The following is a 57,332-nucleotide window of genomic DNA, read 5'->3' as shown; positions in this document are numbered from 1 at the left end:
TTTTAAAATAGTGCCTAAAGAGTATTTAAAACAGTGCTAAGAACGGTTCCATGGTGGGGGCAGGTCACAGTTTGTGGGTTCTCACCTATGCACTGACAACTGCAACACACCCTTAGGCTTAGGGAAAAACAACAATGGGGTTTATTTAACAAACAGAAGATTGGGGAAACAAAGAGTTTCTAAGGCCACAGGTGGACTGTCTCACCCCAGATAGTGTCTGCAGTGTTCAGTCATCCCAAACAGAGGTCACTCATGCAAGATAATGCTGTCCTAGCAACAGAGGTCTGGAGCAGGTGGCACAACAGTAAGGAATGGACCAGTATTCAACTCATGGCAGCAGCTGGATGTGCCCACAGGTGAGCCTGCTAAGGTGACAATGCATCAGCTCACAGCAACAGTCTGAAGGCCAGGCTGGACAGCACCAGACACTGGACTGGACGGTAATTGAAGCAACAGCACTGGGAGGCAGTGCCAGACAATCCAAAGCAATGGATAGCTCTCAAAGGTAGCCGGACACAGAGTTCCAGTCACCTGTAAACAGTGCTGGTTAGCACTGGTCAGTGATGCTGGTCACCACTGGTCACCATGAGGTGGTGTCGGAGACACCAGCATTACAGCTGCTTGTGAGCTGTTGGTATGAACCAATAGCCACCAGTTCTTTGAGACACAGGGCTAAGGCTGAAAGTGCTCCTTGCAAACAATGTCAGAGGCATGGCCAGATACAGGTGCAGCAGCTGGGTCTCCACAAAGGTCTCAGGTTCTGGATGTCTACTGAGATGTGGAGGTAGAGGGAGGTCTACAGGTATGCAGAGGTCTTGGAGTCTTTGGAGGTCTACTGAATCCCTGTCTCTTCAGAGGACGGATGCTGAGTAAGTCAAGCTGGCTCCTGCCCTCTCTTATATTCTCCTCAAGGGTCCCCAGCTTACATGACTGATTGGACAGTCTTTAAATCCTATTTGTTTGATTGGTGTTTAAAGGTACTTGCTCCTGTTTTTAATCTGAATGAGCTCAAGTCCTTGACTGACAGCTGAAGAACTTGAACCTGATTGATCCATTTGCAATCCTGGTCAGATAAAAGGGAAAACTTAACCTGCACTGAGGTCTGGTGGAGCTCCAGGGAACAAGGGTGGGAGCCAGCCTCAGTAGGACCAGAGGCACTCTGCACCCAGTGCCTCTCAGCGGGGCCAGGTGTAACAATGCTGGGGCAGAGGGCTTCTACAGCAGTGCTAGGATATGCGTTCCAGTGGCAGCCTGCCATGTTGGCCTATCATGCTACAGGAGCCACAGCACAGGAGCTACCCCAGAACCTCTCTGTGGCCCTGAACCAGGAACCACCGGGTGTGGAGTCACTTCAACTGCTGGAGCCCCCATGGTCACATGACATGGGGCAGTGGGGTGGGGAAAACACCACCACTTGTCACCACTGCTGGCCATTTTTGGGGTGGCCTGGCACTGCAGGCAGAGTGTTTTGGGATCAGCAGCAGGAGCCTAAGCAGGTCTGCTCACACTTTCACAGTGGTTGTGATCAACAAAGCCAGTATGTGTCCCAGCTCAGGTGACAGGGAAAAGTCAGTCATGTTTGTGCTGCAGGGATACAGTTTCAATCTAATCATCAGAATTTGGTAGTTATTTACCTTCATTTTACAGATTAGGAAACTGAGGCATATAGATATTAAGTATGTTGACCAAGGTCACATAGGTAACAAAAGGAAGTGCAAAAAAGAAAGGATAAGCCAACAGGGCAAGGGCAGTTGGGGATCAAATCAATAAAAAGTTATTTAAATCAAAGTATCACTTAAGTTTTTGGGCTAGTTAGAAGTAAAACCACTATATATATAGTTATCAAATTCTATATATAGAATCAAATTCAAACACTATATAGTTAGAAGTAAAACCACACACACATATATACATGTATATATATATATATTTTTTTTTTGACAAAATGAGTTCTGAGTTCCAATAAGCAAATTACAAACTTTTAAATGTTTTGTTAATTGACTGTCAGAAAATCCTCCTTTCTACTCTTTGACCTAAGTTAACTTTCCATTTGGATGAGCACAAATGTCTCTGGAAGCATGGCCCACAGAGGACTCCTGTGTCTCAAATTGTTTTAGGTAACATCCCAGAAACCCCTCTCCTTTCCTGGCTTCCAGTCTCCAAAGATAATGATTTCTAACTTATCTACATTAAATAGAGGTCAAAAGTTATCAAATTCTATTCAGATTTACAAAAAAAACAAGATTGGCATAGCTCTTTTACTACAAAAGACATCAGAACAGGAATGGACAAGTTCACATGAAGGTCAATGTCAGAGGAAAGGAAATAAACATTTATGAGTACCCACCAGGTTCCAGACACCACACCAGCTGTTTTCATAGCAGCCAGCAGGACACTGCATACAATAGGAGTTCAGTAAAGACTGTCAGATAAATAAAGGAGTGGGAATGGAGCAAAGGGGGAGACGCTTTCGAATTGACTGTCAGAAAATCCTACTTTTCTACTCTCCTCCTTTCTCTCCTCATTCCTCTCTACAACATTCTTTTTATCATCTGCACCTCTGATTCAGGGAGTAAAACCCCCATTTGGACAATTAATAATTTAGATCCACTATAGATTAAATATTATTTTTGGACTGGCCTAGGAACCAGCATGTACACTTTTTTTTAATGACATAAACTACTTAAAAATATCATTCACATCTTTTCCTCCTATATATATATGTATGTGTATATACATATATATATATATATATACACACACACACATATATCTCCATCCCCCTATGGAGATATGTGTGTGTGTATATATGGCTTTTATCAAATTCAAACATTACATTTAAGAAGATGGGAATAGAGAGTAGAAAGGGGACTGAGTCCTATGGAAGAAGCAATCTACGAATGTCCTCTTGAAAACTGTCTTTTAAAATATGAAAGTTGTATCTGAAAGAGAATACAATGAATTGGGCTGGGAACGGGCAGAAGAGGAGACAACAACACAGAGCTGGAAGTGCAGGTTGACAGCTGAGAGAATCAAGAGAAAAGAACAAAAAACAAGGTATGAAGCTGTTGTACAGTTCAGAAAGCTAAGTCTGTGAAACAGTGGCATTCATCTGAATCATTTCTTATGAATGCTTATTGCTTGTTTCAAGAGAAATCATAGATTTTAACAGCACTAAGCTTGATTTGTCAAAACTCTCCCAGTAAAGTATTATCATTATAACTACCACTAGACACAATTTGCTGGCAATTGTCACTACATGCCAGGCCCTGCACTGAACCCTTTAAATGCAATTTCTATAATCCTCAACAATTCTACAACCTCAGCAATATTCCTACTTAACAGATATGAAAACTGAATCCAAGTGAAGTTATGTAACTTGCACACAAATAATAAATGGGAAAACTGCTACCTTATTAAGTTTTTGTTTGGGGGCTCAAATGGTTTAACACATAAGATGTTTTAATCTTTTCTCCCCTTTCTCCATATGGGTTAAAACACACACACATACACACACACACACCCCAAATATATATATACATACATATAAATGTGATTTAATATTGTTAAGTAGTTTATGTCATAAATAAGGGAGAAATTATACTTATCTTTCTACTTCCCTCAACCATTTTGCAATATTATTACATGCCCAGCACAGACACTGAAGTAGACCCTGGAAACATCTAGAGGAATAAACCAGAGCCCTGCCCCAAGACATCATAGTCCAGTCCAGTGGGTCTTGATCCTAACTGCACATTAGAATAATCTGGTAGTTTTAATAAAATCACTAATAGGCTGGCACGATTCTAGGCCAATTAAATGTGAATGTTTTGGCAACTGGGCTCATGAATCAATAGTTTAATAGCTCCTCAGAGGATTTTAAAATGTAACAATTGAAAACTACTGGGTTAGTGGATATTAAAGGGATTAGGATAGGGCTCTGAATGTAGCATAACCTCCTGCAGAGTTTAAAAAATGTGTATGTCATATATATGATACCTATTTTATAAATACCATATACTAATTCATAAATATATATATCCTTACCTCATCCCAGGAATATTGAAACCCTTAGAGAAAGGAGTACCATATATATTTTGGAAAACTCTTTTCTCTTTTCTCAAATAGGAAGATAGTAATATTATCATATATAAGTGAAAGACAAAGGTTACTATCGGTTACTATGAAATTGCGTAGAAGGAAAACCTAACCAAGGCCTAGGAGGCCAGTGAAATTTTTCCACAGGAGGGCCTCCCCGGTAGCACAATGGTTGAGCGCTGGGCTGCAAAGCTGCCTGCAGCCTCTGCAGCACGGGTTCAATCCCTGGCCACCGGCGAGGGTCACATGGCACGCAGACCTCTCCTGCTGCACCCACTGCTCCCCTCAGCAGTGTACCTTGGTCCTTCTGCCTGTTCTGCTCCCCGCTCTGGCTCTGGTGAATTCTCTCACCCTCCCCCGCTTCTGACTGTACCCAGAGCTTGCAGAAATAAATAAATCTTTAAAAAAATAAAATAAAATAAAATAAGTCAATAAATTGATTTAAAAATTTTTTTTTTCCAAAGGAGAAGTTACCACAGCTGATGACCACTAAAAGAGTTATCCTGGCAGAAAGAGCTAGGATAGGTTTTCCCAAATAAAAGAATCAAATGAGGCTAGACACCAGCCAGTTCTTGCTCTGTAATCTTTCTTCCCTGCCTTTCCTCCTCACTACTGAAAGGCGTCTCCTGAAGAGTATCCATCAATAGTAGTGACTCAAGGTGTTTCTAAGGAACTTGACATAAGATAGTTGGGACCCAGAGGAATTCCAAAAGCAGGATTGAATTTCTAGAGTTGGATTATTTGCTAGATGATCAGCCACAAAGACCTTGATGGATTATTGACAGTTCCTGGCTTTGAAGTTGTTCAAAGGCTAGCTTTTTGCCTGTGTGAGTTGGAAAGTGTGGCAGGCAGAAGGGAATGTCCTGGTTGGTTCAGTGTCTCTGGCATTTGAGAGATATGGAGGGAGTGGTTATTCTAAGGACTGGGAATTGGAAGGTCAGTTAATCATGAATTAAGGGTGAAATGTGAGAGTCAGAGGGCCTTCTTGACAGGATTTAAAGAGACTGTTATCACCTGCAGTTGACAGAGACTGTGCTGAATGGCAGGCCCAGATGTCACAGCACACTGCCCTCTTCCAAACGCCATACCCTGAAAGGGAGGGAGTGAGACCCGTAGCTCTGACATAGGGTATATCTATTGCAGGGCAGGTACACCATATGAGCCCCCATATTCCCCTGAATTAATGGGCTTGCCAAAGTGATCCTCACCTCTTTTTAGAAGATAACACCCTCCTTCCCTTGCTATGCAAAAGTCTCTAGTAAAGAGGGCCCTTATGAGATAATGATTTCCCACCTTCAGTTTTTAGATGCCAGACCAAACACTTGGGGTCACATTTCACCATGACTCAATTAGGGAAGTGTTTGCCATGCTATGAGAGGAAAGGGACTTTCCGTCAGAGAATTATTATATCTGGATAACTCACACCAGCAAAGAGAGGGAGAAAACATCTGGAAGGGATCCAGGAGTGTGCTGGACCATAGTGGGTTGAATATATAGTGGGTAAGGGACAATCTGTATGGCGGCCTGTTCCCCTGGTGCAGGATTTTATTTTATTTTATTTATTTTTTTAAAAATCTATTTTATTTTATTTATATAAGCACTGGGTACAGTCAGAAGCATGGGAGGGTGAGAGGATTCACCAGAGACAAAGTGGGGAACAGAACAGGCAGACTGACGAAACACACTGCTGAGGAGAGCAGCGGGCGGGGCAGGAGAGGTCTGCATGCCATGTGGGACCCTCGTCGGCAGCCCGGCAGCCCAGGATCAATCCCGCGCTGCAGAGGCTGCGAGAAGCTTTGCAACCCAGCGCTCAACCACAGTGCCACCGGGGAGGCCCAGGTGCAGGATTTTAATCACCAAAAAGTGCCCCAGGGGTATTTCAATTATGCGCTTGATGGTTCTTGGAAGTTTGGAATAAAAACAATACCAGCATTGCCCCGGCAGACTGTGGAGGAAGGAAGGTCCATCTCAAAGTTGGTCCGCTGAGTCCATGGCCTCAGTTTTAACCTGACTGGTTATTTTCCTGGTTCCCAAATATATCACTAGAATGGACATATTTAGCAGTTGTCAGACCCCTCATATTAGTTATTTGACCTGTGGAATAGGAGCTACTGAAGTAGGAAATTCAAAGAAGTAGTTTTTAAAACTGCCTCTTTCTCACCAAGACATTAAGTCAAAAATAGTATTTTAAGCCAGGGTGATGGCAGAGAGTACTACCATCCTCAAAGACTTGAAGGTATGGAGCTCTTCATCATAACTATTTAATTTCCCTGTCTGACCTTTGCAAAAACCTGATGGATCGTGACTGATGATGATGGTCTACCACAAACTTAACCAAGTATTGACCCTATTGCTATTGCTTTGCCAAATTTGGTATCTTTACTAGAGTGTATTAACATAGCCTTGGTACATGTATGTGGCTATCAACCTGTGAACAGGAACTCTAATAAGGTTGAAGCATTATCATTGGATACAATACAATCCTTAAATCAATCACTATAATATGGCCTGTGTCCCTAGACCATGTCCCTAGAAGACATGGATCCAGAGATCAAGCAATAAAAGCAGGAGTGACCCACTCACTATCACTCCTAGTGATCCATTTGGAAACTTTATGTTTCTTGTCCTTGTAACTTTAGGCTTTGCTAAGCCAGAGATCCTGATACTCAGACATAGGGGGTGCCCATCAAAGGATACTGTGGGAGTCCTATTCAGCTTAAAGTTATGATGGCTCTATGATCACTTTAGACTCCTAATGCCAGACGACTGACAAATCATTATGAAGAGGTGGGGTTTCTGCTACATATGGAAGCAAATAGGAATGTACTAGGCACTCAAGAGATCCACCTGGGCATATCTGCGTAGTCCCATGCCTGCTTGTAACTATAAATGGATAAGTACAGTTACCACAGCCTGATAAGAACATGATAAGCAGGGTATTAAGCCCCTCAGTGATGAGTGTCTGGGTCAATCCACTAGTTGTGCCACCTATACCACCAGAAGTGATAGCTGAAGTGGAAGGGAATCCAGAAAGGGTGGTAGAGGAGGGAGATAATGATATCAGTGGTGGCCTTGGCGCCAACTGTAGTAGTAGGGACAGTAGCTTGTCCCATTACCTTCCTATCATAAAACTTCCCAGAAATGGTGACTAATAAGAATTTTGGAGAAACTGTGCTTGTGCTTGGATGGAGTTGTTTAACCTGAAAAACAAATGGTTGAAACATTTCAAAGAGTGTACTGTAGTAAACACTATTTATATCCTGCCCAGATCAACTTCAGAAGCTACTGCATCTAAATTCCAGCACTGTGAGTGTTGGATAACAATTCTAGATGCTGCTTTCTCTAAGCAATAGTTCTTGGTCAAAATAGCAATCACCAAACATGCGAGGCTATGCTATATTCCTGCCCATGCAGATCTCATTCAATGGCACAAAATTACAAACGACTGACTTATTGGTTAAATTTGGTGGTGAATTTTGTGAAATCAGCTAAGGCTCATTCTTCTTCCCTTGTCTTCCTAGTCAATATTACTTCCTTTACTCTCCTTCTCTCGAGAACACTTCCCTGATAAGTCACTTCAACAAGAATCCTTGTCTCAAGCTCTATTTCTAGAGAGTCTGTCCCAAGATAGTCTCTGATATAATTTAGTAGGCCAGATTAATGATATTTTGCATACTTGTATGATATTGTTGGATATTTTGGATTTCCTTGTTAAACCTCCATTTTCCCTTTATTATCATACCATGTTACATAAAGCCTGGAAAATGAAAAAAATGCCGTTACCCACACTTACTTGCAACTGTCCTAGATGCAAATTAGATTCTGCCTGCTAAATGTATTCACCAACATGTGGAAAACTGAACTGTGGAAAAGTAAAGTGAAGCAGAGGTCATACTTTTACCCCCTTTGGGCTAATTGTAAGTCAAGTACAGAGAGGTAAGGATTTTCTGCACAAGTGGGTTCCAGCTTTAATGGTGTAGAGAGAGGTGTGTGTGTGTGTGTGTGTGTGTGTGTGCGTCTAGAATAACTGGGGTATAGGCCAGACGTCCAGGGGTTATGGAGGGTGAGAGGATTTACCAGAGACAGAGTGAGGAGAAGAACAGGCAGATTTACTGAAGTACACTGCTGAGGGGAGTAGCCGGTGAGACAGGAGTGGTCTGCTGCGCCATATGTGGGTTAGCTCCCTGGCCAGGGATGGAACACAGGCCATAGTGGTGATAACACTGAGACTTAACCCCTAGACCACCATGGAGGCCTGAGAGAGACTTGGTGATTGTGATGACAAATGTTTCTTATATTGGCATTCCTATTACTGTATTGCAGCTGCTGAAATGGTGTTTTCTTGAACTCAGGACTTCTAGGGCAACCTGAGGTGGGAGCTTTCCCCTTAGGTTGAACCTTTAGGAACCTGAAAGTCAGTCTGAGACTCAATTCATTGCAACAAATTTCTCCTTTTCTCATTGCAACAAATTTGTAGGTCTCTGAGTCCTGATAAGGAATAACTTTCTTCTTGATAAATGCAGAGTGACTTTTGTATCGTGCTTGAACCCTGCCTGATGAAAAAATATGTTAGCTACAAGAACCCCAGTAAAATAACCCAACTAAAGAGAGAGAGAATGATATAAAGAAACAGGATAATAATACACCCCTGATTTGCAAAATAACTTAGATGCTTGGACACTAGAAAGTCCTTTGCTTCTTGTCTAATGACTTGTCTACTTGCCCATGGCTTTCATCTGAGTGGTCTCGGCCTGTGCATCGATATTTCAATTCTTTTACTCACAATTAACCAACAAATTCCAAATTCCCAGAAAATCTGCAACATGTACCTTATTTCAAACAGAGAGGTGGGGTTATGGTCCATAAAGCTGCTTCTTCCAAGGAGAAAACAAGTTCTCTAAAAGAAAACATTGCATATCTCTAGAACACAAGTTTAGAAAACTGAGTGCCCTATATTTTGGGTCTCATGCTTATCTCTGAAGGAATTTCTGATAGAGTAAAATTTTAAAATGTTAACATAGAGGGTATATTTTCATTCACTAGGATTGCCATAACAAAATACCAAAGACATAGTGGCTTTCATACCAGAAATTTATTTCTCACAGTTTCGGAGGCTGAAAGTCCAAGATCTAGCTAGCTGTTAGCGTGTTTGGTTTCTTCTGAGGTGTCTCCGATTGACTGGCCTACCATCTCACTGGGTGCTTCCCCAGCTTTTCCTTGGTATACAAGCATCCCTGGTGTTTGTGTGTCCAAATGTCCTCGTTTTATAAGAATGCTAGTCAAATTGGATTAGACCCACCCTAATAACCTCATTTAATGTAACCAAAACTTTATCAAAATTTCAACTTAATTTTAACTTTAATTCTCCAACTTAAGTCACACTTCTGACTGACATGCTGGGGTTAGGGTTTTAAAATATGAATTTGGTGGAGGAATACAATTTAGCTCTTAACAGCAGCTATCCTTAAACATGTTTTTTGTTTTTTTTTAAACTATTTATTTATTTATTTGTACAAGCACTGGGTACAGTCAGAAGCGTGGGAGGGTGAGAGAATTCGCCAGAGCCAGAGCGGAGAACAGAACAGGCAGACGGATGAATTACACCGCTGAGGGGAGCAGAAGCGTGGCGGGAGAGGTCTGAGCGCCATGTGGGACCCTCGCCGGTGGCTGGGGAACGAACCGGCGCTTCGCAGCCCAGTGCTCAACCGCTGCGCCACCAGGGGAGGCCCCAAACATGGTTTTTATACAAAGAAAAAGACTACTCAGAAATTTGTCTTTAGGTATGAGGTACTGACATATAAAATACCACGAAGTGACACTTGAAAATAGTAGGTTAAGTGAAAGATGCCAAACACAAAAGGCTACACGTTACACGTTACAATTCCGTTTATGTGAAATGTTCAGAATAGGCAAAAATCATAGAAAGTATATTACAGATTACCAGGGATGGGGTGGAAAGGAATTGGGTGACTGACTGCTAATGGGTATGAGCTTTCTCATTTGGGTGATGAAAATGTTCCAAAATTATATTGTGGTGATTGTTGTACAACTTCTGTGAATATATTGAAAACCACTGAATTGCAAACTTTAAGTAAAGGGTGAATTATAGCTCAAGAAAGATGTTTAAAAAGATATTTAAAGAGGAAATAAAGAAAATACTCTTAAAAAAAATCTTTGCTTTAAATAGTTAATTTTCAATTTATTAAGTCCAAATTTTAATGTACTACTTAAACCCTAGGTTTTAAAATTTATTAATAGCTCTTATAGTCTAGCTTTATTATAGTTATTATTATCTAGAAATGTTTGGTGAACTTCAACAGTCATCTGGAATTAACCTTCAACTACCTTTAGGTCTCATTTACATATTATTTAATGAATCCTCTTCAAACATTTAAAACTGTATTTATAAATGTAATGCTTTATTCCATTTATAAGTTCTTCACATATTTGACACCTTCCTGAATCCTTAAATAATTATTTAAAAATTAATCATAGAAATATGATGAGCCTAAAAAAAAACATAATGAGCCTAAATTTCTCAGCTGTTTTGGGGCTGTCCATAAATTAAATTCATAAGATTCCCACTTAAACTTAGAAATCTACATCAATTATCCAATTTGCATTTTAAATTTTAATTAAGGTTGTCATTGAATGAAGCCAAAGTCACTGACATATTGTTAGTATAAAAAAAATCTGATATACAGAGGGTCTTTTTAAGTTTATGGTTATTTATTTTACACTTTTTTCTTTTTAATTGTAAAAGATTCTGGATTTAAATATGCATATGCTTTAAATAGTCCAGGTAAACTGAGATTAATTGGACCACAGATCTTGGTAGGTTATGAGATCCGGAAATATAGAATTTCAGAATGATTCATTTCTCTGGTCTAACTATCACATCTAGTCCATATTTATAGTTACTTTGTCTTGAGCTACAAACAATGAAGCAAGGTATTGGATTCAAGTTACATACATTATCTGTCAAAAACCTGCAGCTTTCCTCCAGGTAAATCACTTGATTAGTGATATCCACTGATAGACCTTGAACAATTTGCTGTTCTTTTGTTTTGTATTAGGAGGCAAAAGGAATAAAATCCCTGTGCTTTCTGTCTGTCTTTGTGGCAGCCCAGATAGAATAGGGGAATACATCTGTAGCCTAGAAATGTTAAGTATTTTCTTTTTTGAGCAGTGCTAATATAGAAAAAAAAATCTCTTATTAGATTTCATCTTCTTTGATTTCTCTATTTTAGCATGCTTTTGGTTTAACATCAAAGAGTATTCATACTTGACCAGATATTACACTAAATATTGTCTATCTATTTAAAATGACTTCTGCTTGAGAATATTGCACCTGGTGTTTTTCTCTGACTTGCCCTCACAATTTCTAAGGTCACCATATCACATATTAATCCTGTTTCAAAATTTTGCACTTTTCTCTGTTTACTCACGCAGTAGGCATAGGAGAATGTTATGCCAGAGAATGTTATGTTATGTGATAAATTCTGGGGTTATAAAAATAAATAACTTTTTCTTGAATAATTTAAGGAGTTTAAGTTCTTAAATGAGGGAGACTGATACATTAATAGAAAATCATAGAATAGATAGTACCTGCTCATTATCTGTCTTCTTAATAGTACATGCTCAATATCTGTCTTCTTCCATAGAAAAGGAGGGCCTTGTTTCACAAGGGCAAGGACCTTGTTAGCCTTATTCTCTGCTGTTATCACTATCACCTAACACATGATAGCATTCAGTATTTGTTAAGTAAATGAGTACATGTTCAAGATAGAGTTACACATAGGGAGCTTTTGGAGGCCCCGAAGAAATATCTGCCTGGTTTTCTGTGTGGCTTTTGGGATGGGGGGTGTGATGAGGGTGTCACTTAAGAGCTATCAGAAAAAATTCCTTGGAGATGAGTTTGCTCAGAGTCCTGAGAGAGAAAGGAAATTAAGTCTGGTGAAAGTGGGATTGGGGGGTTTCTTAGGAGTTCCCATATAATTGTTGAGGTATTTCAAGTACTTCCCGAAAGCCAAGCAGTAGGTATGCAGCAGAGAAATCTTGAAGGGCCTTGTAGACTGTGTATTTATATAGTCCCATTTCAATATCTATAACAATATGCCTATATTTTACAAGTTTTCCCGTTACCTCTATTACACCAGTAATTCACTGATACAGTAGACTACATCTCGTTTGTTATTCAGGCTCCCAGCATAATGATGGGGGTTGAGTCGCTCTGGAAAGTTGCTGCAGTAATGAATTCATGGATGGATGGATGGATGGACGAAAAGTAACAACAGTGTGAGCACTGTGCAATTATTCTGGCTAAGAATGTCAGGAAAGGAGCCCATAAAAGCCTGTGCAGAGTAGTCAAGGGCAAAGCAAAGGGCAAGGTTAGTGTCATATTTCAGAAATAAGACCAGAGACGTGAATGTGGGTTGTTTCAAACGTCTTTCCTAGCAGGAAAAGGAAGAAATCTGAAATAAGCACTTCAGATGTGATTAGGATTTGTAATTCTCAGGTCTCGAAGAGAGCAAAGGGTCTGGCTTGTTAGCTATGTGACACCTGGACAGCGAAGAGAGTACAGGTACTTCAAATACTTCCCGAACGCCAAGCAGTAGGTATGTAGTAGAGAAATCTTGAAGGGCCTTGTAGACTGTGTATTTATATAGTCCCATTTTAATATCTATAACAATAGGCTTATTTATTTTATTTTATTTTTTACAAGTTTTCCCTTTACCTCTAATTACATCACTTAATAGAGGGTTGCACTCTGTAGCAAGCTCGGCAAACACGGGACAACAGGGCGCCGAGCAGGTGGTGATACTTCCCCAAAGTGGAAAGCAGGCCGTGTGCCTGGGACTACGCGGCTGTCACCCGCGCGAAGTGGCCTGGCGCTGGGCACTCGAGAAGAGACCTAGCAACCACCAGCCCTGCGCGCGAGCGCGGAGACCCCGGGCCTCGAGAGGGCGGAACGTGAAAGGCGGGCATTCTGGAGCTCGCCGGACCCAGTTTCCAGTCGCACCCGCAAGCTCCCGGCGGGCGGAGGAGCGTCCCCTCTCAGCCGGTAGGGCGGCCGGGCGCAGGGCTAGCGACGCAGGGCTGCCCTCCATGGACTCCACGCTAGCTGGGTAATCTCAAACTGCGGCGAGGCTTCCAGTTCCTCCCTTCAGTAGGCGGTTAGGAGGCGCAGCTATCTCCGGAGGCGCCGGGGCCAGTCCCTTGGCCCTCCGATCACAGGCCCCGGGCCCGAGAGGACAGCCGCCCGCCGCGTGACTGTTGAACCCGCAGGAGGAGGTCGGCCCCGTCCCCGGCGAGGTGAGCTGGGGGTGCGCGCTGGGCCCCCACTGCCACTTCCGGGACACGCTGCGGAAAGCCGGCCGGCCTTGGGGACCCCCATCTTTTCCCGGATTGGTTAACTGCGCTCTTCATGCGCTCCCCTCACTGGCCATTGGCTCAGACACACCGTCTGTCACCTGCCTCCCTGTGGGATCGAAGTCGCCAGGGGAAGCGTTACTCGGGCTCGGTTGGGAAGAGGTGGGTCGGGCTCTGGAGCCCAGTTTATTGTAGGGGGGCCCCTACCCCGGCGCGAGCTTCCGTCGCAACGGCCGAGAAAGAAACCAGTAGCAGGACGGAGGGCAGGGGTGACAAGAAAGTGAAGGATTACAAGGAAAGGGAGACACCTAACCCTGGCAACGTCCAAAAGGGAGCGAGATAGGAAGGCAGGCCTCTGAGACAGGAGTTGTAGTCCCTGGAGCAGTGACAGTGGAGGAGGAAAGGCCTAGTTTCTGTCGTGGGAGAAGAGGCCTTGCGGGAGATTTTGATGGCCTAATTGTTTGGGGGATCTAATTTATTTGATGAATTAGTCTAACAGCATTCACCCGAGTTTTCGCTGTGACTTTGCAGTCGAATTGGGAGACGAGCAGCCGCTGCTAGCGTCAGAGACAACTTGCTAAATAATTCAACTCTCTTTTATTGCTTCAGATGGGCAACTTTCAAAAACACAAACCATTGAAGGATGGATACCATTGCATATGTTAAAAACATGTTGAAAGGAAAATAAGGTATTCCCTTTGATTTCATTGTGATTAATTGTACCAAAAAAAAAATTACCTTTGAGGAAGAGCTCTTAAGTTTTGAATATTGGACTAGCTTGATTTTATAGGTTTCAAATTTTTAAATCATTTAATCCAAAAATATTGCTGCTGTGCCTACCAAATATGCGCTTTACTAATGATGATCTAGTCCTTACTATTCTGAAATTGGAAATCTTGCGTTTTCAGTATGTTAATTCACTTTTGATTTTGTAATTTAATGTTAGAATAAGCATGAAATTGGATAGTTGATTATTCATACAACAGTTTGCACTTGCAGGCAAATTTCACTGTGTTTAAGATAGTTTGCTTATTAAACCCTGAGTCTGAGTTAGGACAATTGCTTCACTGGTAATCACTTGATCCTCCAGCCTCTATTAAATCATGTGACATACAAGAATTTGTCAAGGAACAGTTTATTTTTATTTCTTCCACAGAATACTCAAATTAGCTTTTAAAGATAGACCTGAGCCTATCCTGGAAAATTCTGATTTAAGATTGGGGATGACATCTGACATCTGTATTTTTTTTTGAAGGTCCTCAAGTAAGTTTTAGGTACACTCCCAGTTGAGAACTGTTGCTTTTAAGACTTACTAAATAGATGTGTTTAAGAAATTCTAAAATATTTATGAAACAAATAATTTTCTCTATTACCTCATAGTTTAGAATTAAGCTGCTGAAAAATGACATTTAAGTATAATCCCAAAATTGTGTTTTGCCTAGGCAAGGTCAGGATGTTTCACTGGCTTCGGAAATTTCTGGGACTAACTGTTCCAGGCTTAGAGATAAAGTTTGGTATGGAGAGACACAAAGTGTTTTCATGCACTCTCACAATCCTCAGAGCCAGGCATGGAGTGTTGTTTCCTGTTAGATTTCAAAAGTTCCTGTTAGGCTTTAAGGAGAGATCAACTCCAAGTCTGTTCAGTAGATACAATGGGCTAAATTATTTTTACCTCAACAAATTGGGGGGTGGGAGGTATTATGATATTTATGTTTTATTTTGGGAAGAATAGTCTTGCTGGAAATAAATGTAAATAGTAACTCTCCCAGTAGCCTTTTGCATATTAAGTAAAGATTGTGCATAATTTAAGTTTAAATTTTGTATGCTATTTGGAACATCAGTGAGGGCTTTTAGACCAACTTAACCATAGAGCCAAATAGGTAAAAAATGAAATAAGCACTTTGTATTCAGATATAAGAAATGTGCAGTGAAACTGTACCTACTCTGCCTTACTGGCTTTAGGCAGAGAAGTACGTCCAGTTGTATTCTATCTCCTCGAAACTGTTTTTCATTTTATATGGAAGTTGTTTACTACAGATTTAGCTTATGGGTGTAGGAAAAAAATTTTAAATGAAAATTTAAAAGCTGTATGTTAAAAACGTGGAATCATGTGTAGTCCATTACTAATACCTTGAATTTTGTATATGTGTTGTTTGAAAAGAAAGCTGGGAATCTCAGTATGAATCAGTTTAGATCTAGATCAGATGGTGTCGGTGAAGAAACTTCATCTCAAGACCATAATCATCATGAAAATGAGAGAAGATGGCAGCAAGAACGTCTCCACCGAGAAGAAGCCTATTATCAGTTTATTAATGAGCTCAGTGATGAAGATTACCGGCTAATGAGAGACCATAATCTTTTAGGCACCCCTGGTAAGAAATGGGTTAAAGTGGAGACACCTTTTTCATCATTATAAGGAAGAATTTCAAGATAGGAAGAGCGTTCCCCCCTCCTTATTCCCTCTTCTAAAATATAGTATAGTGATTCCATGAGTATAAGAACTTTTTAACATAACAAAATAGAAAATCACTGATTTACTTGTGAATGTTATAAGTTAAGAATACTAGGTGTGGAGCACAGTTATACAAATACCAAACTAACATAGGTTAATAATAGTGTTAGATATTACATACATGGTCCTATTTCTCTTAAATAATAAGTAATATTTGCACAAGTAAAAAATTACATAAAACCCAATTCTAACTCATTTGACAATCTCTATTTTGAGTAGCTGTAATAAGTAGCTGAATTAATAACTCCCAAAAAGTCTAGTGTGCTCCAGAATTTTTTCAAATTCATCTTATAAATGAACTAATTGAAACTTATAGTTTGTATATTAGATATTTGTGTACTGTACACTTGCATACTGTATATTCATGGTCCATATAATGAACTATTGAAGTAAAATTTAAGTAAATATTCATTTTTCTCTAGAAATATTTCCTTCTGAATTTCTTTTCAACTGTGACAAAAATCTAAAAAATTGTATCTTACATATTCCTAAGTGTATTAACTGAGAGCACTTTATTAAGTTATTCACATTAAATCTTACTTTAATTTTCATAAAACATTAATGAAACACTATCAAAATTATATGTGTTTGTATCAATTGAATATTTTTAACTATCTTCAATTTCCAGAACAATAGAATGCCTTTTTCAGATTGGTAAAGATTTGTCTTACCCTTCATTAGTGTTACCCTTCTCATAAAACTAAAAGATTAACTTAAAAAGATTAATTTAAAAATTTTAATTTCAGTGAGCAATTTTTCATTGTTTTAGGAGAAATAACATCAGAAGAACTACAACAGCGGTTAAATGGAGTTAAACAACAACTAGCATCTCAGCCTGACTTGAGAAATGGGACAAATTCTAGAGGTACTGTGCCCGCCTTTCCATAAGGAACAGGTTTGATTGTAACAGTTGCAGAAATGAACTTGCTGGGTCTTATGTGTTTATTTTAATGTGTTCCAATTTCAATGTGCTATTCATATCATACTTATATATTATGTGCAAAGCAGTACAGTTAGGCAATATAGGATGGTTATGTTGAATTCGGTGTTTGAGTACAGAGCTATGTTACACACAGATTGCCTTCAAGGAGCGCATATATAAAAATAGTGTACCATTAAGATAATTACCATCAGGGTTCAATTCTAGAATGTATATACTACTTTTTTTTTTTAAGTAATATAACTAATCTTAGCTCCTAAAAATTTATATGGATCGATATTAAAAAACTGAGTTAGGAAACCTGTTCTTGTCATTTTGTTTTTAGTTTGTTTTGTCACTTTATTGAATAAATACTAAGTCACAATATAAGAACTTCATATTAAAACAAAGTGTTTATAAAAACAATTCACACTTAGCAGAAGTTAACTGAATTCAAAGTAAAGTCAAATTTAATGTCTGTCTTACCAGATCTATTTCCTTCCCCAAAGCTATTCATCAATATGTAGTTTCACATATTATGTCAACATTGTTATATTAGTTAGGAAGACGACTATAAAAAACCTTAAAATGCTGTAATTCAATAAAATAGTTTATTTCTCTTTAATGTTAACAGTTCAGGGAAGATAGGTAAACTTTGCTCCACAAATCCTCCTAGTACCCAGGCAGCTAGTAGAGTAGTTCTACAGCTGTGCTGTCCAATGCTATGGCTACTGGCCTATCTCTGACTGTTTAAATTAAGTAAAATGAAATTAAAATTCAGTTCCTCATTCATATTAGCCACATTTAAGTGATTAGTAATCACATGTGGCTAGTGGCTTCTGTATTGCACGACACAAACATAGAAACATTTCCACTATTGCAGAAAATTTCATTGAACACTATTGCTCAAGGGTATTCTTTTTAGACTAAGTTAAGGCACAACCACATCTAGGTTCCAGCTGTCAGGAAGGAGATCCAGGCATCAACCTGAAAGTGAGATGTTTCAGTTCCACAGCCATTTCATTGATGAGAACTTAGTCACATGGCCATATCCAAGTGCCAGTATGTCCACATGACCTTTGCAGTGCATTTCAATGAAAAAGGATTTTGTTAGATGGTAGTGAACTCTTTCACATAGACCACAACACTGCATTTTAGTAATGAAAGAACGAAGTAGCATTTAAAATGACTAATCTGATCTGCCTCTTATTCTCATCATTTTCCAAATTAAAATGGAAATTTCATGTTAACCCTATATCTTTTTTATGTTTAAATATAAGCTGCACTGCAAATGCAGTGCCAGTTCATTCCCCGGCCGCCGTTGAGGGTCCCACAAAAAAAAAAAAAAAAAAAATACGCTGCACTATATTAGTGTAACTGTTAATACTGGTTCTTTGAATATGTTTTGTTTGAAAATATACTCATCACATGTAAAATAGCTATGTCTTTATAATATGGCTCCAATTACTGTTTATTTTATTGATGCCAGCAGCTGATTAACAGCTTCAATATTTTAAAGTTGTTTTTTTTAATGAAAGATTACAGTAATGAATGAAACCAGCGCAAACTCATGTAATAGCTGTCTTTGAGTAGAACAAACCTTAAAGTATGTATAGATAATGTGCCTTTAGAATGCTTTATCATTGAGTTTTATACTTTTTATAATCCACATAAAAATGGAAAATTTCAGCTTCCCATAGTAGCAGTATTATACTCAAGGAAGTTTATCTGGGACACAATTTTTTCTCAATTGATTCATTCAGCAGTATTAACTGAAAGTCTGATTTGTACCAGAAACCGTTATAGAGGCTGGGGTAATAGTGCATAAGACAAGACAAAACCTTTGTCTTCATGGAACTTACAATTCTAAATGAACAGAAAATATATTTTATTATGTATAATGGATGACATTTTTTGAGTACATCCTATGTGACAGGTGTTGTACTGATCATTTTATACATATGGTATCTTATCCTCATGATAATCCTTTGAGGGTTAAACTATTTTTATCTCCAATTTATAGATAAGTATATAGCCTTAGAGAACTTAAATAACATGTCTAAATTTTCCCATTTTCACAAAAAGACAGATAATGTGGCTCTAACATTATATAACATTAGATTTCTTGAGATACACATTTTTGGCAGTTCCTGAAATAGGATAAAATTGCTAATGTTACAAAAATACCTAGTTGTAAAAAATGTTGATTGAGTTACCTTTACCAGAAGGATTCCACAAATACAAGCTGCAATATATATGTCTTGTCATTGTATTTTCCTGATATTGCCATAAGAATAAGGCAATTTAAATGTACAGTTTTGGTGTTAGATATATTTCTCATTTACCTTACTATTTTGCCAATAACAGGCATAGACAAAACAGGTGTAAGAATTTCTTCACATCTTTGCATAAGTAATATTTAGATTTTATAATTCATAAGTATGTGTTATATATAATATGTTTATAGGACTGAAGACTTTTTTTATATAAAGTTCAGTTTTTTCATTCATTGAAATGCTCAAATGTTCTTAACTATTTCATGTAATAAAAACTTTATATAAATGTTTGATAAAAATCAAAGGATAGAATTTTGGAATTGATTTAAGTTGATTTGATTTGCCTTCCAGACTCAGAAATTCCTAGAGAAAGTTCTAATGAAGATTCTCTGCTAGAATGGTTGAACACCTTTCGTCGCACAGGAAATGCAACTCGAAGTGGACAAAATGGAAACCAAACTTGGAGAGCTGTGAGTCGAACAAACCCAAACAGTGGGGAGTTTCGATTTAGTCTGGAAATCCACATAAATCACGAGAATAGAGAATTTGAAATTCATGGTGAAGATTATACAGGCATTCCACTTTCAGATATTAGCAGAGCTGATACTACCGATAGGCAACAGAGATCAACTAGTCCTGTGGCTAGGCGAACAAGAAGCCAAACCTCCATGAATTCCAGTGGTAGCAGTTCCAACATTCCAAGGACTAGACTTGGTTCAAGGGGGCAGAATTCAGTAGAAGGATCTTTCTCAACATTTGGAAGATTAAGAAATGGAGTTGGTGGAGCAGTTGGCAGTCTTAGTGCTCCACCTGCTAATTTCGGTAGTCACACAAACCAATTAGGTAGTAGTGAACTCAGGCAGAGGGAAGGGCAACGATTTGGAGCAGCACATGTTTGGGAAAATGGGGCTAGAACTAATGTTACAGTGAGAAACACAAACCAAAGATTAGAGCCAATAAGATTAAGGTCTACTTTCAGTAGTCGAAGCCGTTCACCAATTCAGAGACAAAGTAATTCACAAAGGGAAAGCAGACCTTTACAGCAAACTATTAGAAGAAGATCTGTTAGGAGGAGAGGTATAGCTCGTGTCTTTTTAGAGCAAGATAGAGAGCACAGAGGTACTACATATACTCCATTCTCTAATTCAAGACTTGTGTCAAGAATAACAGTAGAAGAAGGAGAAGAACCCAGCAGATCTTCGACTGTAATACGACGACATCCCACAATCACACTGGACCTTCAAGTGAGGAGGATTCGTCCTGGAGAAAACAGAGATCGGGACAGTATTGCAAATAGAACTAGATCCAGAGTAGGGCTAGCTGAAAACACAGTTACTATTGAAAGTAATAGTGGGGGCTTTCGTCGAACTATTTCTCGTTTAGAGCGGTCAGGTATTAGAACCTATGTTAGTACTATAACAGTTCCTCTTCGTAGGATTTCAGAGAATGAGCTTGTTGAGCCATCATCAGTGGCTCTTCGGTCAATTTTAAGGCAGATCATGACTGGATTTGGAGAACTGAGTTCTCTAATGGAAGCCGAATCTGAGTCAGAGATTCAGAGAAATGGTCAGTATTTACCAGAGATGCACTCAGAACTAGGTAACTTAGGCACAGTTCATAGCAGCAGCCTAGAGAATGAAGGTTCCTCTCAAGACAGGCAGGCCCTAGAAAACAGTACTGAAATGCATGGTGAGGATGACATGACCCAGCCTCATACCCAAAATGGTGATAATAGAGATGTCAGGCAGCTACGAAATTCAAATAACTTAGTTGAAACTGGAACACTACCTATTCTTCGCCTTGCTCACTTCTTTTTACTTAATGAAGGTGATGATGATGATCACATACGTGGTTTAACCAAAGAGCAGATTGACAATCTTTCCACCAGGAACTATGAGCATAGCAGTATCGATAGTGAACTAGGTAAAATCTGTAGTGTGTGTATCAGTGACTATGTAACTGGAAACAAGCTCAGGCAATTACCTTGTATGCATGAATTTCACATCCATTGTATTGACCGATGGCTGTCAGAGAATTGCACTTGTCCCATCTGTCGACAGCCTGTCTTAGGGTCTGGTTTAGCAAACAATGGTTGAAGTGGAATGATTCAGATGTTACATTTTAATGGAGCTGAGTATTCAAGCACTGTTTTGTTGAATTATTTGTGGTGAGCAAACAAGGATGAGATATAGCAGATAAGTATAGTTTGAACTATTTTTTGTGTGCTTTTTAAAATTGTTTAGAAGAAAATTTATATAAAATTTAAAATGCAAATGTTAAATTATCCAAAAATACAGAGTAGTTATTGCTAGAACCAAATAACCTTTAAGATACTTTTATTTTGGTCATTTTGTCATGCTAAGCACTTTTGTATTTGCACTCTTCAGTTGATTAAACATCACTTTTCATTTTCTTGATAGTACAGCAAATTTGAACGTTTTCCAAGTTCCATAGGCTTAATGCTTTGTCGAGATATTGGTGTCTAAATAAGTCTTTCATTAATTTCTTATTTTAAGGACATTAACTTTTCATGAAAGAGTGTTCATGAATGTTTACTAAATGTGTTTAAGTTACTTGAAATGTTAAATTTAATATGCAACATACCATATGTGTGTGTATATATAATTTTAAGTTTAAAATATTCAGTCTAGAATCTGCCAGTTTGGTTCTTATTTAAACTTTTAGGCTATTACTGCATATGGCACAATATTTAATATTTACAGGATCATCTCTGGGAAGAAGTGGGTTAAGATATTTAAAAATAGAGAATTTACTGACGCGTCTCTGACAATCTGACTTATTAGACAGCAAGCAATATATGATGCTGAACAAGTTTTTACTGAGAAATGAAACATGGACATTTTAGAACATACAAGCTATTAACTTGAATTCAACTTTTTTGTGACATTTTTGAAAATGCAAACAATTCTTTGGTTTATATTAAGTAAGGTATACAATGTGCATGGTTTCTCAAATTTAGTTTTAAAATCTAACAAGTCTATAAAGAATCAAATGTATAGATAACATGTTAAGTTCACTTGGGGGCCAAAAACTCCAAATAAAACAAAAATTCCTTAAGAGAATGTAGAATTTATATAAACACGAAGTATGCACTGAAGATCTATTTCTATCAATAAATATTAAAACAGAGTTGTATGTGAACTTTTCTATTGGTCCACTGTAGTTTATTCAATCAAAAAATACTTATTTTGTATCTTTTGGGTCAGAGGTACAGGTATTGAGGATTCAACCCTAGGACAAACTCCCAGTCTTCAGGGGAAAGACATACTTGCTCTTAGACATTGAAAATCAATTGATAAGATGAATTATTACTTGGACTTTCTTGTTTAGGAATACAGTTTTCCTGTGGTGATACTACTTGGGCAGAATCATAAAAGTGAACACCTCAAGGCCAGGTTTTGTAAAATTTAATCTCAAGATTTAGTTTTTCTTTGCTGATTAGTGATTATATTCAGTTCACATTAGATAAGATGCATCCATGGGAATTATTGGGGAGTGCATTAAATAAACCTGGAGAGAAAGGTTATAATAAAGGTCATGACTGGATTAAATGGTTTATGTAGGTCAGTTATGAGATACAAGATGAGGAAGTTTGAAGACTTTAAAGAACAGACTGAGGAATTTTTACTTTGCCATTAAATCATCTCTTAATGAATTTTAGTGGAATACAATGCCATTTTTCATATTTAAGGAAGATTAATGTGATACAATGTTCAGAGTACAATGGAGTGCAATGAGATGAGAAGCTAAAAAAAATAAGGGAACTACTGTCTTTTTTTATTATCATCATCACTGCCATCAGTTATCTAACCTAGGGTGAAGGCAGTGAAACTGAAAAGAAAGAGAAAAATATAAAAATATTGGAAAAAAACATTTGATTTCTAGTTCCATATGAAGAGATAGGAAAGAATCATATATTCACAGAGGAAGAGACAGTTACCTGATAGGGGAGAGCTGTTCTAAGTACCAAGCTATGCTAATTTAGACGATCTTATTCATATGGCTTACGCACTCATTTCGGTGTTACCATTTGCCTCCAATATGACAAGGAAATTCAACACATTTCTCATATGGACAGTTCCTCAGGAAGTTTTATCATGCCTGGTCTGATGAGTTAGGAAAATCAAGAACACAAAAGGGAGAATGGAAAAAGGAAGGATAAAAAAACACATTGATTCTTTGACTTAGACTTTGCAAGACATGGAAAGCCTAGCATTTGAATAGAATCCAAATGGGCATTTGAAATAGAACTAGATTGTGCTTTATATAGGAAGTTCCCTGAAAACAACAGGAAAACTTAATTTTGTAATTTAATATCTTAGTTGGGAATGCAGAAGTGCTTTCTTTAATATTTTCATGTCCAGCCCAGTAAACAAGACTGATAACAAATAGAAAGACTCATCTATAAGTTCTATTTAGCAATGATTATACCCTTTGTGGTTCCAATATAGAAAGAGTTTAAAATTCTTCATTTGAATTTTATGTTTCATGACCACAGAGGTTGTCCTTTCTCATGTTGCTATCTTGCAAACTTCTATTTCCAAACTCTTAATTTCCCAGCCACTTTTCCATGTATTTTAATCCATTAACCCTGTCTGTTTACCCTGTCTGGTATTTAAATCCTCTTACCCTGTCCTGTTTCCCCTATTTTATAGTTTCAGGTAGCATACTTATCACCTGTACATGACTGTCTTCAACCTTATGAGGTTATTTTCCCTTCATTATGTAACATGAATTTATAATTTAACCCTCCAAGATCTTGAAGTATTATTGTCACCATAGTAGTAGCAGAGTTTAGTGAGTCAATCAGAGGACCATTTGCCTCCAAAGTTTGTGCTCTGCCCACTACATTGCATTTTGGAAAAACGTGAATGCATTTCCACAAAAAGAGGGGGAAAAGGAAAATATAGGGGCCAACTCAGACTCTTCAGAGATTTAATGCTCACAATAATACCAAAAAAATGTGCTGTGATTATGGATCCCCAACTATCAAAAGGACAGATATATTCATGCCCTAATATTCTCATAATCACAGAAAAGAACTCACAGTCTTTAGAAATTTATCAAACAATTATTATTGATACCTATAATCACAGTCTTTGAACATGGAACATTTAAACCTGGGAGGTTTAAATTATAAATTCACGTTACAGGGCCTCCCTGGTGGCACAAGGGGTTAAGCACAGCACTCTGAAGCTATCCACAGCCTCCACAGTCGAAGTTCTATTCCCTGCTGGCCAGGGAGCTACCCACATGGCGCAGCAGACCTCCTGTCATGCTCGCTGCTCCCCTCAGCAGTGTATTTCAGTCAGCCTGCCTGTTCTGTTCCCCATTCTGTCTCTGGTAAATCCTCTTACCCCCCCCACACCTCTGGCCTGTACCCCAGTTCTTGTATGCATAAATAAATAAACCTTAAAAAAAATTCATTACATAATCAAAGGAAAATAACTTTATGCGACTGAAGATAATCATGTACAGGTACTAACTACGCTACTTGATGGGAAAATTCAGTCTAATTTACTCCTTCCTGAGGACATTTTTTTCTAATTTTGTAACTTTGTTATATCTTTGTGATCTCTCCTAATTAACATATGCAAATATATCCTTTCTGTCTTACAAATGAAGAGAGAGGACTATTCCGGAAAGATATAAAATAAAAAAGGTATTAAAATGATGATGTCCAGAGAAGAGGTGAATGAGGCACCTGAAAATGCTATATTAAGGACTAAAGTCATTTTTATGAATATTACTCCCACACAAGAATTTATAGTGAATGTCTAATCTTCCTGCATCTCTCTGTTGCAATAATCTTTGGCCAGAGGAGGAAAAAATTGTGTAGCAATAGCACTCCATGTAAAGGGGATAGTTACTCCCTTCTCAGTGACAGCAGGCTCATCTGGAGTTTTCCCCCATCTTGTCTAGCACAGGAAATCAGAGAGCAGGATTATGCAGTCTTACAGGAGGTGATTTCCCAGGAAGTCAGATGAATCTGTCACTGAGAAGGCAAAATATACCATGTTCAAAGGCTGTGATTACAGATATCAGTAATAATTGATTCATAAATCTCTAAAGATGGATTGTGAATTCTTTCCAGTGATTATGTGAGTTCTTTCCAGTGACTGAGAATATTAGGCCATGAATATATCTGCCTTTTGGATATTTGGGGATCCATAATTACAGCAAATTTTATTTTTATATATTATCATGAGCATTAAATCTCTGAAGAGTCTGGGTTGGCTCCTATGTTTTCCTTTTCCCCTACTTTTTTTCTGGAAAATAAAAATACTTTTCAGATGTATTTTTCTTCTATTAATGTTTCATTTGAAGACAGAATTTCCTCTTGGTGGACCAGTACACACATCCCTCCTCATGCATTTTATTGCAAAGATGTTGCTACTTAACCACAATCCAACTATCTTCTGTGCAGTTCTTCTCAGCAGTGGGAACCTCTATGGTGTTCAATCCTTCATTTGCTTGGAATTTGATCAAGTTTAACTTATTCCTTCACTGTTGAGCATATGGGATAAATGATAAATGCAACTTCTAGGGCCACCATCAGAAAGGACGGGGGAGGATTTCCACGTTGGTGCTGATGGTGGTGGTGGTAGTGGGTGGGGGAAAGGGCAAGTGCTGAGAGCCCTGAGTGTCATAATGTGGTCCTGTTCATCTCTCCATTTATGCTCTAGAGCGAAACTCTCTTCTCCAAAGAACTGTGAACTCACTGAAGTTAACCTTAGCACCGAGAATGATTCCTGGTACATAATAGGTCACTCAGTATATATTTAATAAGCAAAAGCATAAAAGTTTCAGTGTATAGGTAGATCCTGGCTTACAGATAACTTACACATTAAGAGCTTGTTTATAGGACTTTTTTTTTTTTTTTTTTTTGAAACTTAGAGCTCATTTACCATAGAAATAATATATGTTGTGGTCTGAGGCAAGAGGGGAAAGGCTCCCAGGCCAGCCCACAAAAATTTACATTACCCAGAATGTTCCTGAAATACCATTTAAGAGGAGTGGAAAGCAGAGTAGCTTGATAGTCTTGCAAGTTAACAAAACAGAACAAGGATGAAATTGAAGAAATATCTTTAAAAATTCATCTTAAATGCTAGTACTCAGACTGTGAAGTCTGCCTCCCTCAAATTTCAGTTTGCCTTTTCTTCAGCCTATTGCAGACACTGTCTACTCACCACAGTTGCTGAACAGGGTTTGCATCTCTGCCTCAGGCCACCCTGCTTGGCAACTGGTGGCTTTGGTTGTATATGTTCTGTTTTTTCTGGCCTCTCACTGTTTCCATCTACTCTCTCGCTCCAACCACCAGAGAGTGAGAAATGCGCTCCCCCAGCCAAAGGGGGAGAAACAAGCTGCCATTCTGACTGGGGAGGGAGAACAGAGGAAGGACACTGGTGGTTGCTACCACCTAAGTAGCCAGGTTAACTCTTTCACAGCTTAATTCTGAATGCACCTGCACCATTAACTATATTCAAATTTTTTTTTGGACAAAAAAGATTTAAGCTTAATCTCAAAGAGTGTTTTTTCTATGTGATTGTCTTAGGAACTGATGTTAGCATACATTTAATATAGCATTACCATGACGCTCTTAAAAGAGTTTAAGTGAAAGAAGGTGTTTAGCTTTCTTGACTGAAGATATCAAGGGAGACAATTACCATGTATACCTAAGGGAAGTGTACCATATCCTATGAAATAGACTAGTTCTCATGAGAAATAAAGGATAATCTTGACCCCTCAACAGGGGGTGAGGATGACAATTACAATTACAATGAGTTTATAATGTTGATTCCAAATACTCAGAATGTCTTTTGTGATCTGGAGAGTTTAAATTATTTATCTAAGCTCACATGGCTGGTTAGAAGCAAGGCAAAATAGCTTTGTATTTTTAAAAAATATTACTTTATTATTTACAAATAATTTTTCAAAGCTCTGACCTCCTGTGCTCATTGTCAAAAGATGCATATCTGTTGGTCTTAAAATGTTAATGACCCACATTCAATATGAGGAAAAGACTTCTTTTAACCTATTCAGGACAAATGTTATGAGTCAGGGGCTATTTTTCTTTAGGACTTTGGGGAAGTTTGGACTGATTCATCATCCTGCTGTAAGGATTCAGTACAGTTTCAGAGCTGGTTTGGGAGGGCTTATGTCTCAGCTCTTCAATCTTCTGTTTCTAATGGTCTTTATTCGCTTTTGCAATAATTTTAATAGTCTTTAATTAGAGTAAGGCAGGTTTCAGATGAGAGAGAGTGATGGGTGTGAAGAAGATGTATTTTATTTCAGTATTTCTCATAATCATTCAGATAAAAAACTTAAGATCATATTTCCTACCACCATACTACAGTGAATACTTGGAATATATAAAGATTAGGACATCCAACCAATTATATTTAAGCCCCAATACAGACTCATTGAATTTCAGATCCAGGAAAATGTTTTCTAAACACATCCTCTTTGGGCCCCCATGCACCTGCACTTAAAATTTCTCACTCAGTTAACTGCCAAGTCTTTGAAAGACAAAAGTTCTTATTTCCTTTTCATTACACATTCAATATTATGTCAGCTTGTGTCTCTGAGAAGCATACACTAAGACAGGTTTATAAATACAGAGATTCATTGGGAGAACACCTGTGAAGAATAGAGGAGGAGGGAGCAGGAATAGGTGAGAAGAACCTCCAGACTTCCTTTAGGCCTGACACCTAAGAAGGGAGATTGGCATGGAGGAGGCAGGGTAAGAGACGCTAGAGAATGCAGTGTAGTTTTGAGAGAGCCTTTCAGAGAGGCTGTGAGTCCTCATGGCTGATGGAAGAGTTCCCAACTGGGTAGTATTGACCCAGCTCCGATACTTCCACAAGCTCAGCGATTGGCTAGAGGTAGCCTGGGGGAGGCATGGTCTGGGCCTTCAACCTGTGGCACATCCAAAGGTAAGACAACTGGACATTGTTAGTCAGTCATGCTCCCCACAACAGGTTCTCTTCAGTGGTAACCTCAATGGCTGCCACAAATATTTAGCATTCTTCCAAACAACTGCGATTTTTTTTTTTTTGCATGGAAGGACTGGGGTGTAGGCCAGAAATGTAGGGAGTGAAAGAATTCACCAGAGACAGAGTGGGGAGCAGAACAGGTGGATTTTACTGAAATGCCAAAGGGAGCAACTAGTGAGGAAGGAGAGATCTGCTGTGCCATATGTGGGTTAGCTCCCTGGCTAGGGATTGAATTCAGGCCATAATGCTGATAGTGCTGAAACTTAACCCCTAGGCCACCAGGGAGGCCCATAACTGCAAATTGATCCTGGTTTTTTCTAAATCTTTCTTTGCTCTCTGAAACGATCAGTACCCATTTTCTATTCCTTAATCCCAGGTGCCATCAGGTTAGTTAACATTGCTATGGCTCATATCTTTGCTTTCTCTTCTCCAATTTAATCTTTCACTGCTATCCTTTGAATCCCTTTAGAGTTTGCTATGCCAAAACCCAGAACTGGGACTTGAGTTGGCTATGAGCAGGGTGATTTCTCAGAGGCAATTTGCAATGGTGATTAGGAACACAGACTTTGTTGACAGATGTCAGCTCAAGGCCCTTGTGCACAAGTAGATCTTGCACAGATACTTTACTTTTTGGTCATCATTTTCCTTATTTGTGAAATAGGATCATAGTCACATAGGGTTAAATGAGATAATGCATGTATACACTGAAAGTCCCTGGAATTTAATAACTGCTTCATAAATATGAGCACAAAATATTGTTAACATTTTACCCAGCCCTCAACTTTATGAGTAAAAGGATTTTTGTTGCTGACTCATATCCAATTTGTGATGCATTTGGCTTATCCTTGAGATACTTATTCATTAGTTGTTCTCAATATCTGCCAGGGTGATACTGATATCTCTCTTTTTCCTTCCTAAATGCATTAAACTATTTTTATTATTGCTCATTGACCCTCTTACTCCAGCTTTTCTACAAAGTCTGTGCTTCTGGGGAATCAGTTAAAGGATTTTTAGTGATACTATGAAGCAAGAGAAGCTTGCTTGTATGATTATTAAAATATTTCACCTCTGAGCTTTTACAACTATTACCACTTCTGGATTCATAGTCATTCCTTTATTTTCAAGAAGTTGTAATAGTCACAAACTTTTGATCCTGATTTCATGAATACCAATATATTGAAAGAAAATATGAATTCTCCAAATCTGATTATGATCCTAATTCGATCCTTTCCCATAGCCAGTAATCTGGAAGGGAAGGAGAGGGAGCTCGTACTGATCTGGAATGCTAATAGGACTATCTATCCTGCATATCATCTTACATTTTTCTTACATTTCATTCATTTGCTTATAGAGATTTCTTGCTTGTGATTATCTCATTTGATATTGCAAACAAGTCAAGAGTAGGTTGGATAAAAAGTGCTTACATTATTCAAAGAAACTGAAGTACAGGAAAGTGAATAATTTGCCCAAGTCAACTAAAAGGTTAGGGACAGTGCCAGCAAGAGACCATTAATTTTCTCCAAGTTGATAACTGGAGGCTCTTCAGCTTGGCTAAACTGTAGAACATGACAGAATAGGTTACTCCCTCAGATTAAGGGTGGAGTAGTTCTGACCTCTCTTCTGCCATTCTGAGATCTAGGATCAGCAACATACATCGGCAGCATCTCTTTGTGCTCCCAGTAGAGAATAAACAATCAGTCCCCAAAGCTTCTAGCAGGTCCCCAACTGGGACACTGGATAGCAGTCAACTGACTTGCAAGGGATGAAACCAAACATTTGGGTAGAGAACTTAATCAGGTACTTAATGGGCATCATATTAATCATGAATTATTATTTTAGGAATCTAAGCCCTCTTAGTTATACTACTCAATTTAAATTGTTAATAATGCTATACTTCCAGGGATCAGAATCCCATAAGTGGTTCAGCATATTTGATCTATGTTAGTTGCCTCAGGTATAATTTAGAAGCAATTTTTTGTAGACACAGGGTTTTTTTTTTTTTTTTTTAGATAGTGTTTTAATGTAGACTTGAATGTTTTTTCAGGTTTGCAAGAATGTTAAATTTGAGCTCTTCCTTCTCAAATAAAATATTCTCAATTTTCTTAACCTCCTACTCTTTCATCTTTTGTCACCTTATTTTTGCTTGCTTAACATCAATTTTGACATTCATTTAGGGAATTACTCCTCCAGGTGGTTCTGGTGAGGCTGCCCATCATCTTTTATGTCCAGTAGGGTGCAAATGTGACCAGGTTCAATCAGCCTGTCTCTCCCAGGGGTCATGTTGTAAGTGCAGCACTGACTTTACAAGAAATCACCAACTTGTTTCCCAAAATGGTCATACTCTTTTACATTTTTGCCAGCAATGTATAAACAGAGCCAGTTACATAATTTGCTGGAAACTGTGCAAAATAAAATGTGGAGTTTCTTTTTCCAGAGGCAGTAAATATAAAGCTGTTTTCTTCCACAGTCTCTCATTTTTTTAAGTAGTAAGCAATAGAATTAAAAAAAAGCAATAGAACTAAAATATACTGATAACATTTGTAACTGACTTAATATTGCTTATGTTTTCTTTTTTCAAATAAAGGTTTAATATAAATTAATACATATACCTTGTAGCACAACAGACACTATAGAACAGTTTTTGAAAAAATCTGGTAATCTGGTGCTTTGATAATATCTATGCATGTATATATATGTATTTTATTATTTAAAATTTTTTTTTGTTGCAGTCCCATTATTTTACATCCTTGCTAGTGTTTTGACAGAATTCCACCCCCACCTCCAGGTGTAGTTACCGTAGCCCTCCCTCCACCAAAGTACCCATAGTCCACCATAGATCCATTGTTTTCTCCCTGTTTTTTTCCTCCTCCCACTCCCCCACTGAAAACCTAAGATCAATGATCAGTTTTCAAGGGTTGGTTTTAAAATTGTCTTTGTGTGACCCTTCCACCCTGTAAGTGACACAACCTGGTATTTATTTTTCTCCTTCTGGCTTATTTCACTTAGTATCATTCCTTCCAGCTCCATCCATCTTGTTGTAAATGGCATGAGTTCATCTTTTTTGATTGCTGAGTAGTACTGTATTATGTATATATTCCATATATTCCTGATCCACTTCGTCTCTTTTGGGCCATTTAGGTTGTTTCCATTATATCAGCTATTGTAAATAGTGCTGCTATAAACATGGTATTCAAGATGATGCTAAGACTGCTAGATTTTTATCCATCTGTTTCCTTTGCTAGAAGGACTATATTATGAAATTAGGGACTTTGATTAATCTCTATATCTCTGAAGCCTTTAATAGCACCCACATATAATAGATGTTCAATTTGTTCAACTAACGAATGAAATAGGAAAACCTTCTATCTGTTTTCATATAATGGGTGTGAAGAGGGCTACTGGATTGGGTTTCCTCCTAGGTATGGAAACTATTGCAACTGAACATAAGAATTTTCAGACATTTTAGAGCTGGTGAACATTAGCCTTGGCAGTTTTATGAAAGTTACCTCCCACAGCAGAAGTACTCAGACAAACTTCTGTCAGAGCTTCCTTCTTATGAAAAGGAGTTTGAAGAGTGTGAGAGGCAGAATAATGGATCTCCAAAGATGTTCACAGCCTAATTCCTAAAGCCTGTGAATGTTAGCTTACATGTAAAAAAATGGACTGTGTGCATTTAAAGAACTTAAAATGAAGAAATTATCCTGGATTTGTGTGTGTGTGTGTGTGTGTGTGTAAATGTGTGTGAATCTAACCACATCTGTCCTTAAAATGAGACACCTTTCCAATTCAGGTCAGAGAGAGAAGATGATGTGAAGAAGGATCAGAGAGATGCAGCAATGCTGGATTTGAAGGAGGAAGAGGTGACAAACCAAGATAATATGGTTAGCATCTAAAGAGTAAAAATTCAAGAAAGAAGTCCTTCAACCCCAGAAAGTTTCCAGAAAGAAATATAGTCCCATCATCACTTTAATTTTTTGACTTGTGTTGGAAGCCTAAAACCAAAAATTCAAGTGTTTTCCACTTCAAAGAGATACATGCATGCCCATGTTCATTGCAGAATTATTTACAATTGCCAAGAACTTAACATAAATGATGAATGGATATACAGTAAGATACTATTCAGCTATAAAAAAGGATGAAATTCTGCCATTTGTATCAATATAATGATTGATTTCACACTTGCGCAGTATATAGAGAAAGCAAACAAACAACGAACTAAATAAAACAAACTTTTAGACTATATGATCTATTAGTGGTTACTACTAGTGAAAAGGGGGATGGATAAATTGAGTAAAAGAATGATTGCATAGTGACAGAATTGGACTTTTAGTGGTAAACATAATGTAGTATATATTGATGTTGATTTTCCTATGATGTACATCTGAAACTTATATAATGCAATGTTACTTAAATAAAAAGGGAAAAATAAATTCATGTGTTTTATAACCCTTCAGGTTAATACAAAATTAATATAATGAACTTAAGGTTATTTTCTAGATTTAAGATTCATAATGCTAAATTGTTGAAGGGGGAATTGGAATAGAATCAGGAAAACAAATCAAAGGTGAGGGTTATTAAATATGGAGATGGTTTATCAAAAAGATTGTGAAATCTCTATTTCCAAGGAGCTTATAGGTGTATGAGACCTGTCTGGAACTCAGTCTAAAGTTCCATCACCCAAGAGTCCTAGGGATGAGCTAAATAAATTTCTTCTCCCTGGAGTCTACTAAAAGGAACCCAGTTGCAAAAAAAAAAAAAAAAAAAGGAAAGAAAAGAAAAAAGAAAAAGAAATAAGAAAAGCAGGATTTGGAACAACTTCCTTCTGAAAGTTCTGTGCTTTGGGGTTTTAGATGAAATGTTCAAATTGAAGCAATTTAAAACATTCATTTCCTATTTTCTAAGAGATATGAAATGTCTCATGAATATATAGATACAGAAACAACATAGCCATTGATATTATGCACAAACTGAACCTATCATTTGATTTTAGTGATTGAGAAGACTGCATTCAAGGCCCACCCAAGAGTCATTTGTAATAGGAAGTATTTTGATTATATCTTAAGAAAACTCCCCAGGGGAGTGCAGGGCTTTCACTCTGCAAATCAATTTTCACACAAATGGAACCCTCTTCAGGGATCTGTTTTGACTTGCTCAATTCAGGTCCCCACAGAGAGGGAGAGAATTGCCGTAGATTTTCACTTGAAACTTCCCCCAATCCTCCACCCTGTACTTCTATGTGTCACCTGCCTTTGGCTTCGAAGAAGTCACACTTGCCTTAAATAATGACTAAAAGGTCTTGCTCTTTGGTTGCATGTGTTTTAGAAAGTAAAATGTACTATCAGCTGGACTGTTGATGATTTCAGGAGAAGCTACTCAGTCATGTGAGGTGAGGCTTTCTCTGAAAGTAATCAGTAGATTTGCTCCTTTCAAGAGTTAGCTTTCCTTTCTGTGTGGCACAGGTAAGATCTTGTCTGTCTATTTAAAGGGGGGTGGGTTGTTTGAGAAAGGGGCTAGGGGCCTCCCTGTTGGTGCAAGGGGTTAAACGTCAGCACTATGAAGCAATCTGCAGCTACTGCAGTATGAGTTCGATCCCTGGCCAGGGAGCTGACCCACAAGGCACAGCAGACCTCTCCTGACTTGCTTGCTGCTCCCCTCAGCAGTGTATTTCAGTAAGTCTGCCTACTCTGCTCCCCACTCTGTCTCTGGTGAATCCTCTCAACCCCCCACCCCGGCACCTCCAACCTGTACCTCAGTTCTTGTATGCATAAATAAATCTTTAAAAAAAAAAAAAAGAAAAGGGGGCTGGCTGTGGGTACTTAATGTCATAATGGCTTCTCTTGCACCATCACAACATTCCTCATCTTGTGTACCAGCCAGTTTACCCTTGTAGAATATAGTTTTGCATCAGCCATGATAATACCTTGGAGCTGTTGGATCTGTGCCTGAAAGTCCCTGTCAGTCAGGAGAAGCATTTATGACAGCTGGATGGTGACCTACAAATAACCAGTTACACAGTCTAGAATTCCTAGACCTTGGACAGGTCCAACCCCATTTTATCCAGAGGAAACTCAACGCCAGAGACCCAGAGACTCTTGTCACTTGCTTTCTTCATGTAGTGGGTTTGAAGGGGGTCACTGGGTTGGGTTTTCTCCTATGTATGGGAACTTCTGCAACCGAACATAAGAATTTTCAGACATTTTAGAATTGGTCAACATTAGCCTTGGCAGTTTTGTGAAACTGTTACCTCTAGTTCTACGTGTGGGTCTGAGTCCAATGTGCTTTAGGGCATGGTGGTGGTCTAAGCTGGCTTCTAGCAGGGCTGGGAAAAACATTTCAGAGGGGATCTAGGATCTTGATTGAGAACACATTTTTTGGAGCCCAAGAGATCTGGATTTGAATATTAATTGCCACTTATAGGCAATGGGACCTGCAATAAGTTACATAAATGTGCATTTACCTACTAAATCACTAAAATGTCCAGAATTTGTCCTATTCCAAGGGAAGAACTGGTTAATTTTTACTGTTTAAACAGTTCATCAGAAGGAAGCAGGGAAGGATGGATTTTATGTGACCCAGAGCAGTCAGAAATCAACTGAGATCCAGATAGGAGTTGTGTGTTTCCTTGCAAAGCAGAGTTCACGGGCTGACATTCTTATTAGTACACCTGATACCCATGAACACCTATCAGCCTTGTCCGACCATCAACATTCACCTCTTCTGTGGCCAGCTTAGTTTTCCAGGTTGAGTCCTGCCAGGTTTCTCATGGTTGCACTTAGGACAGAGGTGCCCATGTGTCAGAACAAGCTGTCCTCAGGCCTGTGGTGCCAGGGAAGCTGGAATGGCCAGGGTACTGAACTTTGGACCAGGTAAGGCTCTCCAGAAGTTCCTATTCAGGGCTGAGAAGTGAAGGCAAATCCTGGATGTTCCTGCACCCACACCGCACTCCCTGGTGCTGATACTGCTGTATACTACTTGAGAAGCATCATCACTACTGCCACCACCGGGGAGCCAGGTGCTACAACATCCTGACAGCCAAGCAGGCAGGGGCAGCGCAGGAGGCCCAACCCCAAGGCTCAGAACTGGTCTGGGCTGAGTCTGAAAGTGTGGGTGCGACTTCCTAATTGCCTGTGCACTAACAGACTAGGACCAGAAGCCCCAGAAATGTCTTCAGGTTGGCACGCCTGGGTATTGTCCTGAGACTGGCCAGTTGGACGCTGGTGGTGGGTGCAGAATCCAGGCAACTGCATGGCCTGGTGTCAAGCCCAAGTAGCAGGCCAGGTCCTCAGCATATGTGGCTCCACAGTGCTCCATCCCAACTTGCACACCACCGTGGGATGCCACAGTCCTGCTGAGAAAGGACATGCACTCCACTCAACCCACTGGCTTTTATTATGTTTTTTCAAAGAGCTTTTTAATAGTTACAGAGTTGCTATGTGTGCCATTTAGAAAATCAGTTAATCTGTTGGGCTACACCCAAATTTCCATTTACTTTATCATCTCAGTTACATACATGTTGATCTTACAGAAAATTAAAAGGAAAAACATTTGGAACTTGATGAAAAAGTCCAAAATATATTTAATTGAATATATTCAAACAGAAATATAAACAAGTTCCAAAAGAAATAACCATGATAGTACCTAATGTGGCTTTCCCTCACAGGATTGATTTGAGCTCATGATTAATGATATGTTCTATATTTTAATGCTACATTTATACCATTGTATCCCAAGCAGAAAAGTTCTGAGCTTTGTGAACACAAAGGAGTTTTCTTTGTTTCCACAGTCCGAGGTCTATTTGCCTTGCTCAGGACCGACTGCAGAAGTGGCAGTGCCTGGATTCATCACATCTCAGGATAGCTGGTTCATCGTTAGCTGCATTTGCAGTAGCAAAATATTGATGGAGAGGTTCCACAGCATAAAGTTTACTGAATGTAAAAATATGGGCCTCACCACTAATGAAAATACTTCAAAAATTCATGTCAGGAAAATCACAACTCTGCATAACCAGGAACTCACCATGAGTTCAATCAAAAGCATAGTGCTGGCTGAGTACTCAGTATTTTCAAACTCCTAGTGAAGGAGCCAGCTTCTAAAGAGGGTAGAACAGTACTTCTTGGATTAGCAGATTCTTTGCAAATATCCACAACCCAGGCTTTGCTTGTCCCCATATTCACCTCCTGATAACGACAGTCAAGTTGAATCCAGGGAAACCCCGGACATATATGGAATGGTTCAGTCTGTCAGCACACAACTTCATTTTCTACTTGGAATACATACAACAGATACTCTTCAGGTCCTCAGACATGATAAGGTTGTTGGCTATGTCAACACCCAGGGTCACATCCACTTGAAACTTCCCCATGCATGAGTTCATCTGGAGGACACCTCTCAGCTGGGGCTCTAGTTCTTTGATCTTGGAAACCAGCAACTCCATCTGGTTTCTTCTGAGACCACAGGGCAGCATGGGCACAATAACCCCATTGGGCTCTATCTCAAGTGACTCCATGCAATGGATTCAGCAGCTGTAGCTATATTTCAGGACCATCAAGAGAATCTAGGCATCCATGACATGTAATTGCTTCTTTAAAGTGTTTAGCCAGTACACTCTCTCCAGTATGTTTTTTTCTGAACCTCCAGCTGCTTCCCCTGACAACTCAGTTCTCCACCTGCTGATTTTTTTAATTGTTCAAAGTTGCATACACTATAGCACTTCAAATATAGAGCTCCAGAACAGTCAGATTTCCAACTATGCCTGTCTGCCTTACTTCCTATCTTTGTCTTCCTTCCTTTCTTACATCCTTCCTTCCTTTCCGCCCCCCCCCCCCACTTTTTTGAAAATTTCCTCTGCTGTGTGTATATCATGACACAAGATTTAGGCAACACAGGGCAATGAAAAACTGATGGGAGTTCAAATGACTGTCTTGAACTTTAACCCCTTAATTATAACAGGTGACCAGCTCCCCCACTACATTTTATGATGAAGTCTAAAATCCTTAAATGGTCTCCAGCCTCTGCATGATCTGTTCCCAGCGGCCCAGTCTAAACCCACTTTGCTCACTCTGTCCCTCTCCATAAACTCCAGCCACACAGATTTTTTATAGTTTCTCATGGACAGAACTCTTCATGACCCAGCTGAGAACTGTTTCTTATAACCAAAAGATTCCTTCTCTTACCCTCTCTTCCAACTTCATTTCCTTCTTTAGATTTTCAGCTTAAAGGCCTTCACTCACTCTCAAAACTTTATTTTCCTTTGCACTTAACAGGATATATCATTGGAAAAATATATCTCATGTTTATTTGTTCAATGCTTATATTTACTGGACTCCAAGTTACATGAGGGCAGGGCTATGTCTCTTGATTTACTGTATTTTCATAACCTAGCAGTAGTTGGTATATGGTAGATATTCCCTAAATATGTATCACATATAGGAAGAAACTTCATAAAAATGTGATCATAGACCTTTGATTTGGGGTTTGCAGTTTGCTGTAGAGGAAACAAGTTCAAAAGCATAACCTTTAAACTTTTCTAACTGGTATATTATCTTCAGTAATAACTTCAATTTTTAGTGTACATTCCAAATTTTGGATATTTACTTATACATTTTATAAATTTAATGCATACTCTCACATATTTATATATTATTACAAAGTGCAAACCAAAAAAAAAAAAACCTTTATATATACCTAGAAAAATTTAAAAGCTAAGGTAAAAATAATAACTATCTACAAAAGTCCTAAATATTTTTTCCTGCACTGTATGCTCTGCACTTAGTAGCCCACTAGGGAGACAGTTTGTGAGAAGACTGCCCTCTCCTGGCATAGAGCAACTTAATAAGACATTTGCTTTAGAATGCCTGCAAATCACAGGATTCTTCCATGGGTCTACCATTTTGTGATCTATATAGCTGTGTACTCTTAGCATTCACAGATCTACATTATTTTAGTTCATGAAGAATGCAAGATGTATCGTTTTAAGCCAATGCAACTTTAAAAGGCAGAGATACTCCTATTGTGCAGTCATAATGAATTAGAAAGCACTGAAACATCTGCATATATGTGTCTCATAGCCAAGTGTTGTCGGGTTAAATAAATTGAGACAAGCAAAAGTGAGTTTATTAAAAAATCAAGGCTAAGGATACAGGCCTGGAAACAGCCTCCAAGGAGCTCTGGGAAAACTGCCTGAATTCTGAGGTTATATAGACTGAAGGGAAACATCTTTAAGGATTTTTTTAGAGAAAGGCCAGGCAGGTGTCTGATTAATGTATCTATTTGATGCTGTCTAAGCACTGAGGAAGACAAAGTGGGCCATTAAAATTTACCCTATCTATTTAGAGACTTATCTTCTGGGAATGGGGATTTTAGTAATGCCATAAATCTTGAAGTCTGCCTTTTACTGATTTGCCCTGAGGCAACATTGTTGTTGACTTGGCTATGTCACAAGACCAGCCCAGCTGTCTCTTGACTTGTGCTCTTGACTTGTGACCACAGAGAGGGATACCCACAAATTGGTAACTTCAGTTAACAGTGTCCATCTTTATAATGTTGACTTCAAATACGCGTGACTCCTATAGCAGGTCTGAGTGTGAGGTGAGGGTCAGGTAGCTACACATGCCTGCCTGCTTTCTCTTCCCTAGACCTCCTTCGGTGGATCATCTCTTCTCTCATGGCGTGTCCTGGCCAGGGTCCTGTCCCCTTTTCTTGGGTCCTCCAGAGCACAAGAACACCCCACAAGATCTGTCAAAAGTTTTGAACTGTTACCGGAACCCAGCCATCTTAGTGGTGGGAGCCGGCAGGACAGTGATGTCCTTGCAATCCTGCAGCTCCACCATAAGTCAGTTGTGGCAGTTGCTCCTCAGAGCTCAGTAACTGCCATTTATAATAATCAGGAGTGAGCTATGACCTGATTGGTGCTATATGGTCCAATCAGACTTGTGGGTGAGAGAGGATATAAGCCAGGGCTGGAGGGAGCTGGGGGGAGCCCTCGGATAAAAGGAGAGGATGACCCCAGCCCTGAGAGAAGAACATAAGGGAGCCCCCAAAGGCAGGGAGACAACGCCAGTCCCTGAAAAAAGGAGATGGTTCCAGCCTCCTAAGAAAGAAGAAAAGAAGCATCCAGCAGCCGACCTCTGAGGAGGGAAGAGAAGCCGAAGGACTCTGCCACAGACTGGGCCTCAGTCCTGTCTCTGATGTTGCCTGAAAGGAGCACCAAAGGCCCTGGGCCTGGTGTCTCAAAGAGCTGTTTGTTATTGGTACCTGGGTGAACAGCAGGCACTTGTGGAAACAGTAAACTCTTTGTTCTCCCTGTTTGTAAAATAAACCCCACAGTGGTTGTTCCTGGAGTCTAAGGTCTCTTGCAATTATACGCACAGGTGAGAACCCACAGACAGTGACCTGTTCTCTTGTGGGACACTGTCCTTCGTTAGTCTATAGCTCTTGGTTTTGGTTTTTGGCCTTTGAGGCTTTTTGGTGGCTCTCCAGTCTCAGAGACCCCGTGGGCTCTTTTGTGGCCCTCTCCATCCCTGTTTCAGAACCAGGCACTTAGATGCAGAGCAGCTGCTGGCTTGGAGGCCTGGTTGGGTCACCTCAGGCCATGTGACTGGTAATGGATGGGCCTGTGTGGGCCTCACTTCATCTGGGAATGGATACAATGCTGGAATTTCCTTTACGAGGGTGTGGCCAGGGTAGAAAGAAGTGTCTACTCAGCACAATGCGTAAACCAGTGTACTTGATGACTTCATTGTCGAGAAAGTTCCCAACATCTAGGAGGCTCCCCCACTGTACAGTGTGTGCACACAGGCACACTACAGGGCAGTGTTGCCAAGGCCTCTGGCTCCTGGGCAACCTCAGAACCTTGAGATTACTACAACAAGGGTCATAGAAATGGGAAGGAGAGAATAAACCTGGGTACATACCCTAGAGGCAAAACAGCACTAGGTTCCAGTCTTACTGCCCTTACTAGTCATGTGAACTTAGCCAATGCTGTAACCTCTGCATACCTCAGTTTCCTTTGAGATGCCTGTTTTGTAGTGGTAGTGAGGTAACAGTATCTGACAAGTGGCAAGCACTCTTGAAAAAAAAAAAAAACAAACATTTGAATGAAAGAAATAGTTTAATGAAAAAGTCCTGGGAAGAGCAAGAGGCAAAGAAGATGCCTTTTGCATCACCCATAACTGGGAAAAGTAATCTCTGCATTCTGGAGGCAACTTGTATCCCTTAGTCTGGTGTGTGCCAGCCTTTTCTCTCCCATTAGACGATCAACTTCCAGAAGGATGTGTTGGGGACAGCTTTGCTTCCTGTTGGGAGAGCTGGCTTAGCACTTTTCACATTAAGCACTAAATCATAATCTTCAAATGTCAGTATTGGAATTAATTTAAAGATGATGTAGTCCAAACACTTATTGAATGAATATTCAAAAGTTATAAAAAATGTGAGTACTTAGGAAGGCACATGGCATATAGTGTTACAGTCCTGGTTTGATATCTTAAACTCTCAAGGCCTTATTTTCTTAATCCAAATAGGTGACTAAGTTGCTCAAGATCACAGGTAGTACATGGTAGTGCTGTCTAAGATTTGAAGTGAGACACCCTGCCTCTAGACTGTGCTCTTAGTCACCACAACATTTAATGACAAATAAGAAACACATTTTTTTATATTCCTTTTTATAGTCTTTTGTCCTGAGAAATAAACTCAGATGGAATCTAAGATAGACTAATCCTATTTCCATCTTAAAAGTTCAGTGACTCATGGTATACTAAGATTCCTGTTAATGTTTTTCAGTTAGACCTGTGGCAGAATGTTTTTTTTTTTTTAAGTATAAATGGTATTAGGAGTCAAAATAAACATGGGGCAACAGAAGGCAACTGAAAAACTCATAGGACTTGCAAACTTTCTCTGATTGACTGGGTCCCTGCTCATCTGAAAGAAATTGTAGCTATTGCTGCTGGTGAAACCGAGGGGCCTTGATATTTATCTTCACCATCTACCTGCTTGGCCCTCTCATAGAGACTTTACTTTCTTATAGGCCAGTCATTTATGAGATGTACTCTGTTCTTTTGTGCAACACACTTCAAAAGCACTTCTTACTAAGACTATATGCTCCCTGTAATATATTTCACTAGTTATTATTTTAGAAGAAATGAAGGTAATCAATGTTGTACAGACTTTAATGCTTTGTTCAATGTCATTTTGTTACGTGATGATGAGATAAATTATAGTCCTTGGGGGTGGGGGGGGCCCACGCCCTCTGTGGAGTTTGCATGTTCTCCCCATGTCTGTGTGGGTTTTCTCCAGAGTCTCTGATATCTTCCCACATTTCAAAGATGTACACAAGAGTATCACTGGAGTATCTCACTTGTCCCACTCTGAGTGAGCTGGCATGGAAGGATGTCCTGTTTAGGGTTGGCACCTGCCTTGTGCCCTGAGCTGCATAGATAGGCTTTAGTTACCTCAAGCCTGAACTGGAATAGGTGGGTTGGAACAGGAGTGAATGTGTACAAATCACTGTTTAATATTATAAGTGTTTTGGGTCTTTATTTAGAAGTATGGTGATGATTTTATGAGCAGAAATATGGTAAAGAGCTTAACTCTTGTTTATATCAATTAGCCTAGGGTAAAATTGGTTTTATTATATATTATTTTGTTTAAAATCAGTTTCCAAGAACCTTCTGATGATGTTAAGTGAGGACTTATTGTAGGTATGAGAAGAGTCCTCAGGGAAATGCTACATAGTTGAACAGAGGACAACTTCTAGACAGATGACATTGCTCATGAAGAACCATCAGCAAACACTAGACTCTCTTAGGCATTATGGTTGAGACTTCAGGAATTCCTTGTTAAATCTGGTAAAGAATGTGCAGCTGAGAATAGAGGAGCCCATTTTATATATTGAAATAAGATGTATGGAGTACATAGTTATTTGGGGGTTAGGAAGTACAATCCCAGTGCATAGACTCAAAAATAAAAACATATCTCTATCCTAATCCTGGAACCTGTGAATGTTCATTGCTTGGAAAAAGGAGTCCTTGCAAAAATGATTAAATTAAGGATTTTGAGATGTGGAGGTTATCCTGGATCATTTGTGTGGACCCTAAATACAGCTACAAGTGTCCTTAAATGAGAGGCAAAAGGAGACTGGACAGAGAAAAAAAGAGGAAAAAGTCATGAAAAATGGAGGTAGAAATTGAGTTTGTTGTGGCTACAAGTCAAGAAATGCTGACAGTCATCACAATCAGGAATAGGCAAGGGGCAGATTCTTAGAGCTTCCAAAGAGAGCATGGCCCTGCTAACATGTTGGTTTTGTTTCAATGAAATTAATTTTGGACTTTAGGTCTCTAGAACCAGGAGACAATAAATTTATATTGTTTAAGTCACATAATCTGTAATATTTTATTATGGCAGCCTTACCAAACTATCATAGAAAGGAAAATTTTAGTCTCCGTAGTTATGTCCCATAGTTATCCTATACCATAACCCATCATGTGGGTTCATCCTGGGAATGGGCTCCTCAGGAGTTGTAGGTTGGCTGTGTATGGAGCATAAAAAATTGATCAGCAGCTTTTATTTCCTCTTATCTAGTGTGTTCAAGACATTGCCTTTTGCAAGCTGAGCTTTTGTTATACTTCTGTTAACATTTTGCTGCAAGTGATCTTCCACTTAGAAAATTTAGAGCTGGGGGGAAAGAAGGTAACTCTTTGCTCTAAGAAGCACTGATTTCTTATTGCAGTGAATTCATGAAACATTTCCCTCTTGGATTCATCTAGGGAAGCAAAGCTCCACATTTGTGTGTTAATAGTGAATCAGAAACAAACTCTTTTCTAGCACATGGAGCAGTGACGTCACCCTACTCGCTGATATCCTAATTGTCTAACTTAACAAGGATTTGCAAATAGTGGTAGGAAGACTCCTTTTGTGTGACCACCAGAAGAAAGCCAAAGTGTGTGTGCACATGTGGGTAATTTGCTTGGGAGAGATGAGGGACAGAAAGGATAGGACAAAAGTAAATTCTCTTTTTCCCTTTTTGCTAAAGAGCTGTCTGATTCTTCTGTCCCATCTGTAGCAGACAGCTTTATAGAACAATTTATTATTTATTAGATTTTTCTCTTCCCATGTGCTATACAAGGTACTTATCAATACTAGTTGTGTTTGTTCCTTAAGCCAACAGAAATCTTTTGAGCAATTACTTGTTAGATCCAAAAACAAATCATAAACCCTAATCCCGACTCTTTAGGAAGTCAGAACTGGCATTGTGATGAGATGGGTGCACTGAGAAATCACTCCAGACCTGGTGATGCTAATGTAGATATAGCTGCAAAATGGAAGAGGGCCATAGAGGGTCACCAGAGGGCAGGGGATGCTGCAGAGTGAAGGTAACACACAAGCAGGGGTTTGCTAGGGGAAGACAACATGAAAGAAGGTGGGCAGCAAATGTAGAAGAGTCAGGTAGTTAGGGGCTTGGGATAGTCAGAGAATACTGAGTTTGTTCAGTGTGTGGATCTGGACATGAAACGATACAGTAATAGACCAGATAAGGAGCAAGTTGGTGAAGAGTCAGATATACTCCGCTCTTGATCTTATAGGCTATGGGGAGTCAGAGAGAAGTTTCTCAATTAAGAGACTGAATACAAAGACAATGGCCTGCTCATATATAACAATAGAACTCCAACCCACAATCTGCAGCTACCCACCCAGGAAGCCAGTCTGCTATCTACCAGTCAGACTTGGAGGAAGTCAGACCACTATCTCTGGTGGTAGTCCAAGAAGCATTACCATTTATAACAATTGGTTTCAAATAACCTAGACTTGATTCATAACTGACAGTTTCTCTAATTTTTGTCCCTGCTTTCCACTGAAGTCCAACACAGGATGCCCTGCTTCCCCATGCCAACATGCTCCAGTCTGGGCATGCCTGAACCTTCACTTATTCCCACATTTCCCCAACTTTCCCACTTCTTTGCCTGCCTTTCGTTTTCTCCCAGCGTATAAGTGATGGTGACTGACTCTTTTTTGCTAAAGCAAGTGCAGAATAAATAGCTTTTGACTGCTCACATTTGGGTCATTTGTCTTCATTTTTTTCTGCAGAATCTAGGGAAGACATCTCGGTATGTGGTGGAAGGAGAGCTAAAGCTGGGTACTGTGTTTGCCTTGCTGTGGGCAGGGATATCTTCATCGAATCGGTGGTACCTGTTTCTTGTTTATTTGATTTTGCTTCTTTGGCAGGTCCAGTGGAAGGGTCAGGTTTCTTGATTTGATGATGATCGCAAACAGGACTTAGGGAGTGTCCTCAACAATAATGCTTTGGGGCAGGGCTAAGAGGAGAGCATCCAGGCAGGCCCTGATTGAAGCTATGGCTGGGGGGCCATTTGAACAGCAATGCCTAATATTGAGTTTCAAGTTGTTTCCTGCTATGTTCTAATTTTCCTTTATTCGTCCTATGCCTTCAGCAAAGCTTGTACTACAAGATAAACTTGTAGCAGTTGCATTTTCTGGAGTAGAGGGAAGTGGTGAGAGCTGCCTAGCATGATTTAGGTCAGATAGTCCCTCAGCACTGGGGCACCCAAAAGATTCAGGGAACTTGATAACACTCAAATATGCTTACCATTTGCTTATTCTCTTCCTGGGGTTATTGCAGTCATATAATCTCACCTTCATCAAAAACTTCAAAGTTATTACCTCTACATAATCAGTGATTTTGACTCTTTTTAGCAGTCACCTATATTCGCATCAACTCACATAAAGTTAAAATACGAATATGTGTTTATTTTTGCATTTTAGAAAATGCAAAATTGATGAGTGTGCCCATGGATTTTTACCTAACATTATTCCATTTCTTTAGTGAAATGTAAGTCAGATGCTTTTTTTAATGTATTTACTTCAAGATTTCAGATCTTTTTGTGGGCAGCACTCTAGAAGTACCATGACCTGGAGCACAATACAGATCAGCACCCATGGCTTTATGTTCACGCATTGCCTTTGCTCACGAACACCACGTCGCCATGTGATTAAAGTTGGGAGCACACATGAAAAAAGATTAATTTTTAGCTTTCTCTTTGATAATGAATGTTGGGGATAAATGTTACATCAACCCCACCTAAGAGTGCTTCTTAAAACATATAAAGCACAATAAAAAATAAGATGTGATAGCAATGATAGGTTGCCATGACAGAGTACTTAAACTTCTCACATCTTGTAAAAATGTCACAGAGTATATATACCAATCTAGGGTTTCAGAATCACACACTTAATTAAAATTTTTAATTAGTTTGCTTTTACTTGTAACTTTGTCCAAAATTTAAAATTATTTTGTTGATTATAGACCAGCCTAAGTTAGAAAAACAAAGTAGAATATTTAACGTAAAAATTTTTTTTTTCAGCAAAAATCAAACGTGTTGGGCCTCCCCGGTGATGCAGAGGGTTGAGCGCGGCACTGTGAAGATGTCCGCAGCCTCTGCAGTGCGGGTTTGATTCCCGGCCGGCAAGGGAGATACCCACATGGCGGGGCAGACCTCTCCTATCTCGCCTGCTGCTCCCCTCAGCAGGGTTTTCGGTCCGTCTGCCTGTTCTGCTCCCTGCTGTCTCTGGTGAAATCTTTCACCCTCCCGTGCCACTGGCCTGTACCCCAGTTCTTGTATAAATAAATAAATCTTTAAAAAAAAAATCAAAGGTGGCATTTCATATTATACAGTTTTTATTTTTTTTTGAGAATTCAGTTTCAATTTATTTTTTATTATAAATTTTATTTTTATATTCCCCATACAATTGCAACCCCCTTATTTTGACCCCAGTCCCTCCCCTCCCTGCCCCCCACCCCCATAGAGTGTCTCTGGTTCATAGTTGTTTGTTGATTTTGATTTTTACTTTCATATAGTTATTCTTTTTCCTGGTCCCTTATTTAAGTTTTCTAGATTCCTGCTATGAGTGAGACCATCCGGTATTTTTCTTTTTCTTTCTGGCTTATTTCGCTGAGCATGATCCTTTCGAGCGCCATCCATGTTGCTGCAAATTGCATGTGTTTATCTTTTTGAATGCTGAGTAATATTCCATGGTGTATATGTACCACATCTTCTTGATCCAGTCATCTATTTTTGGGCATTTGTGTTGTTTGCAAAGCTTAGCTATTGTAAACAGTGCTGCTATAAACATAGGGGTGCAGGTGCTCTTTGGAATTGATGTTTCTGTGTCCTTTGGGTAAATACCTAGGAGTGGAATTGCTGGATCATATGGAAGCTCTATGTTTAGTAGGTTGAGGAATCTCCACACAGCTCTCCATAGTGGTTGGACCAATTTGCACACCCACCAACAGTGCAGAAGAGTTCCTTTTTCTCCACACCCTCGCCAACATTTGTTGTTGCTAGTTTTTTAATATGTGCCATTCTCACTGGTGTAAGATGGTATCTCATAGTAGTTTTGATTTGCATTTCCCTGATTACAAGTGATGTTGAACATTTTTTCATATGCCTGTTGGCCATTTGCATTTCCTCTTCAGAGAAATTTCTTTTTAGCTCTTCTGCCCATTTTTTGACTGGATTATTTTCTTTGTTGTTGAGTCTCATCAGCTCTTTGTAGATTTTTGTGATCAGTCCTTTATCATTAGTGTTGTGTGCAAAAATGTTCTCCCAGTCGGTGGGGTTTGTCTTTGTTTTTGTTATTGTCTCTTTTGCTGTGCAGAAGCTCTTTAATTTGATGTAGTCCCAGCTGTTTATCTTTGCCTTCACTATCACTGCTTTGGGTGATGTGTCTGTAAAGATGTCTTTGATGTGCATATCATGTAGTGTTTCACCTTTATTTCCTTCTATGTATTTTATGTTTTCAGGTCTTATGTCTAGTTCCTTAATTCATTTTGAGTTGGTTTTTGTGTATGGCGGGAGGTAGTAAAGCTTCATTCTTTTGCATGTAGCGACCCAGTTTTCCCAGCACCATTTATTGAACAAACTTTCTTTGCTCCAATGCATATTCTTTGCTCCTTTGTCAAAGATTAGTTGACCATAAATCTGTGGGTTTATTTCTGGATTTTCTATTTAATTCCATTGGTCTGTGTGTCTGTTCTTGTTCCAATAACGTGCAGTTTTGATGATTATGGCTTTGTAGTATAGTTTGAAGTCTGGGAGTGTGATGCCTCCATTCTCTTCTTTTTTTGGTGATTCCATATGAATTTCATCAATAATTGTTCTATTTCTTAGAAGAATGATACTGAAATTTTTATTGGAATAGCATTGAATTTGTATATTGCTTTTGGTAGGATGGCCATTTAAATAATGTTTATTCTTCCAATCCATGAGCAGGGGATGTCTTTCCATTTCTTTGCGTCTTCTTCTATTTCTTTTTTTTTTTTTTTTTTTTAAAGATTTATTTTATTTTATTTATTTATTTATACAAGCACTGGGTACAGTCAGAAGTGCGGGAGGGTGAGAGAATTCACCAGAGCCAGAGCGGGGAGCAGAACAGGCAGAAGGACTGAAGCACACTGCTGAGGGGAGCAGCGGGCGGCAGGAGAGGTCTGCGCGCCATGTGGGACCCTCCTCCAGTGGCTGGGGAGCAGCCGGGCATCGAACCGGCACTGCAGAGGCTGTGGGCAGCTTCGCAACCCAGCGCTCAACTGCTGCGCCACCAGGGAGGCCCTTCTTCTATTTCTTTTAACAGTTTTTTATAGTTTTCTTTGTATAGGCCCTTTACCTTTTTTGTTAGATTTATTCCCAAGTATTTGATTTTTTTTTGGTTTCAATAATAAAAGGGATTTTTTTTTGATTTCTTCTTCTTCAGATTTATTGTTTGTGTATTGGAAGGCTACTGACTTTTGCGTGTTGATTTTGTATCCTGCCACTTTACTGAACTGATTGATGAGTTGAATTAGTTTTTCTGTGGAGTTTTTGGGGTTCTCTATGTATCATATTATACAGTTTTTAAACATATCTATCTTATATTGGGCAGGGTGAATTTTTTACCTTTAAGGTTAGCTAACTCATGAATCCTGTGGAGTACTTACTATGTTCTGCCCCATGAAATGTTTTCACATTCAGAAATGCAGAAGCTATCTAACTCAAGTCTCAACAGTGTTTCTGCTCAGGTAAGTTTTATTTTATTTTATTTTAAAGATTTATTTATTTATACAAGAACTGGGGTAGAGGCCAGAGCTGTGGGGGGTGAGAGGATTCACCAGAGACAAAGTGGGGAGCAGAACAGGCAGACAGATGGAAAACACTGCTGGGGGAACAGCAGGCGAGGCAGGAGAGGTCTGCTGCACCATGTGGGTTTCTCCCTGGCTGGCCAGGAATCAAACCAGCGCTGCAGAGGCTGCGGACAGCTTCACAGCCCTGCGCTCAACCCGCTGCACCACCAGGGAGGCCCAAGTTTTATTTTTTTAAGCATCTCAGGCATTCAGAACTGAGTCTGTCATTGATCAATCATCATATCATTGGTCCAGAAAGGCTACACATTTGTTCTGTTTTATTTTACCTTAATAGCTTTTCTTCATCTCCCGCTTGCAATTCCCTATTCTTCATTCTCTAATGTATTTAATGTTTGCCCTGCCAAGTCATCTTTCATATTTTGAATATATTTCCTTGAAAAACTGTACAGTAACCTTTATTTTGTATGAGTTTTAAATTTAATACAAATAATATTGTGGTACAAATTCCATTCTGCTTTTGACTGGTACAATTTAGTCTACTGCATTCACATACATAATTAAATTTTCCCTTTAATCAGAGATACTTAAGCTGTTCCCACTTCTACAAACTTGTACATATCTGCCCTCTAGTTTCTACAGTAAATATGTCCCGGAGTAGAATGACCTGGTTTGGGGTACATGCATATTTCAGTGGGCAATGCTGGATTGTTTTCAGATACATAAAGTGTCTTGGATTCTTCAATGTTTTTTAAGAGCATGAAGCATTCCTGAGACTCTGAAGTTAGAGCCAATGACTTTGACTGCAATGGTATTGGCAAAAATGACCAATGATCAAATTTACATTAAAATCATATTGTTTAGGTGAGGGATTGCCTTTCCCTGATGCATTCACTCTTTAGTAAGAAACATTATGTACTTTTCCCCTACCATTTGGAAGAAAAGTGAGTTTGTTTCTAAGTATTCTTTCCGTTTCGGCAGTTTTGACAAGATGGAGATAATTCAGAGGACAATGAAAACACAGTCTGTGGGTGTATAAGGACAGGAAGACTGTCTCGCAGGTCTGTGTAGAGGTAGGAGCTGAGCGCTCAACTGTCAGAACTTTCAGGGGCAAGCTGGGAAGGGTTTCTTCTCATTCCAGGTGAAGACCAGGATCACAATCTGGGATTAGAGCTGTTTGCATTAATCCACAACGTTCAGGATCTTAACCCTAAAAGATCAGTTTTCTAGTCAAAATTGGCCTCCCCAGCCTGACTGGTGAGTAACTGAAGTCCTTTGTTTCTGTTTACTGTCCCTTTAAGCAGGGCAGCTGCCGTGCAACAGTTAGAGTAACTGAATTTGGGTATATTCTCAAATCTCCCAAGTCATTCAGTCTGCCCCTCCTTCTCTCATTTCAGGTTTTTACCCTTGAAATAGGATGGGACAGGCAGTGAAAGTTTAAAATCAGTGTCCTGTGTCCTAAATGGTCAGAGAAGCAATAAACTGAGATGGTAGATTCATATGTGATTTACCTCTTCAAAGCATTCTAGTAGTTTGCACTATGACCACTGCAGCCTGTGTGGTGTATTTGTTTAAAAAACTCAGCAAATACTTGTATGTTCACTATACAGAATAAACAACCTGTAATATTTTGTTGTATCTGCTCCTGGGATCTTCTTTTTATTTTTAAAAGAAAGTAAAACTGCTTTAGATAAAACAAGCAAAAATCACCTTTAATCAACACCTCCAGGCCTGTCCTGCCTTCCTTTTTTCCACCTTAGGCAATTACTGAATGTGTGTGCACGAATTTTATTTCCTTTTTAATGTCTAAAACTACATTTATAACTATATATCCATAAGTAAGACATAGTATTGTAGCTATGTTTTTTAAAAACTTACAGAAATGATTTAATAGTGCACAAATAACTATCATTTTCATATCACTTTTAGATGTTTTAGCTCCACCAATATATCTTCTGTTTACTGATGTTATCACTCTTTTTAATATCTCTACAATATTTCATCATATGATTAAGGTGGGTTATTTAAACACTCTTCTGTTGACAGGTATTTAGGTTTCTCCATTTTTTTTCATTGCTACAGAGAGTGCTGAAATGCCTATCTTGTTCATATCTCCTTTTATATGTATGAGCTTTAAAAGCTATAATTAAAAGTGTAAGTGCTGATTATAGAGCATGTGCTACCTGCATTTGCTCTCCAAAATGGTTGTTTTGATTTATACTCTAAGTTCTACCATACTGATTTCTAATTCCTCACATCCTTGCCAATCCTTGACATTACCACACCCTTTTAACTGGAGCAGTAACTAAATTTGAGCATACTTTCATATAATTATGGACCATTTGGTTTTTTTCCCTTCTCTAAACTAGTCACCCATTCTTATCTTTTACTTGTATTTCTATATTTTATTGATTTGTAGGAATATTTCAAATCATTTGGACAGAAAAACTTTTGTCAGTTGTATACATTAAAATATATGCTAGGGATTTTTAAAAATAAATTAATTTTACTGTTTTAATGCATAAAATTTATTTTTTAAAAGAAGTCAGATTAATTAGTATATTCTTTTATGGTTTGTGTTTCTTGAATTTTTTTGAAGATATCTTTTCCATACCTTGATACTAAAGATTTCACTAATATTTTCACTTTTTAATTATTTGAAGTTTTGTTTTTAGAATTTAAACCTGTAGCCAATCTGGAATGCATTTTTGTGAGTAGTGTAAGATAAAGATCTAATGTTTTCCCCATACTACTAACCAGTTAATCCAGTATAATTTGCAGAATTGCCCATTCTTTTCCTAAATACTTGTAATATCATTCATCAGATCCATGAATGTATATATTCTCACTTTTCTTGTTTTTTTCCCCAGCCCTGTTACTGTTTAATTACTACATTTTTATATCTATTGTATATTTTTATAATGGTAAAATATAAACAATATAAAATTTAGCACTTTAATCATTTTAAGGTAAACAATTCAGCATTAAGTAGTCACAATGGTCTTCAAATATCCCCAAAACTTTTTAATCATCCCAATAGAAACTCTATTCCCATTAAAAAGTAACTCTCTTTCCCCTGCCCCTTCCAGGCTCTGATAACTATATTCCATTCATTTGTCTCTCAATGAATTTGACTACTCTAGGTACCTCACATAAGTGGAATCATGAAGTTTGTCTTTTTTAAATATCTTTTTTCAATTAGCATCATATCTTGAAGTCTCATCCATGTGGCATATATAAGAATTTCATTTCTTTTTAAGATCGACTAATATTTCATTGTATTATATATCACATTTTGTATATCCATTAATTTGTTGATGGGCATTTAGAAATAATTCTACTTTTTGACTATTGTAGAGCATGCTGCTATGAACACTGATGTTCAAGTTTGAATTCCTGTTTTAATTCTTTTGGGTATAAAACAGAAATGGAATTGCTGGATTATATGGTAATTTCATTTAACTTTTTGAGGCGCTGCAATACTCATTTGCACCGAGTCACACTGTTAATACACAAGGATTACAATTTCCCCACATCTTCACCAATACTTGATGTTTTGTTTAAAAAGAATGCCCACCCTATTGAGTTTGAAGTGTCATTTCATTGTGCTTTTAATTTGCACTTCCCTAATAACTAATAATGATGATATTTTCATGTGCTTACTGACCATTTGTATATATTCTTTGGAGAAATGACTTTTCAAGTACTTTTCACAGTTTTGATTGGTAGTTATATTGTAGAGTTTTAGGAGTTCTTTGTATATTTTAGAAATTAATCTATCAGAAGTTGGATTTATAAAAATTTCTCCCATTCTGTGAGTTGTCTTTTCATTCGCTTTATAGTGCCCTTGATATAGTTTTTATTTTTAATGAAGTTTATCTATTTTTTTCATTTGTTTCCTCTGTAGTTATATCTGAGAATCATCATCAAATCTAATGTCATGAAGATTTTCCTCTGCTCTAGGAATTTTATAGTTTCATGTCTTATATTTAGGTCTTTGATCCATTTTGAGTTTTTCTGGTATGTGATAGAATGTTCCAACTTCATTCTTTTGTTTGTGGATATCCAGTTTTTCCATTACATTTGTTGAAGGTGCTATCCTTCCCCCATTGAATGGTCTTGGAAACCTGTTGAAAATCACTTGATCATATACGCAAGGATTTGTTTCTGGTTCCTCTATTTTAGTCCATTGGTCTTTATGTCTGTGTTAATGCCAATACCACTATGTTGGTTACCATTGATTTGTAACAAGTATTGAAATCAAGAAGTGTGAGATCTCCAGCTTTCTTTTTCTTTTTCCTGATTGTTTTGGCTATTAGGAATCCCTTGAAATTTCATGTGAATTTAGGATGAGTTTTTCCTCTGGTGTTTTATTTTTATTTATTTATTTATTTATTTATTTTTTAATAATAAATTTTATTTTTATATTCCCCATACAATGCAGCCCCCCATTCTGACCCCAATCCCTCCCCTCCCCACCCCCGCCCCCCTAAAAGTGTCTCTGGTTCGTAGTTTTTTGTTGATTTTGATTTTCACTTTCTTATAGTTACTCGTTTTCCTGGTCCCTTATTTAAGTTTTCTAGATTCCTGCTATGAGTGAGACCATCCGGTATTTTTCTTTTTCTTTTTGGCTTATTTCGCTGAGCATGATCCCTTCCAGTGCCATCCATGTTGCTGCAAATTGCATGTGTTTATCTTTTTTGAATGCTGAGTAATATTCCATGGTATATATGTACCACATCTTCTTGATCCAGTCATCTATTTTTTGGGCATTTGGGTTGTTTCCAAAACCTTAGCTATTGTAAACAGTGCTGCTATAAACATAGGGGTGCAGGTGTTCTTTGGAATTGATGTTTCTGTGTCCTTTGGGTAAATACCTAGGAGTGGAATTGCTGGATCATATGGAAGCTCTATGTTTAGTAGGTCCAGAAATCTCCACACAGCTCTCCACAGTGGTTGGACCAGTTTGCACTCCCACCAACAGTGCAGAAGAGTTCCTTTTTCTCCACACCCTCGCCAACATTTGTTGTTGCTAGTTTTTTTAATATGTGCCATTCTCACTGGTGTAAGATGGTATCTCATGGTAGTTTTGATTTGCATTTCCCTGATGACAAGTGATGTTGAACATTTTTTCATATGCCTGTTGGCCATTTGCATTTCCTCTTCAGAGAAGTTTCTTTTAAGCTCTTCTGCCCATTTTTTGACTGGATTCTTTTCTTTGTTGTTGTTAAGTCTCATCAGCTCTTTGCAGATTTTTGTGATCAGTCCTTTATCATTAGTGTTGGGTGCAAAAATGTCCTCCCAGTTGGTGGGGTTTCTCTTTGTTTTTGTTATTGTCTCTTTTGCTGTGCAGAAGCTCTTTAATTTGATGTCGTCCCAGCTGTTTATCTTCGCCTTCACTATCGCTGCTTTGGGTGATGTGTCTGTAAAGATGTCTTTGATGTGCAAATCACGTAGTGTTTCGCCTATATTTCCTTCTATATATTTTATGGTTTCAGGTCTTATGTCTAGTTCTTTAATCCATTTGAGTTGATTTTTGTGTATGGTGTGAGGTAGTGGTCAAGCTTCATTCTTTTGCATGTAGCGACCCAGTTTTCCCAGCACCATTTATTGAACAAACTTCTTTGCTCCAATGCATAGTCTTTGCTCCTTTGTCAAAGATTAGTTGACCATAAATCTGTGGGTTTATTTCTGGATTTTCTATTCAATTCCATTGGTCTGTATGTCTGTTCTTGTTCCAATACCATGCAGTTTTGATGATTATGGCTTTGTAGTATAGTTTGAAGTCTGGGAGTGTGATGCCTCCATTCCCTTCTTTTTTTTTTCAGGAGAGCTTTGGCTATTCGGGGTTTTTTTGTGATTCCATATGAATTCATCAATAATTGTTCTATTTCTTTGAAGAATGACATTGAAGTTTTGATTGGAATAGCATTGAATCTGTATATTGCTTTTGGAAGGATGGCCATTTTAATAATGTTTATTCTTCCAATCCATGAGCAGGGGATGTCTTTCCATTTCTTTGTGTCTTCTTCTATTTCTTTTAACAGTGTTTTATAGTTTTCTTTGTATAGGTCCTTTACCTCTTTTGTTAGATTTATTCCCAAATATTTGATTTTTTTTGTTTCAATAAAAAAAGGGATGGTTTTTTTGATTTCTTCTTCTTCAGATTTATTGTTTGTGTATAGGAAGGCTACTGACTTTTGCGTGTTGATTTTGTATCCTGCCACTTTACTGAACTGATTGATGAGTTGAATTAGTTTTTCTGTGGACTTTTTGGGGTTCTCTATGTATATTATCATATCATCTGCAAATAGTGATAGTTTGACTTCTTCTTTTCCTATTTGGATTCCTTGGATGTCTTTCTCTTGTCTTATTGCTCTGGCTAGGACTTCCAGTATTATATTGAAAAGCAGTGGTGAGAGTGGACATCCTTGTCTTGTTCCACATCTTAATGGAATTGCTTTCAGCTTTTCACCATTGAGAATGATACTGGCTGTTGGCTTGTCATAGATGGCCTTTATGATGTTGAGGTATGTTCCTTGTATCCCAAGAATTTCAAGGGCTTTTATCATGAATGGGTGTTGCACTTTGTCGAAAGCTTTCTCAGCATCTATTGATATTATCATATGGTTTTTATATTTCTTTTTGTTGATGTGTTGGATAACGGTTGATTGATTTTCGATGTTAAACCATCCTTGTGTCCCTGGAATGAATCCTACTTGGTCGTGGTGAATTATCTTATGGATGCATTGTTGGATTCTGATAGCTAAAATTTTATTGAGGATTTTTGCATCAGTGTTCATTAGGGAGATTGGCCTGTAGTTTTCCTTTTTTTGTGTTGTCCTTGTTTGGTTTTGGTATTAGTGTAATGTTGGCTTCATAGAACGTGTTTGGTATTGTCCTTTCCTTCTCAATTTTTGGAAGAGTTTGTGAAGGATAGGCACTAATTCGTCTCTGAATGTTTGGTAGAATTCATTTGTAAATCCATCAGGTCCCGGGCTTTTGTTTTTGGGGAGGTTTTTGATTACCATTTCAATTTCGCTGCTTGTAATTGGTCTGTTTAGGTGTTCTTATTTCTTCTTTATCTAGCTTGGTGATTGTAGAGTTGTAGGAATTTGTCCATCTCCTCTAGATTGTTAAACTTGTTTCCATATAACTGTTCATAGTAGTTACTGATATTCTTTTGATTTCTTCTGTGTCCGTTGTGATTTCTCCTCTTTCATTGATGATCCTGTTATTGTGCTTCTCTCTCCCTTTTTCCTTTGTGAGCCTGGCTAGGGGTTGTCTATTTTATTGATTTTCAAAAGAACCAGCTCTTGGTTTCATTGATCTTTTGGATTGTTTTTTTAGTTTCAATTTCATTTATTTCTGCTTTTGTTTTTATATTTCTTTTCTTCTACTGGTATTGGGTTTTTTTGTTGTTCTTTTTCTAGATCTTTGAGCTTCGAGATTAGGTTGTTTCTTTGAGTTCTTTCTTGTTTCTTGATGTGAGCTTCTATTGCTATATATTTTCCTCTTATTACTGCTTTTGCTGCATCCCATACATTTAGGATATTGGTGTCCCTCCTTGTCGTTCAATTCAAAGAATTTTTTTAATTTCTTCTTTGATCTCCTCATTAGTCCAGTGGTCTTCCAGTAGTGTGATTTTTAATCTCCATGAGGTAGGAAAGTTCCTTGCCTCTTTTTATGGTTTTATTTCTAGTTTGATGCCTTCATGGTCAGAAAAGATGGTTGATATGATTTCAATCTTGGTGTATCTGTTGATGTTTGTCTTGTGCCCCAGTATTGATCGATCCTGGAGAATGTTCCGGTGTGCGCTTGAGAAAATGTGTACTCCGTTTTTTGGGGGTTTAGTGTTCTATAGATGTCTGTTAAGCCCAATTGCTCTAGGTCCTTATTTAGAGCTTTGTTTTTCTTTACTTATTTTTGTTTGTTGATCTATCCATTGTTGATAGTGGTGTGTTGAAGTCTCCCACTACGTATGTGTTTTCTCTGATGTCTGTTTCAGAGAGGATAACAGTTGTCTGATATATTTTGGTGCTCCTTCGTTTGGTGAGTATAATGTTAATGAGTGTTATTCTTCTTGAAGTATTTGTCCCCTTGATCATAATTAGTGACCATTGGGATCTCTTTTTATCTTTTGAGTTTGAAATCTGTCTTATCTGATATAAGTATAGCTGTTCCTGCTTCTTTTTTGGTCCATTTGCTTGTAGGATTGTTTTCCATCCTTTAACTTTGAGCCTATTTTTTATCTTTTGTAGCTAAATGTGTTTCCTGGAGACAGCAAAAAGGTTGGGTTTTTGTTTCTTAATCCAGGGCAACCTCTGTGTCTTTTTTATTGAAGAGTTTAGTCCCATTTACATTTAAGAGTTAATATTGATATGTTAGCATCTGTATTTGCCATTGTGTTGTCTTTCCTTTGATTTTATTTATTTATTCTTTTAAATAACTTTTTTTTTTTTGCCTTCTTTCATTGTTATTCGTCCCCTGAGTTCTGGCTTTAGGATCCCTTGTAGTATTTTTTGGAGTGGGGGTTTAGTGCAATGAAATTCCGGAGTTTCTGTTTGTCTGGGAAGGTCCATATTCTTTCTTCAAAGAGAAAGGAGAGCTTTGCGGGATAGAGAATTCTTTGGTTGGCATCTGTTTTCTTGGAGTCTGTTGACTATGTCCCTCCACTCTCTCCTTGCCCGTAGTGTTTCTTCGAGAAGTCTGATGTCAGCCTGATTGGCTTTCCTTTGAATGTTATCTGTTTCTTCCCTCTTGCCAGCTTCATTATTTTTTCCTTGTCCTGGATTCTTGTGAGCTTTACTATTATGTGTCTTGCTGTATTTTTTCCTTCGTCGTGGAAGTGTTGGTGTTCTTCTTGCTTCTTGTATATCAATTTTCAGCTCCTTCTTCACATTGGGGAAGTTCTCTTTCAATTATCTCTTTGAATATTTTCTCTGTTCCTACATCTCTCTCCTCTCCTTCTCGTATTCCTATAACTCTTATATTTCCTTTCCTCATGGAGTCAGATAGT

At 38.5% G+C, this 57,332-nt stretch overlaps 1 protein-coding gene and 1 non-coding gene across 7 annotated transcripts; both read left to right on the top strand.

The window, feature by feature from the left end:
• The first annotated feature begins 11,125 nt into the window (after window positions 1-11,125).
• LOC119260022 (small nucleolar RNA SNORA31) lies at window positions 11,126-11,249 on the top strand. Its single transcript, XR_005128662.1, has one exon. It is a non-coding gene; the product is annotated as a small nucleolar RNA SNORA31 (small nucleolar RNA).
• A 1,884-nt stretch (window positions 11,250-13,133) lies between these two features.
• RNF6 (ring finger protein 6) lies at window positions 13,134-32,624 on the top strand. Of its 6 annotated transcripts, none has more exons than XM_054701512.1 (7): window positions 13,138-13,413; window positions 14,080-14,159; window positions 14,627-14,733; window positions 15,632-15,842; window positions 16,752-16,847; window positions 19,529-19,647; window positions 20,328-21,269. In XM_054701512.1, exons 4-7 carry the CDS (start codon window positions 15,650-15,652, stop codon window positions 20,472-20,474), a joined length of 555 nt encoding a protein of 184 aa, XP_054557487.1. In that variant the 5' UTR covers window positions 13,138-13,413; window positions 14,080-14,159; window positions 14,627-14,733; window positions 15,632-15,649; the 3' UTR covers window positions 20,475-21,269. The 6 variants fall into 6 exon arrangements, with proteins under 6 accessions (XP_054557485.1, XP_037382950.1, XP_054557486.1 ...); XM_054701513.1 differs by lacking the exon at window positions 20,328-21,269 and adding an exon at window positions 31,985-32,624 and having other exon boundaries at window positions 13,139-13,413; XM_054701510.1 differs by having other exon boundaries at window positions 13,134-13,413; window positions 15,636-15,842; window positions 19,529-22,328.
• Window positions 32,625-57,332: the final 24,708 nt, after the last annotated feature.

The sequence above is a fragment of the Talpa occidentalis genome, unplaced genomic scaffold, assembly GCF_014898055.3.
Source record: "Talpa occidentalis isolate TD23 unplaced genomic scaffold, MPIMG_talOcc4v2.1 talOcc4.5, whole genome shotgun sequence".
NCBI classification, from domain to species: domain Eukaryota; kingdom Metazoa; phylum Chordata; class Mammalia; order Eulipotyphla; family Talpidae; genus Talpa; species Talpa occidentalis.
Note: the sequence above shows the minus strand (reverse complement) of the source record. Positions and strands in the feature narration are given on the sequence as shown.

What these genes read in the sequence shown, in the direction of transcription:
- RNF6 (XM_054701511.1), top strand. Translation starts at nt 15,650, where the DNA reads ATGAATCAGTTTAGATCTAGATCAGATGGTGTCGGTGAAGAAACTTCA. An exon ending in TAATCTTTTAGGCACCCCTG is followed by an intron (nt 15,843 to 16,751) that starts GTAAGAAATGGG and finishes TCATTGTTTTAG; the next exon opens with GAGAAATAACATCAGAAGAA. An exon ending in AAATGGGACAAATTCTAGAG is followed by an intron (nt 16,848 to 19,528) that starts GTACTGTGCCCG and finishes TTTGCCTTCCAG; the next exon opens with ACTCAGAAATTCCTAGAGAA.